The sequence below is a fragment of the Rattus norvegicus genome, chromosome 17 (genome assembly GCF_036323735.1).
Source record: "Rattus norvegicus strain BN/NHsdMcwi chromosome 17, GRCr8, whole genome shotgun sequence".
Classification (NCBI taxonomy): Eukaryota; Metazoa; Chordata; class Mammalia; order Rodentia; family Muridae; genus Rattus; species Rattus norvegicus.
The window spans coordinates 90,812,658-90,884,746 of record NC_086035.1 but is presented as its reverse complement, the minus strand read 5'-3'; the positions used below and the strand labels follow the sequence as shown (position 1 = coordinate 90,884,746).

The window sequence follows — 72,089 nt, the reverse complement described above, 5'->3', positions numbered from 1 at the left end:
TGTTGAACTCAGCCAACGACTGGCTTTTCAGTAATGTGGAAAAGAAGAATATCATCAGCGGGACATTTTCCTGCTGTGCTGTAGGCTGCCCACCAAATGTTCTTTCCCCTGTATTTGTGTATTGATTTATTATCTTTTGTTCTATGGCTATAAGACCTCATGCCAACCTCTTCCCCAATAGAGTCTTTAATTCTGGAAAACCCGAATCTGTACTCCTATGCAGTATTCACTCAGAGTTGCCTCAGAATATACTTCTCCTTGTTTTTGGTTTTGGTTTTATTTTGTTCATGGTCAGTATGTACAATGAACTGTTGTCCTATCATCTGCTGGAGGTCATAGGATTAAAAAGGATGAGTAAAGTTTCACCGAGATGACAGCAGGGCTATCCTCAGATATCTTTGGGGCCCAACCTTATATTTCTTTAGAGAAAGAGAGATTCTTGAAAAATTCTGGGTCCAGCTACAATACCCTTTGTAGCCCTGTCCAATTACATTGCATACAGTCGGGTATCTGACACAGATTCTTACACAAATCAAACTTTAGTTAGACTTTGAACCTTCTCCTTGGCCTGTGTGCTTTGTGTGTACATCTTTGTTCACTCAAGATTTAGCAGTCGCCAAGGCAGTTTAGCAAGAACCCACATATACACACTCACCCCCTCACTATCTTACAGAAATGTTTCTATCCACATCCTTGATATCTGTGCATGCTTGCCTGCCTTCAGCAGGAAGCTTTCAAGGTAGGGGTTACTAAAATTCACCCATGTTGGTATCAACCATGAGCTCCATGTTTCTTGACTATACATCCCCATGTATCTCTCGTGTGTTTAGAACACAGGCCAGCTCAGTACCTGGGTCTCTTTAGTTATACTACCCTGAATAAAATTGGACTTTGTCACTTTAACTTGTGCACAGCTTTGGCTTTCTCTGAGGACTGTTAAGGTTATGTACTTTAATATGCCAATCTCTTCTGAGTGTGGGAACTACAAATTAAATAGTAGGATATCTGAGCCTCGCTACAGACAGTCTAACTAAACCTAAGAGTGACAGGACGATCCTGCTCTAGGAATTTGACACATTAGTGGCCATCCTTCCTAATCTTCCAGTCACAGCTGTGAGATAACAGAAGCATGGGGGAAAGTCAAAGCTACACTGACATATTTGGTATACTTTGGCAGTTTTAAACGTCTTCCCAAATAATACAATCAAAAGTTAAATAGTCTATGGACCTAGGATCAAGGAGCAGAAGCGTAATGTGGAGAGATTACAATCAAGGACAGAAAAATCGTGGAACCCCCATTTTCTCAACCAAAGGATACATATAACAATTAGAACATGTCTGAGAAAATCCCATACCATAGGCATTTGAGGAAAGGTAGGATCTGTGTAAATGATTTATAAAGATGCACAACCCCCATGACCCATACTTTGAGCCTTTGATCTGACTCCAAGATTGGCTCTAACTTTTCTTCCTTAATAAGAGAAGAAAACATTCCTTACTTTCTACCAATATCCTATGTGTCCCTGGTCCAATGCCTTGCTCTTAGTGACAAAAGCCTGGAAATTTCAGTGATAACTCCAAACCCCACAATTTATCAACAACATGTGTGCACACTGTGTTCACACTGTGTGAAAACACACACACACATACACACACACACACTCACACACAGACACACACCCAGCGTGAACTCCAATCAACCTCGTCTACAGTGAGACTTGCCTATCACGTCTGTTTCACTGTTAGTAAATCGATGTCTAACTTATTTTATTGCCAGATATATTTAAAGTGGCAGCTGATGACCAAATGCAGTCGTTTCAATGATTTTTTTCAGATTTATTGGTATGAATGCATGGTGCCTGCAGTGGTCAGAAGAGGGTGACAGATACCCTAGAACTGGAGTTACAGAGTTTGCTTATCAATCTCGATGTGGACCCTGGAAACTCTTGCTCTGCAAGAGGAGCCGGTGTGCTTAACAGCAGAGCCCATTTCTTCAGCCGCTAAACACAGATATTTTTATAAATAGCTTCATAGGAAAGTCAGATGTTGTGAGCATCAATGATCTAGGCTCCCAGCAGAAAGAGGGGGCGGGCTCTAAACATTTCAGAGATGTGACTGGTTGCCTACTTTCTCATTAAGCTGTCCATGGAATGATCTGGCTGTTTTCACAGGGTCTTGTAGCTCAAGATGCTTTCACACTCACTCTGTAGCAGAGGATGACCCTGAATTCCTGATCGACTGCCTCTGCCTTCCAAGTGCTGGACCACCATATCTGGTTTAGCTCTTACTTCTTAGAGCAGAAACAAATGCAGGGAAATGTGCTGGAAATCACTGTGTACGAAGGAACTCAGGAGGTGAGGCTCAGAGAAAGAGGGATGATGGAGCCTTAGGAAATGCCAGCCCTAGCATTCCAATGTACCCCATAACTCCCAGAGGATGAAAGGAACATCTTCCAGGCTGACCTATATCTTGTTGACACTGTCTAGCCAGATGTTTTTGATAAGCCCCTTCATTTCCATCTCTACCAAAGCAGACTTGTCACTTCAGCCCAATTTGTGGCCACACCAGAGGCACTGGACTAGGGGAACCTCTATCCTGTTCCTTCTACCTCTGAGCCTGCCATTTCCCCACACAGAGAAAAGAAGGGAGAGGAGGAACTCCAACTCTTTGTCTCTGGTAAGAAGATAGAAAGATACCCTTGTTCCTAAACACTCGTCTTCCTGGAAGGGGCAAGGGGAGAGGCACAGCAGAAGGCCCAGGTAGAAGGGCATGAGTTAGCTCCTGCCTCTCTACCTATGTCCACAGTTCAGTAGAAACTCTGCTCTACTTAAAACATTGGGACAGACTCTATGGTTTGGACACAGCAGCTAAAATGATGGCTTCCAATGCTCTCCAGTTGAACACAGTAGAAAAAAAAACCCAAAAACTAAAAAACTTCCTAATGCTACTGATTTTACACCAGGAACTAAGATGAAAAATACTCTGATAGAAACAACTGATTAGTGGAGATTAGGTATATAAGGTTTCACATAGCCCAGAGTCTCCTCAAACTTGACTTGGTATGTAGCTGAGGCTGTTCTTCAACTCATGATCCTCCTGAATTCACCTCCTGAGTAGGGGGTGGGGGGATGTGCTACCATACCGAGCCAAACACAATTTACATACACCAGAAATTTCAGAATGAGTACTGTTCATGACTGGCCTGGGGCAGCTGATCATCTCAGCCATCACTGTCACAGCCCTTCAGTCTTGAATCTGAACTGGTCACGATGCATCTCCAGAACACAGTTGTGCTTGTGAGTGTTCACTGAACTTGCATTTCTAGCCTTGGATTGAAACTGTCTAGCAGGGCTAGAGGGATGGTTCAGCACTTAAGAACTCTTGCTCCTTTTAAGCTAAGTTCCAAGTCCTCACATGGGGTGAGTCACGACTGCATGTAACACTAGCTACACACACACACACACACACACACACACACAGAGTAAGTCTCTAAGAGATAACGTCAAGCATGGTCTGGAATGTAGCCCAGTTGGTAGAGTCCTTGCCTAGCATGACAAAAGGCCTGAGTTTGTTCCCAGCATGTACCAATGTGATGTTACATGTCTATAATTCAAGCACTTTTGGGCAGAAGTAGATGATCAGAAATTCAAAGTTATCATTAGCAATAAAGTGAGTGTGAGGTCAGCCTTTGATATATGAGCCCATGCCTCAAGAAGAAAACAAAATGTCATGCAAGCCATGTGTGCTCGTCCCAATTCATGTGGCCCCAGCATTTTACTTTGTGAGAATTTTTAACTAACATGGGCACAGAATCATCAGAGAGATGAACTGAAAGATTTCTTCAAGTTAACTCTGACTGTAAATGTAAGATGGCTTGGATCTGGGTTGCCCAAAGAAAGCCAAGGATTATTCTCAGCTACAGTACAAAATCAGTTTATTGAAAGGTAGCTTACAGTCAGTGATGTCTACAGAAGCATAAATACCCTGGAACGTCACAAAGCTGAGACAAGGGAGAAGGAGGTTACTGTATGTTAAACTGATTAAATAATTACTGAAAGCTTGGTCATCATGTTTTAAATATCTGATCATTTTTAGTTACATATCTCTATCTGATATGTGCCCATGAGTATAGGTGTTTGTAGAGACCTTAGGTATTGGAACTCCTGGAGCTGGAGTTGCTAGACATGGGTGTTGGGAACTGAACATGTCCTCAACAAAAGTAATATGAGATCTTAACCAATGAGCCATTACTCCAACATATCATATTCACGCTTAAGAACTTTTGGTCCTGGACACCCGTATTAAGGTGAGCTGCTTGGGAATGATGTTGTTTTCCTAGTAAAGTGTCAAGATCTGCTTAACTATGTTTCCAAAGGCATTTTTCATTAAGCAAAGTTTCCCCGTGTAAAGGTCTATAATGAGGTCATATATAATATACATTTTATTTGAGTGCAGTAGAGAAGAGTCAAATGAAAGGGAAGGGCCCAAAGCCACACTGGACATCCATATACACAGAGACAGATTACACAGTCCTGGGGACCCACACCAGAGGGGCAGACAAAAACACAGCATGCAATATTAGCACCATGAGCTTTTAACTAGTTAGGGCTCGGGGCTCTTCTGGGATGTCCAACCTGTGCCTCTAAGAACAAATAAACAAATAACCTCTGTACAAAGCAGCCACCTACTGGAAATACTGTAATCTGTAATAATACTTAGTAATAATAGTGGAAATCTGGCCATCTCAAACAATAATCTTATGTAGTGCTGCCCCCTGCTGGAGGACACAGAGTCTGGCTTGGTTGGGTGCCTTCCAAGCCTTCCAAGCGGACCCAACTAAGACAGAAAGAAAAAGCATGAATTTTCTCTATGACTTGGAAGACAAAGGCACTATAACACTGGCATGGCTTAGACTGAGTCTACTGTCACCAGGATGTGCCCAGCACAGTGACCTGGGACTCATCTGTCACCACTGATGGACTTGCCTCCTCCCCGGGGACTGAGGGTACTGTCCTGTCTACTAGGTCTCTTCTTTTCCCAGTTCAGCAGGCAAGGATGCCCTGATGAAGCAGTCTTAGCCTCACCTGCCTTCCAATCATGTACATTACAAAAATGCATGCTTTTAAAGACAGGATTAGTAACCGAGGCTGAACAGTTATTTTCCTTCTGGCCTCTTCCGTGTGTGCAGCTAAGCAGATCTCATTTGGTTTGAACGAAGATTTCAAACAAGTCTTATTTTAAAAAATCAACCCTATTGTCCCTGCTTTATAATTTCCCTCCCCTTTGAAGCCACGGTATTGCTGTCTGTGGCACTTGTTCAGAGCAGGCTCTATGCACATATCAAATCATCTTTCTCCACCAGGAAACAGTATTGCCCTCTCTGAGATGGCAGCAAACCTCTGCTTCATGTTGTCATGTGCACACAAAGAAACAACAATGCCATGGACCTAGCAATGCCAAACCACTCTTTGCTCTAGACCAAAGCTGGAGGCACACTGAGAGATATGTGTGCTGTCCCATCACCTGCCTGGGACTTGAACCCCACCCTGGGACTCATGGGCACTTGGTTATGAATGGGCAAGGAAGGGTGAGTCTTGCCTTTACTGTGTTTACAGAGAATCAAAGCCAAGATGCTGGGCTGAGTGCTGGGGCTACTGAAGCCTCATCATCAGTGGGGGGAGCACATGTGGGTTCCCAAGACTTGAAGGACCTTGGTGGAGTAGGGCCTGCTTCCTTCCCTCCTGTAGCTGTAGAGGGATATGTCCCTGAGAGTTATGTCTGGCAGGGGAATCTCTGGGTGATCACATGTACTGAAGGGCCTGGAGTGGCCAGTGATGCACCTGGAAATGAGATGATCGAGTTTCCCAGCTCTCTTGGAGGTTAAGAAGGATCTTCCCCTTTGTGTGACCATCCATGACCACTGTTCTCTGCAGCACCCCCTGGGAACGTACAGAAGACATTTCAGCCCAAGAAGGCAAAGCTTCTGAAAGTCTTGCTTCCACAGGGATGGCATCTGTACTCCTCGGTGCTAGCCTTTTGAACCTGTCTACATCTTCATCTCCTGTATGATTCTCTAATCCTGTATGTTTTTCTAATGAATAAGGAAAGATTTTTTGGTGCCAATTTAAATAGTTTTATTATTCCATGTTGCTTGTTTTGGGTCCCTGTGGAACAATGCTATACCCTCTACTTTGACTTAATCCACCTCTTCAATGGTGGGGCCTGAAGAACCACCACCAGATGGAGGAGCTCCTCCACCAGGGAAGCCACCAGGCATTCCTCCAGGCTTGCCACCAGCACTCTGGTACAACTTGGTGATGAGAGGGTTGCAGACCTTCTCCAGTTCTTTCTGCTGATGCTCAAATTCTTCCTTCTACGCAGTCTGGTTCTTATCCAGCCAGCTGATGATTTCATTGCACTTGTCAAGAATCTTCTGTTTGTCTTCATCATTTATCTTGCCTTGAAGTTTCTCATCCTCAACAGTTGCTTTCATGTTGAAGGCATAAGACTCCAGCGAGTTCTTCTATAGACATGACTTGAAAATTGTCCATGAATTCTGCTGTTGAGGATTCAGCCAACATCAGAATGAAAATATGTGAGAATTGCATCTAGGATGAACATTTATGCCTTGCCTTCTGATTATTCTCAAAAAATAGAGCATAACAACTATTTATAAGGCATTTCTCTGACATATTACAAGTAACTTAAATATAGTTTAACTTACATAAGAGGCTATATGTATGTTATATGTACATACATCATTTTCTAGAAGGGATTTTTAATATTCATAGCTTTTGGTATTCATGGGATGCCTGAAACCAACCTCCAATGACTACTATGGAGAACTATTATTTATGTATGAGGATCAATAAAACCCCTGGGCATTATATATTTGTGACCAATATATACTACGAAAGAAATTCTTGGAGCTGTAATATTTTAACTCACACCCATATACTACAAGAATGAATCCACTAGGAATTTCTTAAATTACTTGAATAAGAAGGGTAATACCTAAATTAAGTTGGGATAGAAAAAAATGAAATGCCCAGAGATATCAAGCATTTATATTTGGTAATAGACTTAGAACTCTGGTGCTAGAACCAGATTAAGGAAGCATGCCATATGTCTATTACTACATAGACTTCACATTAGAGTTAATAAAAATTTCATAGACTATCCTAATGTAAACATTAGGATAACCCTCTAACCCTGAATGAACCGTGCCCTACTTTGGTTTCTATTGCTATGATCAAACACGAAACAATATTGCACTTTCAAAAAATGGCACTGGTTCAACTGGGGATCACCATGTAGAAGAGTGCAAATCGATCCATTCATATCACCCTGTACCAAGCTCAAATACAGGGGGATCAAGGACCTCCACATAAAACCAGATACACTCAAATTAATAAAAGAAAAAGTGGGGAAGAGCCTCAAACACATGGGCACTGGGAAAAGTTTCCTGATCAGAATACCAATGGCTTCTGCTCTAAGATCGGGAAATGAGAAATGGGACCTCATAAAATTGCAAGGCTTCTGTAAGGCAAAGGGCACTGTCATTAGGACAAAACAGCAAACAACATGTTTGGAAAAGTTCTTTACCAATCCTATCCAATAGAGGGCAAATATTGAACATATACAAAGAACTAAAGAAATTAGACTCCAGAGAGTCAAATAACCCTATTAAAAATGGGGTACAGAGCTCAAAAAAGAATTCTCACCTGAGGCATATTGAATGGCTGAGAAATACCTAAGGAAATGTTCAACAGCCTTAGTCAACAAGGAAATGCTAATCAAAACAATCCTGAGATTCCACCTCATACCAGTTAGAATGGCTAAGATCAAAAACTCAGGTGGCAAAAGTACCCATTGAGGATGCTGAAAACGAGAAAGACTCCTCCATTGTTGGTGAGATTGCAAGCTGGTACAACCAATCTAAAAATCAGTCTGGAGATTCCTCAGAAAAATGGACGTAGTACTACCTGAGGACCCTGCCATACCATTCCTGAGCATATACCCAAAAGATGTTCCAAAATACAAGAAGGACACATGCCCCACTATGTTCATACCAGTCTTATTTATATAATTCCCAGAAGCTGGAAAGAAGCCAGATGTCCTTCATGAGAGAAATGGATACAGATAATCTGGTACATTTACACAATGGAATACTACTCAGCTCTTAAAAACAATGACTACATGAAATGCTTATGAAAATTAATGGAACTAGAAAATATCATCCTGAGTGAGGTAACCCAGTCACAAAAGAACACACATGTTACCACTCACTGATAAATAGATATTAGCTCACAAGCTCAGAATATGTTAGAAACGAGTCACAAACCATATGAAGCTCAAGAAGTGGGAAGATAAAAATGGTGATCTTCATTCCTTCATAAAAGTGAGAGCAAAATACTCATGGGAGGACATACAGGGACATAGAGTGTATCAGGAACTGAGGAAAAGGTCATCCAGAGACTGCCCCACATGGGAATCCTTCCCATATTCAGCCTCTAAATCCAGTCACTATTGCTGATGACAAGATGTGCTTGCTGACAAGAGACAGATATGGGTGTCTTTGAGACGCTCTGCCAGAGCCTGACTGATACAGATGGGCTAACCTTTGGGTTGAACAATAGGACCCCAATTACGGAGTTAGAGAAAAGACAGAAGTAGGTGAAGCGGCTTGCAACACCTTAGGAAGAACAACAGTATCATCCAAAGAGACCTCACACAAGAGCTCCCAAGGACTAAACCAGCAACCAATGAGTACACATGGAAGGACCCATGACTCCAGCCACATATGTAGCAGAGGATGGCATTGTCCCCATCAATAGGAAGGGAAGCCCTTGGTCCTGTGAAGGCTTGTTTCCTCAATGTAGGGAAATGCCGGTGTTGAGTTTGGAATGGGTGGGTGGGAATTGGAGCGTCTTCATAGAATAAGAGGGAGGGGGAGGGGATGGCCGAGGCTGGGAAAGGGAGTAACATTTAAAATGTAAATACATAAAATATCCAAGAAAAAATACAGTTGAAAAAACCAAATACACATAGTGATACCCTAACAACATGAAGCATTTATGCGTTTGGTTTTGAAGCACTGAATTTGGACAATGGAACTTTGTAATACAAAGAGTAGATGGTTAAATATTCCCACCTACCAGACTTGTTTCTATTTTTATTCTTTTATCCCCTTACTCCTTTTAATATTCTTTCTTTATTTCATTACTGTTTAGACTATCACATTGTTAATGCTCTTCGCTTTAGCTGTACGTACAATATTATTCAAGAGTAAAAAGGGTGAACAATCGGGTTGAAAAGTATACAGTTTACTCACAAATGGTGTGTGGAATAGACAAAGATGAGCATGTAGATCTGGATCCTTTAGGTGTGTGGGGGGTGCAGGGCTTGCTGTGATGGGAGAACTGGGTTCTGATGTTGCCAAGTATTAACGGTTTCTGTTGCTTATGTCCTTGTGCTTGAGTGCTGCCATCTGTATATCTCTGGGTTTGATTGGTCTAGCTGTCTCTCACTGGAGTCTGTCCCTACTGCAAGCCTGTTGACCTGTGAGCCTGTGATTCTGTGATGCTGGATACATCAGAACTTCTTGAGGGTCAAGCTGCTTCTACGTGTGGACTCAGTGGGGTCATCTAAAATTGTGAAAGCATTAAGAATAATATTACTTTTGAAATTACTCTGTTCATATATAGAAGTAAATATTCATATATACATACACACATATACAAATAAATAAATAATTAGGCTCCAAATATCAAATGTGTTCCCACAATTTTTATATCTCTTTTTTATCATTTTTAATTTAACCTGTGTATTATCCTAATTTTTAAACAGCCTTAAACTTCCTTGACCAATCTAGCAATTAGTTACAAAATTTCTAATGGGAGAAATTGAGGAGTATACTCTCTGGCAACATTCCAGACCCCACTTGAAAATGCCTAGTGTCATCTGTGCCCTCTGAACACAAGGACCTATGAGCATTCAGGGGCACGACGCTTCTAGTTCCTGCCCTCCCTGAGAGCTGAAAATCAGCTGCCAGGAGCAACTACAACCCTGAGAACAGAACACTCTGTTCTTGGAACTGGCTGAAAGTGAACAGGAAAAGAGGTCCACAGGAGTGCAGACACACGGGCCTACAGGAGAATCAAGCCACAGCCAGAAACAGCAAGACAAGCTAACTTCAGAGACAAACTGATGATGAGAAGTAAGCACAGGAAGACAAACAACAGAAACTAAAACTACTTGGCATCATCAGAGTCCAGTTCTCCCTTCAAAGGAAATATTGGATATCCAAACACACTGGAAAGGCAAGACTTAGATTTTAAATCCCGTTTTATCATGACGATGGGGGACTTAAAGAAGGTCAGAAATAACTCCCTTAAGGAAATACAGGACAACATCGGTAAACAAGTATAAGCCCTTAAAGAGGAAACACAAAAATCCCTTAAAGAATTACAGGAAAACACAACCAAGCAGTAGAAGGAATTAAACAAAACCATCCATCAATAAAAAATGTAAATAGAAACAATAAAGAAAGCAAAAAGAGAGACAACCCTGGAGAGAGAAGATCTGGGGAAGAGATTAGGAGTTGTAGATGGGAGATTCGCCAACAGAATACAAGGAAGAGAAGATAGAATCTCAGGGGCAGATGATACCATGGAAAACATCAGAAGAACCGTCAAAGACAATGGAAAAAGCAGAAAGTTCTCAGCCCAAAACATACAGGAAATCCATGGAAGAATGAGAAGCTCAAACCTAAGGAATATAGGTATAGAGAGAGAGAAGACTCCAACCTTAAAGGGCCAGTAAATATCTTCAACATATTATAGAAGAAAACTTCCCTAACCTAAAGAAAGAGATGCGCATAAACATACAAGAAACATACAGAACTCCAAACAGACTGTAACAGAAAAGAAATTTCTCCTGTCACATAATCGTCAAAATACCAAATGCAGAAAACAATGAAAGAAATTTCAAAGAATTAAGGGGAAAAGGTCAAGTAACATATGAAGGCAGACCTATAAGAATTACTCTGGACTACTCACCAGAGATTATGAGAGCCAGAGTTCCTGGACAGAAGTCATACAGAACCTAAGAGAACACAACTGTGAGCCCAGGCTATTATATCCAGCAAAACTCTCAATTAAGATAGAAGAAGAATCCAAGATATTCCATGACAAAACCTAATTTACAAAATCTCTTTCTACAAATACAGCCCTACAAAGGATATTATGTATAAAAGCCCAACACAATGAGGGAAACCACACCCAAGGAAAAGCAAGAAAGTTAATCTCTTTGCAACCAAAATAAAGAAGAGAAACACACAAACATAATACCACCTCTAAATACAAAAATACCAGAAAGCAACAAGCACTATTCCTTAATATCTCTCTACAAAAATGGACTCAATTCTCCAATAAAAAGATACAGACTGACAGATTGGATACTTAAAGAGTACCCAGCATTTTGCTCCATAGGAAACACACTTAAGAGACAAATATTGACCCTACCCCAGAGTAAAAGACTGGAAAACGACTTTCCAAGCAAATGGTCCAAGGAAGCCAGTGAGAGTAGTCATTCTAATGTTGCATAAACCAAAAGTCATTAAAAAAGATAAGAAAGAAAACGTCATATTCATCAAAGGAAAAATCCACCAAGATGAACTCTCAATCCTAAATATCTATGCTCCAAATGCAAGGGCATATATATTCATAAAAGAAACCTTACTAAAGGTCAAATCACACCTTGTACCTCACACAATAATAGTAGAAGGGTTCAACACAGCTCTCTCATCAATAGACAGACCATGGAAATAGAAATTAAACAGAGACATTGAGAAATTAAGAGAAGTTATGACCCAAATGTACTTAACAGATATTAATAGAACATTTCATCCTAAAACAAAAGGATACACCTACTTCTCAGCACCTCATGGTATCTTCTCAAAAATGAACCATATAACCGATCATGGAAACAGAAATTCAACAGGTGTAGAGAAACTAACAGACATTATGAACATAATGGATTTAACAGATATTTGTAGAATATTATATCCTAAAAAACAGGTTATACCTTCTTCTCAGAACCTCATGGAACCTTTTCCAAAATTAACGATATAATAAGTCACTGAACAGGCCTGAACAGATACAAGAAGATAGAAATAGTCCCATGCATTCCATCATGTTCCCACAGACTAAGGCTGATTTGCAATAACAACAATAACGAAAGAACTCCCACATATACATGGAAGTTGAACAACGCTCTACTCACGTATAACTTAGTCAAGGAAAAAAATGAAGAAATTAAATACGTATTAGAGTTTAATGAAAATGAAAGTAAAACATATCCAAACTTTGGGACACAACGTAAGCTGTGTGAAGAAGAAAACTCAAAACTGTGAGTGACTGCAAAAGAGAAAAAGACAGGGGAGAGCATACATCAGTTCCTTGACAGCACACATGAAAGCTCTAAAACAAAATGAAGCAAATGCACCCAAGAGGAGTAGAAGGTAGGAAATAATCAAACTCAGGGCTGAAATCAACCAAGTAGAAAGGAAAAAGGTCTATACGAAGAATGAACAAAACCAAGAGCTGGTTCTCTGAGAAAATCAACAAGATAGATAAACCCTTAGACAGACTAACCAGAGGGGACAGAGAGTGTGTCCAAATTAACAAAATCAGAAATGAAAAGGGAGACATAACAACAGAATCTGAGGAAATTAAAAGGATCATCAGGTCCTACTAAAAAAAAGCCTATATTCAACAAAACTTAAAAATCTGGAGGAAATGGACAGTTTTCTAGACAAATATCAGGTACCAAGGTTAAACCATGAACAGATAAACCATCTAAATTACCCCATAACTCCTAAAGAAGTACAACCAGTGATTAATAGTCTGCGAATCAAATAGAGCCCACCACAAGATGGGTTTAATGCAGAATTCTATCAGACTTTCATAGAAGACCTCATACCAATATTCTCCAAACTATTCCACAAATTAGAAACAGACAAAGCACAACAAATGTCTTCTATGAAGCCACAATTACTTATACCACAGAAAGACACAACAATGAAAGAGAATTATAGACCAAATTCCCTAATGAATATCAACACAAAAATACTCAATAAAATTCTAGCAACCAGATCCAAGAACACATCAAAATGATCATCCATCATGAGGAAGTAGACTTCATCCCAGGAATAGAGGGATGGTTCAATAAATGGAAGTCCATCGACATAATCCACTTTATAAAAAAACTCATAGATAAACACTACATGATCATTAGATGCTGAGAAAGGAATTGATAAAATTCAATACCCTTGCATAATAAAAGTATTGAAAGATGAGGAATTCAAGGCCCATACCTAAACACAGTAAAAGCAATATACAGGAAACCAGAGCCAACTTCAAACTAAATGGAGACAAATGTTAAACAGTCCCACTAAAATCAGGGAATAGAAAAGCTGCCCATTCTCTCGCTATTTAATACTAAATATAGTTTTTGAAGTCTAAGCCAGAATAATCAGAAAACAAAAGAAGGTCAAAGAGATACAAATTGGAAAGTAAGAAATCAAAATATCACTATTTGCAGATGATATCATAGTATACTTAAGTGATGACAAGAGTTCCACCAGAAAACTACTAAGCCTGATAATGAGCAGAGTGGCTGGATATAAAATTAACTCAAAGATATCACTAGCCATCCTCTACTCAAAGGTTAAAGAGGCTGAGAAAGAAATCAGGGAATGATACCCTTCATATTACTCCCAAATAATACATAATACCATGGTGTGACTTTAACCAAGACAGTGAAAGATCTGTATGACAAGAACTTCCAGTCTCTGAAGAAAGAAATTGAAGAAGATCTCAGAAGATGGAAAGACCTCTCAAGCTCATGGACTGGCAGAATTAATATGGTAAAAATGGCCATTTTGTCAAACGCAATGTACAGATTCAATATACTCTCCAAAATACCAACTGAATTCTTCATAGAGACAGTATGAGCAATTTGCATATTTGTTTGGAATAACAACAACAACAAACAAAACCAAACCAACCAAACAAACAAAAAGGAACGAAGGTAGTTAAAAGTATTCTCAACAATAAAAGAAAAGACCTTCTGGTGGAATCTCCATCCCTGACTTCAGCAGTATTACACAGCAGTAGTTATGAAAACTGCTTGTTAGTTATACAGAGACAGACAGATAGATCTGTGGAATTTAATTGAAAACCCAAAAATGCACCCACACACCTATGGTCACTTGATCTTTGACAAAGGAGCTAAAGCCATTCAATGGAAAAAGATAGCATTTTCAAGAAATGGTGCTATTTCAACTTGATGTCAGTATAGAAGAATGCAAATAGATTCGTTCTTATCACCCTGTACAAAGCTTAAGTCCAAGTGGATCAAGGACCTCCTCATCAAACCAGATACACTCAAACCAATAGAAAAAAAGTGGGGAAGAGTCTGAAACACATGGGCACTGGGGAAATTTTCCTGACTAGATCACCAATGGCTTATGCTCTAAGGTCAAGAATCTACAAATGGGACCTCATAAAACTACAAAGCTTCTGTAAGGCAAAGGACTTTATCATTAGGACAAAAAGGCAACCAACAGATTGGGAAAGATCTTTACCAATCCTACAACTGAAAGAGGGCTAATATCACAAATATACAAAGAACTCAAGAAGTTAGACTCCAGTGAGTCAGAGAACCCATGAAAAAAATGGGGTACAGTGTTAAACAAAGAATTCTCAGCTCGGGAATACTGAATGTCGGAAAAGCACCTAAAGAAATGTTCAACATACATCTGTAGTCATCCAGGGAATGCAAATTGAAACAACCCTGAGATTCCACCTCACACCAGTCAGAATGACTAAGATAAAAAAAAACTCAGGTGACAGCAGATGCTGGCAAGGATGAGGAGAAAGAGGAACACTCCTGCATTGATGGTGGGATTTTAAACTGGTACAACCTCTCTGGGAATCCCTGGGAAGGTTCTTCAGAAAATTGAAAATTGGACTATCTGAGGACCCTGCTATATTTCTCTTGGCCATATTCCCAAAAGATGTACCAACATAAAACAAAAACCCCAAAAGAACAACAATTCCAACCAACCAGAGCTCCTAGGGAGTAATCCACTACCCACAGAGTACACATAGACTGACCCATGGCTCCAGCTGCATATGTAGCCGAGCATGGCCTTGTTGGGTACCAATGGGAGGAGAAACCCTTTGTCCTGCCATGTCTGGACCTCCCACTGCAGTGGAATTTCAGGGCGGGGATACAGGAAAGGTAGATATTTGGGGAGGGGAACAAGCTTATAGAAAAAGGGGGAGGGCAAATGGGATGGGGGATTATGAATATGATATCAGGAAAGAGAATAACATTTGAAATCTAAGAACAATTAAAAAATTAGAAGAGGAAAGAAAAATAAAGAAAAATTATCCAGTAAAAATAAAATAAAATAAAAAATAAAAATATAAAAAGAGCAAACTACAAAAAGCCAGTTACATACAATCAGACTTAAGGGAACTAGCTTGGTGTATATAGGTGTTTGCTGGGCAAATATAGACATGAGTTTAAATCTCCATAAAAATCACATCTGACTGCATATGTGCCTCTAAACCAAGACTTGAGAGCAGCAGACAAAATATTGGTGCTGGCATGCCAACCTAGCTTCAAGTTCAGACACTATCTCAAAGGAATAAGCAGGACAATGATAGAGCAGGACACCCGAACTCCTCCTCTAGACTGTGCATGCGAACAAATGCTCACAACCAGGTGTACACACACACACACACACACACACACACACACACACACACACACGCATAAAATATTTTTTGAAGAGTATAGAAGACAATCTTAACATAACTAAGTTAAAGAGAGGAGGAGCCAAGAAAACACCAGGTGCAGTCTCAGAGTGTCTCCTCAACACATCACATTGCAAAGACATCATGTCTGGATTCAGCCCCCTTTACCAAACTCACTCCAGAGAGCTGCTGCAATCCTCCAGCCACATGAGGATGCAACAAAAGGCACAGCCCTCAAGTTAATGTCCTGGCTGACTGGCCTGTGGCATTTTGTTGTAACCCCTGAGTCTCATGCAACAACCCCAAAGCCACACTGTCATGCTCTCTCACTGAAGCTCAGGCTTGCTGGCAACTCCTGCTGAGACTAGTTTTCTGCTCTGTGATATTTCATGAGTGATACTCTAATTCATGTTCCTCTATGGCACACACAGAGGCTGCATGCAAAACTCCAACCTTAGGTTGGCCTCCTGAGCTGTTCAATAAGTTGCAAAATAGTGTTATGACTGAACATCTCACAATCTTCTGAGTTTCCCTCAGATGATGACGTGAGTTTGGTAAGCTCAAACATATGATTTCCTTGTTCCTTTACCAATACAATGAATTATAGTTATATCAGATGTCTTTATAATATGTACCCCAAACCAAAAGTATAGAGAAGAGACAAATAACCATGTTTTACATAAGTAACAATGCAGATGCTTCTGAAAAGCCTGACTTTTACAGGAAGGACACCTTTACTATTGGTGACATTTTTTTTTCAATTTTTGTTTTTATTAGCTTGAGTATTTCTTATTTACATTACGAATGTTATTCCCTTTCCCAGTTTCCAGGCCAACAATCCCCTCACCCCTCCTCCTCCTCCCCTTCTTTATGGTTGTTCCCCTCCCCATCCTCCCCGCTTTGCCGCCTCCCCCCACGTTCACTGTGGGTTCAGTCTTAGCAGGATATTGGTGAATTTTGAAAATGTTTTGAAAAGAAATATTTGAATATAACAAAAGATTCTTAATTTTTGTTTTCTACTATATTTCAAAATCACCATATTACTTTAACTTTTATACTCTATCTTATTAAATATGATTAAATAAAATTTTTTCATACTTTGTCCTTTTCATTGGAAGTTTTCTTCGAAGACCTACAAAAATATAATTTACATTCAGATGAATATTAAATTTGTAAAATAAAACAGAAAAATGTTTATTTCTCCTATTCATAAAATTTACCAGCTATTAGAAATAAAATAATTTTCTACAAAAGAAATATGCAGTAGACAAGAAGGGGAACCATGACTGCAATCATAAAAAGATTGAAATTAAGACTGGAACACAGCTCAGGTTAACAGAAGGCACTGCTTCTGCACAGGAGTTGAGTTCAGTGGCCAGAAGCCATGCTGTGTGTCTCACAACCAACTCTAACTCCAGATCTACAAACACGTAAAACCTGTGGCTTCCACCACCAACTCTAGTCATGTCTGCATACAACTACAAGTACAGACATGTACATGTTATTTAAAATAATGATGATAATATTAACATTTTTAAATATAGTATATTTTGTTCAAATATTATAAGCGTTAAGACAAGGGAAAATGTCCTTCCTCATTTGTTTGATAGAAGCAAATACACTAACATCTCCATTGTCATTTCCAGTAAGAACTTGGAATGAGGTAGACACAACTGTACCAGGATTTTAAATCCAGAGGTGTTCAAAACACAATACAGAACTAAGATCACAAAAGGGGTCAAGGGAGCTCCAGTGGCCCAAACCTGCCCAGGGAAGACTTGAGGAGTTGCTTTAGCCTGGAAATGTACACTAAATCTTCATTTATGTCTTCACACTTTTGGTTGGTGTTTGGTTGAGAATTTTTGCTCTATTTATCAAATCTTGGCGAGGAAAAGCTTGTTTTGTTTAACAAACCATGTGTGCCTCTGCCTTCGGGGTTGAGGATTCTAGGATGACTACTGATCAGTTATTTTCTCTATCATTTAGAAACTATCAACCCTAGCTTTCTGTCTGGTAAGAAACTGGATGAAGACACTATGGGAAAAACATGGGAAAGTCTCACCCCTAGGGATGGTAGTCACAGTGCAGTTTGGTCAAAGTATGCCAGGGTCAGTGAGAAGTTAATATTTTATTCTTATGTGAGTCCAAGAAAAAGATCCATTTTTCTCAAGTGCAGATGGGATAGCTTCCACAAACCAACAGTAGTTACAGAATGTTAGGGTCTAAGTGAAAAATAAACCAGGTTATCGATTGACTAATACATGAATGTTAGTGTGTGCCCATTAGTTTGTGTCATATTGAAAGCAATCTGGAGTAATTTGGGAAAAAACTGAATTGAGTTTAGGTAAGGTCATGGAACCTTTTAATTGATTGATGACATTGAGTATAAGGTCATGGCTCTACATAAGTACGGAACTGTATAATATTACAAACAATAAAGCAAACTAATACACTGTCCATAAACCAGTGTTGGATATCAGTTGTGAATCGTTTATTATAGTTCATATGATACCACTCATTATTTTTAAAGTAGAAAGAGGCTTTATTGGGGTTTGGATATCTACTATCAAGAGAGGATCCTGTTCTTGAACATTGGTCTCTGGCATGTGACCCTGTTTTCTGAGGTTGTAGAAAATCTGAAAAACATATCCTAGCAGAAAGAAGTAGGTCATAGGAGATATAGGGACTGCTAACTGGGTGTAACCATCTTCCTCAAGTCTCTACTGCCTCACTGACCTTAATCCTTTCCTGTCTGGAGGACAGAAAATAAAGAAAACTAGTGGACTGTGCCGAGCCCTCATTGGTCCATTTCAGCTCTGACCTCAAAAGGAACCATTGTGAGGTCATTTACTTCCTTAGTTACTGAAAACACATCCTGTCTGTACAGGGCATTAGCTGTTGGTTGGTGGCTGGGTTAGTTGGTTGGTTTGGTTGGTTTGGTTGGCTGGTTGGTTGGCTGGTTGGTTGGTTGGTTGGTTGGTTGGACAGCAATTGCATTTATTCAGTTAGCCACTGAACTTGGATATTCATGAATTGTTGAATCTGAACACAGTGAATTTTCCTCTATATTCCTATGTCTCACTTTAGACTTGTTTGTTTTCTGTATTTAAACTAAGTCTCTCTTCCTGTATATTTTTGTTTGAATATTGAATAGGAGAATTTTTCTTTGTTGATTTGATTTATCACTCGATTTTACATTGTCATATTTTACATGCATTTATTCAATGAACTAATTTTGAACAGTAGTTTATGATAACTACACAGCATGAACAATTTCCTAATGGCATTTCCAGACATGTACATGATGAACCTTGACCATATTCCCATGATCACACTTTCCCTGGCTTGTCCTTTTCAGGTTCCTCAGTTTTTCCCTTTAATTTGTACCCTTTCTTTCCAAGTACTGGCCCAATTGTTCAAGTTCTCCTATTTAGAGGACTGATAGGCTACATTGGGTGGTCTACTAAGAAAAGGCACCAACAGGTCTCTGTGATTTAGCAGGAAGCCTCCCCCTAGCCGGTTAACTTGGGATCTTTCTTGCAGTGCAAAACTCATGACCCTATGCAAGCTACAAGGCAATGCTTAGATCCTAATTTTTTGACGATAACTATGAAAGTAGGTAGCTGAATAGAATTCAAGGACAGAATAGATATAAGTCTAAGAAGATCCAGTTTTATACTGCCAAGAAGAACCTTCCAAAGTGAGACATATGATACTATGACCCTTCATTTACCTGGGTCATTCTGTTGGCAGCTGTCATTCCATTGAATTGCTATCTTCTATCTTCAGGAGAACAAATGTGACTCTGAAGCTAGTGTGGTACCAGGCACAGGAGGTCGGGCCAATAATGAACTTGAAGCAAAGGAACAAGCATGGGCCTTTGAGTCTTGCTGGCAAAACAGCTTAAAGTACACGTCCAGGAAAAAAGTACCTAGTGCTGGAAATGTCTGCCCAGCATTCCACTGGACTCACTCAAACAACATTTAGAGAAAGAGAGGGAATTTTATATTAACAATGTGTCTCTCCAAATTTCCAAACCTAGGCTTGAATAAAACTACTTCCACCATTCCTATAGTTTTTATCTGTTAGTGGAATGGCAGTGGAGAACAGAACCTTCATAGTCAAGCAACATAGAGCCTTTCAGGATCCTTTTTGCTTTCCATGACATTGCTGAGGAAGGAGGGTTGTATTCCCTGGGACATTCAAAAATCTAACATCTGATTAGAGACCTAACAAGTAGGACTTTGAAGCCCATGGCTGGACCATACCTGTACCTCCGTTTCATTGTTTGAGGTTTAGCTTGTTAGCATTGCTAGGAAATGCTTTGTGTGCAATGTGTACACATGTGGTGCTTCTACATGACTATGAACATTTCAAGAGGGAATGTCCTTCCTTGACCTCTGCTAAACTGCAGTCCATTTCCTTTGGCATCTGTCATGGAGTTGGTTCTTAGTGAGTCCTGTCAGATTCCTTTAATGTGTAAAACTGATGAGTTGTGATGAGAGGGGATAGCAGCATACATTCAAACATATGCAAATGGCTCATAAAAGCCCTTGCACCTCTGTCATTAATGTCATAATCTCATGTGTAAGCCCAATGGGTCTAAAGTTACTTTCCAGAGGTTTGGGAACATGGATCAAGCAAAAATACATAGCAGCCACTTCTTTCTTTCATTTCGCATGTGTGTTTTTGTTCCATGAGACAGACGCTCCTGGAGCACAGGCTGGAATCATCATTTCCGAGTAGCCAAAGATTACTTGAAGTGATGATCTTCCTCCTCCACTTTCACAAATTTTATAATTAACATGGGCTCATCTTTATGAGACTATCCTGACTTTAACTTTGTCCTATGTCTGTCAGAGGACCCTGAGGGACTCTCATCACTCTGGGTCCAGGTAGCTTACCCAAGTCTAGATTTTTCCTATCAGACTGTTTTGTGCCAATTCCTACTTCAACCTTCAACCCCAATTCAACAGCAGTAAGATGTGGATACACAGGAAACTGCTACAGGGCACAACATATCACCTTTAACAATGATACACTGATCTCATACTTTTTCTGGACCCTCTGGGAATACATACACAGGGCCAGTTAGAATTAGAAAGCAGCCTTGGTACATAATTAATTTGTTGGGTACTTGTCCTTGCCTTGCTAACATCCTGATGCACAAGTAATCAATTTCTGTTGTTTTGAAGGTCAAACACAAGGCATTGTGTTTGAGAGCAGAAGGACCCAGAGTTTCAGAACACGGCATCTACTACATCAGTTGTTTATAGGTTCCTGGCTTACGGGTGTTTACTTGATCATTTGGAACATATCAGCTCACTGTTTCTAGATCTTGAGCTTTGGTCAGAAGTCTCAAGCCTGAGGGCAGGCAATATGGGATTAATGGTGTCATATTCCTCTCAGCCTCACAAATGGTAGTCTCATGCCCAGGGGTGCAATGAATAATAGCATTTTGTCACAACAATCAAGGTAGTCATGACTTACAATCCTTTGGCAACCACTTGTCGGAATTTAAAAAGTAAATAGAATACATTGAATATGGACATGAATTATTACAAACTTATGAAGTCTGGGGTCCATGTGAAAAGCAAGACAATGTCCATCCACTTGCCATTGAATATCAGAATCCATAAAAAACTGGAGTGCCAAAGCTCTGGCGTCCATTGTCATTCTCAGGATTCCTTGTTTGATTATTAATGACAAAAGTGTCCTTGTTAAAGATGGAGTGTTAAGTGTTTGAACATTGTTCCCATTAGGTGGTGCAACTTGGGTTTAATTATGGTCCTTGGGCAGGGGTACAAGTAGGAAGAAATGGGTCACTGGGTAACATTGGGGACAGACTCTTGAGTCAAACCTGCCCTCTAGTGCTCCAATGACCAAGACTAGCCTTCCTGTCCATGGAGACAGAAGAAGAGGAGAAGCAATGGACCGTGCCTAGCCACAGTGTTGGCTGCTCTTTGCTCTAACCTCCCAAGGAACCCTGTGACAATGGATAGACACCTGTCTACTTACAGCTCTGATTGAGGCTGCATTCTGTCCTTACAGGTACAGAAGCTGTTGCTTGGCTGGAAAGAAATTAGAGTTTGAGGACACAGAAATTATACTTGGACATTCAGGAGCTGTTGGACCCTGACATAGTGAGTTTCTCCAAATTGGACACTTCATCTTGCTCTTTTTGACTTTGGTTTCTGTATTTGCTGCCTTCAGTTATGCATTTACATTTCCATGTTTTTTATTATCTTCTATTTCACGTTTTATTAAATTATGTTTGCAATGTTAGAGTATTCTATTTTTTTACTTCATATGTATGACAGATTTGCATCCTCATATGCCTTGAGTACCATATCCCAGATGCATTCTGTGGAGGTCAGAAGAGGGAGTCAGGTTTTCTGGGTCTAGAGTTACAGGTGGTTGTGAGTGTCTCACACCATCCCTAGGATTGATATAATAACATATTCACATAGCATAACTCAGTTGTGTAAGAAAATACAATCTCTCTATACCTGTCTATAGTTCCACTTCCCCGAAATCTGATTCCGTTGCTAACCTGACAGCTCATACTAATAAAATTATATAGAAAGACTTGTATCACTATTTTAAGTGGTGTATACTACCTGTGAGTGTGCTGTATAGGTGTGCTTAGTGTAGAGAGTTGTAGTAACCCCTGGAGCTGGAGTTAGGGTAGCTGTGGGCACCTGTGTTCTGAGAACCACCTACAGGTCCTCTGCCCGAGTAGCCAAATTTGGGAACTCCAGATGCAGATCGCCATCCTGCACAGTATAGGTTTTCGGGGATCTGTTCTCTTTACACCTTCTCTTGAAGCTGGTATTCTAGATGCCTCTACTCAAAGAGAATGCTGAGATCAGGAGAGAGGATGGTGAGCTTTTCCAATTTAGTGGCTTTTAGTGTCTAGGATACTCTGTTTGCAGTTGGTCCCTGACAACCGCCTCTATGTCATATTTTGCATCTGCTCCTTTGCAGTAGGTCCTTGTCCTTCCCTCCCAGTATGTAAAGTACGTGGCTAGATTGTCTGATGTTTTTCTGAGCTTTTTTCCTCATATCTTTAATGTAGGAATTTGAGCGTATCAACATGTTCTGGAGCCTGATTTTAAATGTCTGTTTTATTTCTCATTGCAAGTTTGCTTCTAGCCATATAAAGGAGGGCCTGATCATGGAGCAGGACCCAGAGAGCCGAGAGTCTATCGAGAACTTTACCACTGACTATAAGATCATAAGAACCCTGGGAAGGGGACGATTTTCAGTCGTAAAAATGGCCTACCACGTCCCAACCCTCACCTGTGTAGCTATAAAAGTTCTCAAGAACACCGAGAAGTGCTCCTCAGTGATGAGCAGGGAAGTTGACATTCTAAAGTCCCTGGGCCATCCTCATATCATCAAGGTGGTCGAAGTGGTCCAGACAAGAGAGGCCACCCACCTGGTCATGGAGCATGCCTCTCAGGGAGACCTACTGGACCGAATCCGGGAATGTGGATATTTAAAGTCGTGGGAGGCCCGAAGAATGTTTAGACAGATATTAGAGGCAGTACAATTCTGCCATGACAATAATATTGTCCACCGAGACATAAAGGCCAACAACATTTTGATAGACGGAAGGTCGAATGCCAAGCTCTGTGATTTTGGCCTAGCTGCTAAAACACTTCCTGGGCAGAAGCTGATTGATTTCTGTGGCACGCTGCCATACTGTGCGCCAGAATTCTTTGAAGCTGAGGAATATGAGGGCCGCCCATTTGACGTATGGAGTGTAGGTGTCCTCCTCTTCTTCATGGTGACTGGGCACTTGCCTTTCCTAGGCAAGTCATTTGCAGAGGTGAGGAGACAAATCAGTTCAGCCAATTTCAGCATTCCGCCTCACGTTGCCAACGATATTTTCAATGTTATAGTGGAAATGCTGATGATAAATCCCAGCAGGAGGCCCAGCATCCAGCAAATTATGATGCGCCCCATGATCAAAGACAGCCAGGCCTACTCACCACCGACATCCATACAGACGTTCACAGGAACACCAAGCCCTAGCATCATCAAAGCCATGAGAGTCATGAGGCATACACCTGAGAAAAGCACTGAGTCTCTGATAGACCAAAATATCAACGAGGTGCTGGCAACATACTTGATTCAACAGCACAAGCCACTCAGGAAAGTCTGCACACACCACCAAGTGGAGCCAGGTCTAGAAGATCTTCACTCATTCCCTCGTTTTCTTAAGAGAAAGGGACCTCTTCTCTCCTCCTTCACCTTGTCCTCACATTCATCCAATATTCGGGAGAAGGAGGATAGGAAGAATTCCAGGAAGGTTGTTCTCTTTTTTTCTTTTTCTTTTTTTTTTGCCGGGGTTCTGTTTCGTTTCTTTATTTTTTTTTAACATTCTTTTTTTTTTATTAACTTGAGTGTTTCTTATTTACATTTCGAGTGTTACTCCCTTTCCCAGTTTCCAGGCAGACATCCCCCTAATCCCTTCCCCTCCCCTTCTTTATGGGTGTTCCTCTCCCCACCCTCCCCCCATTACTGCCCTCCCCCCAACAATCACGTTCACTGGGGGTTCAGTCTTAGCAGGACCAAGGGCTTCCCCTTCCACTGGTGATCTTACTAGAATATTCATTGCTACCTATGAGGTCAGAGTCCAGGGTCAGTCCATGTATAGTCTTTAGGTAGTGGCTTAGTCCCTGGAAGCTCTGGTTGATTGGCATTGTTGTTCATAAGGGGTATCGAGCTCCTTCAAGCTCTTCAAGTTCTTTCTCTGATTCCTTCAACAGGGGTCCCGTTCTCAGTTCAGTGGTTTGCTGCTGGCATTCGCCTCTGTATTTGCTGTATTCTGGCTGTGTCTCTCAGGAGCGATATACATCCGGCTCCTGTCGGCCTGCACTTCTTTGCTGCACTCATCTTGTCTAATTGGATGGCTGTATATGTATGGGCCACATGTGGGGCAGGCTCTGAATGGTTTTCCTTCTGTGTCTGTTTTAATCTTTGCCTCTCTATTCCCTGCCAAGGGTATTCTTGTTCCCCTTTTAAAGAAGGAGTGAAGCATTCACATTTTGATCATCTGTCTTGAGTTTCATTTGTTCTAGGCATCTAGGGTAATTCAAGCATTTGGCCTAATAGCCACTTATCAGTGAGTGCATACCATGTATATCTTTCTGTGTTTGGGTTAGCTCACTCAGGATGATATTTTCCAGTTCCAACCATTTGCCTACGAATTTCATAAAGGTATTGTTTTTGATAGCTGAGTAATATTCCATTGTGTAGATGTACCACATTTTCTGTATCCATTCCTCTGTTGAAGGGCATCTGGGTTCTTTCCAGCTTCTGGCTATTATAAATAAGGCTGCAATGAACATAGTGGAGCACGTGTCTTTTTTATATGTTGGGGCATCTTTTGGGTATATGCCCAAGAGAGGTATAGCTGGATCCTCAGGCAGTTCAATGTCCAATTTTCTGAGGATCCTCCAGACTGATTTCCAGAATGGTTGTACCAGTTTGCAATCCCACCAACAATGGAGGAGTGTTCCTCTTTCTCCACATCCTCGCCAGCATCTGTTGTCCCCTGAGTTTTTGATCTTAGCCATTCTCACTGGTGTGAGGTGAAATCTCAGGGTTGTTTTGATTTGCATTTCCCTTATGACTAAAGATGTTGAACATTTCTTTAGGTGTTTCTCCGCCATTCGGCATTCCTCAGCTGTGAATTCTTTGTTTAGCTCTGAGCCCCATTTTTTAATAGGGTTATTTGTTTCCCTGAGGTCTAACTTCTTGAGTTCTTTGTATATTTTGGATATAAGGCCTCTATGTGTTGTAGGATTGGTAAAGATCTTTTCCCAATCTGTTGGTTGCCGTTTTGTCCTAACCACAGTGTCCTTTGCCTTACAGAAGCTTTGCAGTTTTATGAGATCCCATTTGTCAATTCTTGATCTTAGAGCGTAAGCCATTGGTTTTTTGTTCAGGAAAATTTTTCCAGTGCCCATGTGTTCCAGATGCTTCCCTAGTTTTTCTTCTATTAGTTTGAGTGTGTCTGCTTTGATGTGGAGGTCCTTGATCCACTTGGACTTAAGCTTTGTACAGGGTGATAAGCATGGATCGATCTGCATTCTTCTACATGTTGACTTCCAGTTGAACCAGCACCATTTGCTGAAAATGCTATCTTTTTTCCATTGGATGGTTTTGGCTCCTTTGTCAAAAATCAAGTGACCATAGGTGTGTGGGTTCATTTCTGGGTCTTCAATTCTATTCCATTGGTCTATCTGTCTGTCTCTGTACCAATACCATGCAGTTTTTATCACTATTGCTCTGTAATACTGCTTGAGTTCAGGGATAGTGATTCCCCCTGAAGTCCTTTTATTGTTGAGGATAGCTTTAGCTATCCTGGGTTTTTTGTTATTCCAGATGAATTTGCAAATTGTTCTGTCTACCTCTTTGAAGAATTGGATTGGTATTTTAATGGGGATTGCATTGAATCTGTAGATCGCTTTTGGTAAAATGGCCATTTTTACTATATTAATCCTGCCAATCCATGAGCATGGGAGATCTTTCCATCTTCTGAGGTCTTCTTCAATTTCCTTCTTCAGTGTCTTGAAGTTCTTATTGTATAGATCTTTTACTTGATTTGTTAAAGTCACACCGAGGTACTTTATATTATTTGGGTCTATTATGAAGGGTGTCGTTTCCCTAATTTCTTTCTCGGCTTGTTTCTCTTTTGTATAGAGGAAGGCAACTGATTTATTTGAGTTAATTTTATACCCAGCCACTTTGCTGAAGTTGTTTATCAGCTTTAGTAGTTCTCTGGTGGAACTTTTGGGATCACTTAAATATACTATCACATCATCTGCAAATAGTGATATTTTGACTTCTTCTTTTCCGATCTGTATCCCCTTGACCTCCTTTTGTTGTCTGATTGCTCTGGCTAGAACTTCAAGAACTATATTGAATAAGTAGGGAGAGAGTGGGCAGCCTTGTCTAGTCCCTGATTTTCGTGGGATTGCATCAAGTTTCTCTCCATTTAGTTTAATGTTAGCAACTGGTTTGCTGTATATGGCTTTTACTATGTTCAGGTATGGGCCTTGAATTCCTATTCTTTCCAGGACTTTTATCATGAAGGGGTGTTGAATTTTGTCAAATGCTTTCTCAGCGTCTAATGAAATGATCATGTGGTTTTGTTCTTTCAGTTTGTTTATATAATGGATCACGTTGATGGTTTTCCGTATATTAAACCATCCCTGCATGCCTGGGATGAAGCCTATTTGGTCATGGTGGATGATTGTTTTGATGTGCTCTTGGATTCGGTTTGCCAGAATTTTGTTGAGTATTTTTGCGTCGATATTCATAAGGGAAATTGGTCTGAAGTTCTCTTTCTTTGTTGTGTCTTTGTGTGGTTTAGGTATAAGAGTAATTGTGGCTTCGTAGAAGGAATTCGGTAGTGATCCATCTGTTTCAATTTTGTGGAATAGTTTGGATAATATTGGTATGAGGTCTTCTATGAAGGTCTGATAGAATTCTGCACTAAACCCGTCTGGACCAGGGCTCTTTTTTGTTGGGAGACCTTTAATGACGGCTTCTATTTCCTTAGGAGTTATGGGGTTATTTAACTGGTTTATCTGTTCCTGATTTAACTTCGGTACCTGGTATCTGTCTAGGAAATTGTCCATTTCCTGAAGATTTTCAAGTTTTGTTGAATATAGGTTTTTATAGTAAGATCTGATGATTTTTTGAATTTCCTCTGAATCTGTAGTTATGTCTCCCTTTTCATTTCTGATTTTGTTAATTTGGATGCACTCTCTGTGTCCTCTCGTTAGTCTGGCTAAGGGTTTATCTATCTTGTTGATTTTCTCAAAGAACCAACTTTTGGTTCTGTGATTCTTTCTATGGTCCTTTTTGTTTCTACTTGGTTGATTTCAGCTCTGAGTTTGATTATTTCCTGCCTTCTACTCCTCCTGGGTGTATTTGCTTCTTTTTGTTCTAGAGCTTTTAGGTGTGCTGTCAAGCTGCTGACATATGCTCTTTCCTGTTTCTTTCTGCAGGCACTCAGCGCTATGAGTTTTCCTCTTAGCACACCTTTCATTGTGTCCCATAAGTTTGGGTATGTTGTACCTTCATTTTCATTAAATTCTAAAATGTTTTTAATTTCTTTCTTTATTTCTTCCTTGACCAGGTTATCATTGAGTAGAGCATTGTTCAATTTCCAAGAATATGTGGACATTCTTCCTTGATTGTTATTGAAGACCAGTTTTAGGCCGTGGTGGTCCGATAGCACGCATGGGATTATTTCTATCTTTCTGTACCTGTTGAGGCCCGTTTTTTGACCAATTATATGGTCAATTTTGGAGAAAGTACCATGAGGAGCTGAGAAGAAGGTATATACTTTTGCTTTAGGATAGAATGTTCTATAAATATCCGTTAGGTCCATTTGGCTCATGACTTCTCTTAGTCTGTCTACATCTCTGTTTAATTTCTGTTTCCATGATCTGTCCATTGATGAGAGTGGGGTGTTGAAATCTCCCACTATTATTGTGTGAGGTCCAATGTGTGTTTTGAGCTTTAGTAAGGTTTCTTTTACATATGTAGGTGCCCATATGTAGGTGGCATAGATATTTAGGATTGAGAGTTCATCTTGGTGGATTTTTCCTTTGATGAATATGAAGTGTCCTTCCTTACCTTTTTTGATGACTTTTAGTTGAAAATTGATTTTATTTGATATTAGAATGGCTACTCCAGCTTGCTTCTTCTGACCATTTGCTTGGAAAGTTGTTTTCCAGCCTTTCACTCTGAGGTAGTTTCTGTCTTTGTCTCTGAGGTGTGTTTCCTGTAGGCAGCAGAATGCAGGGTCCTCGTTGCGTATCCAGTTTGTTAATCTATTTCTTTTTATTGGGGAGTTGAGGCCATTGATGTTGAGAGATATTAAGGAATAGTGATTATTGCTTCCCGTTATATTCATATTTGGATATGAGGTTGTTTGTGTGCTTTCATTCTCTTTGTTTTGTTGCCAAGACGATTAGTTTCTTGCTTCTTCTAGGGTATAGCTTGCCTCCTTATGTTGGGCTTTACCATTTATTATCCTTTGTAGTGCTGGATTTGTAGAAAGATATTGTGTAAATTTGGTTTTGTAATGGAATATCTTGGTTTCTCCATCTATGTTAATTGAGAGTTTTGCAGGATACAGTAACCTGGGCTGGCATTTGTGTTCTCTTAGGGTCTGTATGACATCAGTCCAGGATCTTCTGGCCTTCATAGTTTCTGGCGAGAAGTCTGGTGTGATTCTGATAGGTCTGCCTTTATATGTTACTTGACCTTTTTCCCTTACTGCTTTTAATATTCTTTCTTTATTTTGTGCGTTTGGTGTTTTGACTATTATGTGACGGGAGGTGTTTCTTTTCTGGTTCAATCTATTTGGGGTTCTTTAGGCTTCTTGTATGCCTATGGGTATCTCTTTTTTTAGGTTAGGGAAGTTTTGTTCTATGATTTTGTTGAAGATATTTACTGGTCCTTTGAGCTGGGAGTCTTCGCTCTCTTCTATACCTATTATCCTTAGGTTTGATCTTCTCATTGAGTCCTGGATTTCCTGTATGTTTTGGACCAGTAGCTTTTTCCGCTTTACATTATCTTTGACAGTTGAGTCAATGATTTCTATGGAATCTTCTGCTCCTGAGATTCTCTCTTCCATCTCCTGTATTCTGTTGGTGAAGCTTGTATCTACATCTCCTTGTCTCTTCTTTTGGTTTTCTATATCCAGGGTTGTTTCCATGTGTTCTTTCTTGATTGCTTCTATTTCCATTTTTAATTCCTTCAACTGTTTGATTGTGTTTTCCTGGAATTCTTTCAGGGATTTTTGCGATTCCTCTCTGTAGGCTTCTACTTGTTTATAAATGTTTTCCTTTGTTTCCCTAAGGGAGTTCTTCATGTCTTTCTTGAAGTCCTCCAGCATCATGATCAAATATGATTTTGAAACTAGATCTTGCTTTTCTGGTGTCTTTGGATATTCCATGTTTGTTTTGGTGGGAGAATTGGGCTCCGATGATGCCATGTAGTTTTGGTTTTTGTTGCTTGGGTTCCTGGGCTTGCCTCTCGCCATCAGATTATCTCTAGTGTTACTTTGTTCTGCTATTTCTGACAGTGGCTAGACTGTCCTATAAGCCTGTGTGTCAGGAGTGCTGTAGACCTGTTTTCCTCTCTTTCAGTCAGTTATGGGGACAGAGTGTTCTGCTTTTGGGCGTGTAGTCTTTCCTCTCTACAAGCCTTCAGCTGTTCCTGTGGGCCTGTGTCTTGAGTTCACCAGGCAGCTTTCTTGCAGCAGAAAAGTTGGTCTTACCTGTGGTCCCGAGGCTCAAGTTCGCTTGTGGGGTGCTGCCCACGGGCTCTCTGCAGCGGCAGCAACCAGGAAGACCTGTGCCGCCCCTTCCGGGAGCTTCAGTGCACCAGGGTTCCAGATGGCCTTTGGTGTTTTCCTCTGGCGTCCGAGATGTGTGCACAGAGAGCAGTCTCTTCTGGTTTCCCAGGCTTGTCTGCCTCTCTGAAGGTTTAGCTCGCCCTCCCATGGGATTTGGGTGCAGAGAACTGTTTATCCTGTCTGTTTCCTTCATGTTCCGGTGGTGTCTCAGGCAGGGGTCCTGCCGCTCCTGGGCCCTCCCCCACGGGAGCCCAGAGGCCTTATACAGTTTCCTCTTGGGCCAGGGATGTGGGCAGGGGTGGGCAGTCTTGGGGGTCTCTTCCGCTCTGCAGCCTCAGGAGTGCCCACCTGATCAGGCGGTGAGGTCTCTTTCCCACAGGGTCTGGGAGCAGAGAGCTGCTGCGGACCGGGATCCACCAGCTTGGGACCTCCAGCAAACACAGGACGTGCCCGGTCCTAGATGAACTTTGCCTCTGTGTGTCCCGATCTCACCAGGCAGCTCTCTTGCAGCAGACAAGTTGGTCTTACCTGTGGTCCCGAGGCTCAAGTTTGCTCGCAGGGTGCTGCCCAAGGGCTCTCTGCGGCGGCAGCAACCAGGAAGTTCTCTGTTTTTCAAAGACACCAAGAGCCTCTTTTCTGTGTCTTTTTCTTTTCAAGTCCTGAAGAACAGCAGCCCCAGCTCCACGGCTTTTAAGCCAGTGGTGGGGGTTGGCCTGGCTGAAGATTATACAATCTCAGAGGATCCAGGCCAGACGTCCAGGTGCCTGTGTGCTTGCAGGCCCCTTCTCCAGAGGAAGAGCTGTCCACACCACAGCAAGGTCTCTCCAGGTAAAACCCCAGGCAGGAAGGCCTGCCTTTTCACTGTGTCTTGCTCAGAAGGGAGGGATGAAGTAGAACAGTGCCCTAAAAGTGTCAGTGGACCAGTAGCCCTCTGCCCTCTCTTCTAGCAGAGGTAAACATCAGAGACTGTTCTGTGGGACTGTACTGTTCTTTGCTTCCTGTTTCTTGCAGAGAACATTGGTCTTCATCATGAAGTAGACTTCTCAGAAAAGTCTCCCTAGTCAGCCCATCAGACCTGAGCTAAAATGGGTTCCCAGATTGAATATGAGACCTGTATGTCTCCTGTGAAGGGAATGCTCCTGTCACACTTTGACCAGACCCTCACCCACCCCTCCTGCCCTGCGAAAGATATCACAGTTTATATTGCTTAAGTCCTCAGACCCAACTCAGGGTAATGCTTAAAAAACCCATACTGTGGAGTGACTCCCAAGGCAGCTGTGCCCTCTCTCTCACCAGTTCTGCCCTGTAATTACTCACCTCTCTCTGTTTGCTCCCTCAAGGCCAACTTTCAAATGTGTAACAGGATTCCTACCTGTGTCACAGCCTCCTCGAAGGAGGAGGGACAGGTGTTATGAGCAGAGTCAAAACAACAACTTAATGATGGAGAAGCAAACTGGTGTGGCCCTACCTCATGCCAGCTTCAGGCCTCCACTGGAGTATGCATTCCACTGGATAAATATACCCAGGCTGCTTCCATTAACCTGAGAATTTGCACACTGCTTTTTTATGCCCATTTAAACAGCCTTGCAATTCCTTTGTGAGAGCTTCTGGGAAGCTTTCCCTGTCCCTCCTATTGTTACATTTGTTAAGATGTCATCTCCTGTGTTCTTTTTAACTAGACTGTATCAACATCTTCCACAGCATGAGGTGTACAGAATACCATATGACTGACATGGAGGGTCCCTCTGACCCAATGTCCCTCTTAATTTGTTCAAAGGACATCAAGGATCCACGCATAGTAATCCTGCAGTGATATGTGCTGAGTTTAACAGCATGTCCCTATAGTTCTCCACCATTGTGATCACATACATATTTCTCATGTGCTTTATCCCCTGAGCTACACGAAATTCTCTTAGGACAGACAATCTTTTCCTCTCTAATTTGAGTGGGAAAGAACATTATATTCCACTCTGGAGCAAGAAGAGCACTATATGAACTCGTGTACCTGAACCCACAACGCACAAGTCTGGGAAAGTTCATTAAAGGGGTTCTTTGCTGGCCTCTAGCACTGAACCAGGTTATCTACTCAGAAAAAACCAAGGAAAACCTCTCACAGACACTGCCCAGCCTAGGTTTTAAGAGTTGGCCTCACACCCTGATGATTCCTTGTCATCCATACACTGATATGTAGAAGCCCTGGAGTCTATATCTCTGTCAGTGGGTCTGTCTTTACTTTTACATGAACAACTTCCATGCAGGTGGGTCTCAATGGATGTTTCTTATACTGGACTCCTAGAGAGCCATGTACCCCTCAGGATGGCCTTAAGTGGAAAACACAAAATAGAAACATCAAATATAAAATCCCAATTGATGGAAATAGATTCACAAAATTAAAAACCAACAGATGAAAAACACTAACCACTCCAATAAAAATCCTTAATATATCACTCTTAATTCTAACAGACTCACAGGTGTATGCTAAGGGAACATATTCCATGTACAATAAACAGAAGAAATTGGTTCTTATTTTCTGATATGTTTATGTAAATTAAGCATACTTTCATTTTTTTCTGATATTTTTTTTCCTATTTTGGAATAGTGTTGCTATGCTGGTTTTAGTGTTCACACAGTCAAACCTAAAATTCAGAGAGAATACCACTCGGGATAGGATGAAAGCCCAGGCTACCTTTGTCTTCCTCTTGATCTTGCTGCCTCTGTTCCTCCTTTCGTGTAATGCTATGCTGCAAACATTTCTGTTTTCATCAAGGTCTCTTAAATCCCAACAGGCCACCTTGTAGCTAAAGATTACCTTGAGCACGATCCTCTTCTTCCTGTCTCTAATTCTGAAATGTAGAAGTTTCAGTTCTGAGCCACTCTACCCTGTCAAGTAACACAACTTCAAGGCCAGTATAGGCTAGAGGAAGTACCAGGCTGAGTGCAATCCTGTCAGAAAAATGACATTCTAAATATTTTTACCTGGCAGATCTGGTCTCTGCATCTGGGGAGATGGATGTTGGGTAAAGTGTCACAGTGCAACAAAAGGACTCTGGAAATCAGACAAGGAAGAATCATGGTGTCATCTTAGGCCTTGAGCTTAACAGAGGCAGGTGTGGCAGATTGGTGGCCTGAGATTACTGACATATTACTCTGTCTCAATATTGAGGTAAAAAAGCGTTTGATGATTATTCCTGGCCTCCAGGTATGAGGACAAACAGACAGACACCAACACACAAACACACACACATACACACACACAGAGAGAGAGAGAGAGTGAGAGAGAGAGACAGAGAGAGACAGAGAGGCAGAGAGACAGAGACAGAGAGAGACAGAGAGAGAAAAGGAGAGAGGGGGGTAACTCTGAGGTAATGTATGTATCATGCACACATTAACTCTTTATACATCTATCTAGACTTTTCCAAGTATGGACTGTCTAAATTTTATAGTCATGTCTGTCTATTTCTTGGCCAGTGAACATAAACCTAAGTCCCGTGGCAAAAAACGTACTAGGGTTTTCTAGTGATGAATATTTTTTTCTTTCTCTTGTTTAACTCCAGTTCCCTTTATGCAGTCCAGGCAGCCAATGACTTTTGATCCTGCTGGACAACAGACTGGACACAATGAGTGGCCTGATGAGTGGACCGTTGGACTATTTGGGACTCACCTGGACTAAAATCCATGTATAACAAAAGGGTCTCCAACATCCTGCTCCTTCCACTAGGAGGGCAGATGAAAGGAAGATGCTCCGAGATATAGATTTCTTGGGGCTTTTTTTTTCTCTGTGTTTTCTTTTGAAGCTTGTAAGGTTTGCTTTTTATTCCTCTTATTTGTATATAATTTTGTTCATACATTTGTATTTATCTAATATTTTAATGTTTTAATTGAAACAGTGACATCACCTCCCTCTTTTGTACCTCCTCTCCAAACTTCCCCAGCTATCCTATATCAAACATTTCTCATGCCTTCACTCTTAAGTTTATAGACTCCTTTATGTGCTTAAATTTGTTATATATATTTTTACATATCTTGTGTATCAGGAAATAAATATGAATATACCTGCAGAGCCCATATTTGTTGCTTGTGTATATATTTGTTCAAGACTGACTACTCTGTATTTGACAACATGGTACTTTCTATTTTTACCTTTTGATATTTTCTCTTCCCAATCTTAAAATTCTTTTTCTGTCTAATGGTTTCTTGCCACTTTTATTTAACCTAAATTATTTATTTCCTTCTTTTGCCTCCTTTCTATACTCCCCCCATCTTTGATTCTACTACAACAAAGACCACTGCCTGTGGGAAGGACTCACTCTTGAAAGAGCCAGAGGTGTGGGTCAATTGAAGACCAGTGGGAAAGTTCCACTGCCAACCTTCAAGCACAATGACCCCTCCCTTCCAGGTAATAGTCAGATCCCACAGAACTGCAAGCCAAACTGTTAAACAAAGCTACCTGTGATTTCCAACTCCCCTCTCCTTCCCCTCTGGAAAAGCAGGAATGGTTCACTGATTACTAGTCAGTAGGAGGTCACTTCGCCCCATCAATAATACCCTGCCTAGTTACCAACTGCTTGAATTCTGCCCCATCTCTTAGCAAGGTATATAACTACCTGTCAGAATCTGCCCAGGGTCATCTCCCTTTAAGGAGGAAGGCCTCAATAAGGCAGAATTAAACTCCTCTTGCTATTGTATAGATCACTGTCTCCATGAATGTCAATCAAGAGGTCCTGGAATCGGTTCAGTTTGAACCTCACATTGGTGCATACATCTGGAAACTTGCTTCTTCTGTGGGACCCATGGGAGAGTGGTGAAAGGGAGGAGTGGCAGTTACAACTAGGTACTGAGGTTGACTTCTCTGTGCTCTCTCTATCTAGCTTCATAATGTTCTGCTTTTGACTTCTTTCTTTCTTGCAAGTATCAGGAGGGCTCACAGAGGCTAGGTAACAGGGCTTTGACCTGTCCAGAGGCCAGCAATGTCAGAGAACTTTGATCCAGTGTGACGCCAGCAAATTCACCAGAACCAGTGTTCATCTCACATCTGGCAGGAGCAGATAGCCTGCTTTATCACATCCACAGCAGTGATGGTTTGGTCTGTGTACTTTGCCCTTGAAAAGGGACACTTGGTTTGTGTGTTTATTGTTCTTTTTGTGCATTCAGTTTTCATGTTTTGGACTTGGACTGATGAAAATTTTGGACATGGGACGAATTGTTTTCTCACCTTAATCTTATTCTGAGTCATTTTCAAGAATTTAGGATTAAGGACCACTTAATGAAACTTGGAGTGGGCTGCTTTTGATGTTAAATGGCCACCAGGAGAGAGACATTTTAACTCCCCAAGGTATCAGCAATAGAGGATAAAATGTTTCAGACATTTTCCCTCCTCCTCAACCCCTACCTTCTAAAAACTTCTTTTTCACTAGAAACAACAAAAGCCTACTTCAGCCCAGCACCCAGCTCCTTCCTTATTGACAGTATCAGCCTTAGGGCTGGAGAGATGGCACAGAGGTGAAGAGAACTGAGTGCTCTTCCAGAGCTCCCGAGTTTAATGCCCAGCAGACACTTGTTGAATTCTCTTTTTCTTCAGGATAGGTTCAGAGTTTCATGGCTCACAAGGTCACAAGGATTTAACCCCTTTTTCCCTGCTCTTCTGCTCATTGCTGACACAGTGCAAACGGGCATCCAGCATCCCTGACAGGAGAGGCTCCATGTGGGCAAAAGTATCTTTCAACAGAGCTTACAAATGGCTCCTGGCCCCACAAGGAACCCACCCAGATTAGGGCTTCAATTCAGTAACGGTTGGGAGTGTGTCCAGATTTGCCACAAGGCTCTATAAGCATATCTCAATAATAATTTGTCCCAGGTTCACATATGATATTAAATAAGAGCAAACAGAAAATTCTCATATGATAGCCCTGACTTTCATCAATTAAGTTCGTACCAAATGTTAGAGAAAAGTTAAGTTGCAGGGAGATTGTAGAAGAGTGCAGATCATGACAGAAAGAATTAATTAGACCACTTACAGCCAACAAACCACCCGATCCAGGACAAAAGAAATTCTAAGCTTCAATAAATTTACTTTGACACTCATGACTACCCGTACAATTCTGACTGATGATTCAGTAATGCCTACAGGCTTCATTATCAGAGTTTTCCCTGGCTGAGATGTTTTCTAGCTACCTGTTTTACTAAACCTTGCAACTCTCCCACCTGACCCTGACTTGGACTGTCCACTCCATCAATGTGACGAGGTTGTGGCACAGGTGTTCAGTACCTGACCTGACTTGAGGAACACACCTTTGTCAGAAACAGAACAGACCTGGGTTATGGACAGAAGCAGCTTCATCCATGGGGGTGAGAGGAGGGCAGGGGCAGTGGTGACAATACAAATGGAGGGAATGCAGTTGCCAAAAACAATAAAAGGCCTCCCTGTCCTGTGGCTGCACTCAAGGAAAGAGAAACCACAGTCCATTGTCACCCCCCTTTATCTGTGTTCCCAGAACAGCTTCACAGAGGACACATTTTGAATGTTCCTCTGAAGACTCCACAGTCTGAAGGCCTCCCAGGAGATCTACTGCAGCCTGGGCAACATATCAGCAGCTTCTCTGCCCCTTTGAATATCCTCCAGTTGGAAGGCCCTCACAGGAGGTCTGCTACAGACAGGGCCACAGTCCTGACAGGAGCCCTGTTGGAAACCAGGGACCAAGGAGTCAGACTCCAGAGTCACCTTCTTTTCAGCACCTCATGGTATCTTCTCAAAAACTGACCATATGACGGGTCATAAAACATACCTCAACAGATACAGGAAGATAGAAATAATCCCATGCAATCCATCATATTCCACAGACTAAGGCTGATCTTCAATAACAACAATAATGAAAGAACACCCACATATACATGGAAGTTGAACAATGTTCTACACACATATACCTTAGTCAAGGAAGGAATAAAGAAAGAAATTAGAACACTTCTCAGAGTTTAATGAAAATGAAGGTACAACATACCCAAACTGATGGGACACCATTAAAGCTGTGCAAAGAGGTAAACTCATAGGTGTGACTGCCTGAAAAAAGCAAAAAACAGGAGAGAGCACAAATCAGCAGCTTGACAGCACACCTAAAATCTCCAGATCAAAACAAGCAACTGCAACCAAGTGCAGTAGAAGGTAGGAAATAATCATTCTCAGGGCTGAAGTCAACCAAGTAGAAACAAAAAGGTCTATACAAAGAACCAACAAAACCAAGAGCTGGCTCTCTGAGAAAATCAATAAGTAGATAAACTCATAGACAGACTAACCAGAGGGCACAGAGTGTGTGTCCAAATTAACAAAATCAGAAATTAAAGAGGAGACATAACAACAGAATCTGAGGAAATGAAAAAAATCATCAGGTCCTATTAAGAAAGGCCAAATTTAACAAAACATAAAAATCTGGAGGAAATGGACAGTTTTCTAGACAAATACAAAGTACCAAAGATAAACAAGGAACAGATAAACCATCGAAATTACCTCATAACTCCTAAAGAATTAGAACCAGTTATTAAAAGTCTGTGAATCAAAAAGGGCCCACCACAAGATGGGTTTAATGCAGAATTCTATCAGACCTTAATAGAAGACCTCATACCAATGCTCTCCAAACCATTCTACAAAATAGAAATGGAGAAAGCACTACCAAATGCCTTCTATGAAGTCACAATTACTTATACTGAAACCACAGAAAGACCCAAGAAATAAAGAGAACTACAGACCAAATTCCCTTTTGAATATCAATGCAAAAATACTTAATAAAATTCTCGCAACAGGAACAAGGAATACATAAAAATGAACAACCACCCTGATCAAGGAGACTTCATCCCAGGAAGAGAGGGATGGTTCAATATATGGAAGTCCATTAACAGATTTCACTTTATAAAAAAACCTCAAAGATAAAAACCACATGATCATTTCATTAGATGCTGAGAAAGCAATGGACAAAATTCAACACCCCTTCATAATAAAAGCCCTGGAATGATCAGGAATTCAGTGTCGGTAACTAAACGTAGTAAAAGCAATATACAGCAAACAGTAGACAACATCAAACTACATGGAGAGAAACATGAAACAGTCCCATTAAAATCAGGGAGTAGACAAAGCTGCCCAATTTCTTGCTGCTTATTGAATATAGTTCTTGAAGTCTTAGCCAGAGTAATCAGACGACAAATGAAGGTCAAAGAGATACAAAGTGGAAAGGAAGAAGTCAAAATATCACTATTCGCAGATGATATGATAGAATACTTAAGTGACCACAGAAGTTGAACCAGAGAACTACTAAGCCTGACAAAGAGCAAAGTGGCTCGGTATAAAATTAACTCAAACAAATCAGTAGCCATCCTCTATTCAAAGAATAAACAGGCTGAGAAAGAAATTAGGGAAATGATACCCTTCATATTAGTCCCAAATAATATATAATGCCATGGTGTGACTTTAACCAACAGAGTGGGAAAAGATCTTTAACAATCCTACATCTGATAGAGGGCTAATATCCAAAATATACAAAGAACGCAAGAAGTTAGACTCCAGTGAGTCAGATAACCCTATGAAAAAAATGGGGTACAGAGCTAAACAAAGAATTCTCAGCTGAGGAATATCGAATGTCGGAGAAACACCTAAAGAAATGTTGAGCATACATCTGGAGTCATTCAGAGAATGCAAATTGAAACAACCCTGAGAATCCATCTCATACCAGTCAGAATGACTAAGATAAAAACTCAGGTGACAGAAGATGGTGGAGAGGATGTGGGGAAAGAGGAACACTCCTCCTTTGTTGGGTGGATTGCAAATGGGTACAAACTCTCTGGAAATCAGTCTGGAGGTTCGTCAGAAAATTGAAAATTGGACTGTCTGAGGACCCTGCTATACCTCTCCTGGCCGTATTCCCAAAAGATGTTCCATCATAAAACAAAACCCCCAGGAAAACAACAATTCCAACCAACCAGAGCTCCTAGGGACGAATCCACTACCCAAAGAGTACACATGGACCGACCCATGGCTCCAGCTTCATGTAGCAGAGCATGGCCTTGTTGGGTACCAATGGGAGGAGAAACCCTTTGTCCTGCCAAGTCTGGACCTCCCACTGTAGTGGAATTTCAGGGCGGGGAGACAGGAAAGGGAGATGTTTGTGGAGGAAAAAAAATTATAAAAGAACTGGGAGGGTGAATGGGATGGGGGTTATGGATATGAAACCAGGAAAATGAATCACATTTGAAATGTAAATACATTTTAAAAAAGTAGAAAAGAATAGAAAAAGAGAAATACCCAATAAAATTAAAATGAATAATAAAAATAAATAAAATAGGAGCAAATTTAGAAAAAAAGAAGTTATGTACAATCAGCCTTAAGGGAACTAGGTCAGTGTATATGGGTGTTTGCTGGGCAAACATAAACCTGAGTTTAAATCTCCATAAAAATCACACCTAACTACATATATGCTTCTAAACCAAGCCTTGAGAGCAGCAGACAAAATATTGGTGCTGGCATGCCAACCTAGCTTCAAGCTCAGACACCATCTCAAAGGACTCAGCAGGACAATGATAGAGCAGGACACCTGAACTCCTCCTCTAGACTGTGCATGCGAACAAATGCTCACAACGAGGTGTACACACACACACACACACACACACACACACACACACACACATAGATACACACACTCGCATGCGTAAAATATTTTTTGAAAAGTATAAAAGACATCTAGTCCAATTGAAACTCATTTCTGGCTCTGCCTTCTCCCTGCTTTTTCTCTTAAGTCCTATAACATCATCTGACAAGGGCATATTCTATTTATTTATGATCTGAATTTCTTCTAGAAGACGGCTGTCCCAAGAGGTGATATTCACCTGCTGTTGAAAAGCGTCTCTTGCACAATAGATACTTAACAGATCGTTATTAAATACATATGCTGTATATGAAATTTATTGTTTGGGAAGTATCTTAATGGAAACTAAATCAGAGAAACCCATCTCCCTCATGTCCTCTCACAAAGTCTCTCAATGTCTGTATGTATTAGTAAAAATGTGGATGACAGCAAAGAGCAACAGAAAAGTTACCTGTAAACTCTTTACATACAGACATCCCCTACCAATTAACTACATAACAACATCTTCATTACTATAAGATTACTAGGTGTGGATTAGTATAAGGTTACTAGATGTGGAAGTTAACATAAGGGTAGAACATCCAAGGGCCTTCAGGAAGAAAAGACACAAATCAATGTGCCTAATCAATCTGTTAAACAAACCCTGGAGGAAATGGAAAATGAATTTGATGCTTACAGAAATACTTGCCAGAATTCAACATAAATGGCATTCAACACGAACCAACAATTTTTTTCTCACACTTCTATCAGGCAGGAGCAGATCTCTGTCTGTCTGTGTTGTGGTGTGTGTGTGTGTGTGTGTGTGTGTGTGTGTGTGTGTGTGTGTGTGTGTGTGTGTGTTTGTGAGAGAGAGAGAGAGAGCGAGAGAGAGCGCGCAGAGACAGAGAGACAGAGTGACAGAGACGGAGACAGAGAGACAGATATAGACAGAGATAGAGAAGAATGATTTGCTGTTTTGTTTGTCTCTCTCAGGATTGGAAAAAGACACTTTTCTTGACTGCCTGAGCTCCAACCCTTCATGAATGTTGGCTTCAGGTCGCAGAGGAAATCTCCCTGGTTCGTTTCCCTATAATATTAGCATCTCAGCCACCTCTCCAGAGATGAGCATGAACCAGGAAGGGTGGTGTGTGGAGTGCAGCAGCAGGTGTCACAGGCAGGGAAAGGAGAGCAGGAACTTGGAGCACCTGAGTGAGAATGAGATGGGCCCAAGGCTTAAAGTGAGACACCCTCAACCTGTCAGTTCCCTCAATCACCTGCTGGGAAGGACCAGGCAGGCTGAGGGTAGGGAACTTCCAGTTGAGCACTACCTCCGGTGAAGAGACCCCTGAGGGCCCTGGCCTGCCGCACCAGCGCCCTGCTTAGTAAAGTTTGCATGGGGTCCGCCCCACTACCAGAGCCCTTGGGGCAAGGGACCGCCTCAGTAAGCAACCATGCAGGGCTCAAGTTCAGTGAACCCGGGCAGGACAAGCACTGGCCACCAACCTTTCCCCTGGCGCGGTACAACCCCGCAGAGTAGCCCTCCACCTTCCCGCCACGACCTGCTGAGGTAGAGACCCTGATCCTCTAAAGCAGCCTGCTCCATTCTTTACCTCAGCTCTGTGGTCCGAGGCGGATTATCACCCTGGCAAGGGAATCCCGACCTGCCTAACCTGCCTGGTCAACCAGAGCTGTTACTCCGCTCTCTTAGGTAACCAAGGAAACAGGGTTTCCACACCTTCCATAGCCCTGACCCAGACTAGATCTCTATACCTGCACACAGGCGCCTTTTCCTGCGCTTTGATTCCCTCTCTGCTGGGAGGGCGGTCACAACCTGGTCGCCGGAGTGACGCGCTGAGAATCTCAGCCAATGAGAGGAAGAAGGCGGGACCAGTGCAGAGGGGCGGGCCCTGTGCAGCTTCTCCCAGTGACTCTGCTTCTAAAAGCACCAAGTCTCTTGTTTCTAATTTAAGTGCAGGTTCACTGAAAAAACTACATCTGTCATGAAGACTGCTCAAAGTGCCTGAATAGTACTGGAGCACTAAGCAGGGGATGAATCATCGGTAGCCAAAATTATCTTGCACTATCTTTGGGGTCTTTAAACTTCTTTATACCAACCTTTGTAGCTGACCTAGGATCTTTGTACCTGTTATATAAAACATTTGAAATGTATTGTTGAACTCAGCCAGCCACTGGCTTTTCAGTAATGCGGAAAAGAAGAATATCATCAGCGGGACATTTTCCTGCTGTGCTGTAGGCTGCCCACCAAATGTTCTTTCCCCTGTATTTTTGTATTGATTTATGTTCTTTTGTTCTATGCTATAAGACCTCATGCCAACCTCTTCCCCAATAGTCATTAATTCGGGGAAACCCGAATCTGTACTCCTATGCAGTATTCACTCAGAGTTGCATCAGAATATAGTTCTCCTTGTTTTTGGTTTTGGTTTTATTTTGTTCACGGTCAGTATGTACAATGAACTGTTGTCCTATCATCTGCTGGAGGTCATAGGATTAAAAAGGATGAGTAAAGTTTCACCGAGATGACAGCAGGGCTATCCTCAGATATCTTTGAGACCCAACCTTATATTTCTGTAGAGAAAGAGAGATTCTTGCATAAATTCTGGGTCCAGCTATAATACCCTTCGTAGCCCTGTCCAATTATGTTGCATACAATCGGGCACCTGACACAGATCCTTACATAAATCAAACTTTAGTGAGACTTTGAACCTGCTCCTTGGCCGGTGTGCTTTGTGTGCACATCTTTGTACACTCCAGCTTTAGCAGTCGCCAAGGCAGTTTAGCATGAACCCACATATACACAATCACCCCCTCCCTATCTTACAAAAATGTTTCTGTCCCCACCCTTGATATCTGTAATGCTTGCCTGCCTTCAGCAGGAAGCTTTCAAGGTTGGGGTTACTAAAATTGACCCATGTTGCTATCAACCATGAGCTCCATATTTCTTGACTATACATCCCTATGTATCTCTCGTGTGTTTAGAGAGCAGGCCAGCTCAGTACCTGGGTCTCTTTTGTTTTACTACCCTGGAAAAAATTGGGCTTTGTCACTTTCACTTGTGCACAGCTTTGGCTTTCTCTGAGGACTGTTAAGGTTATGTACTTTAATATGCCAATCTCTTCTGAGTGTGGGAACTACAAATTAAATAATAGGATATCTGAGCCTCACTACAGACAGTCTAACTAAACCTAAGAGTGACAGGACGATCCTGCTCTAGGAATTTGACACATTAGTGGCCATCCTTCCTAATCTTCCAGTCACAGCTGTGAGATAACAGGAGCATGGGGGAAAGTCAAAGCTACACTGACATATTTGGTATACTTTGGCAGTTTTTCAAGGCTCCCCAAATAATACAATGAAAAACTAAATAGTCTGTGGCTTAATCAGGGAGCAGAAGCGTAAGGTGGAGAGATTTCAATCAAGGACAGAAAAACCATGGAATCCCCATTTTCACCACCAAAGAATACATATAACAGTTCGAACATGTCTGGGAAAATCCCATAGCATAGGCATGTGAGGAAAGGTAGGATGTGTGTAAATGATTTATAAAGATGCACAACCCCCATGACCCATATTTTGAGCCTTTGATCTTACTCCAAGTTTAGCTCAAACTTTTCTTCATTAATAAGAGAAGAAAACATCCCTTTCTTTCTACCAATATCCTATGTGTCCCTGGTCCAATTCCTTGTTCTTAGTCACAAAACCTCGGAAATTCCAGTGGTAGCTTCCAAACTCCATAATCTATCAACAACGTGTGTGCACACTGTGTACTCTAACACACACACACAGACACAGACACAGACACAGACACACACACACACACACACACACACACACACACACACACACACACACAGTGAGAACTCCAATCAACCTCGTCTACAGTGAGACTTGCCTATCACTTCTGGTTCACTGTTAGTAAATCGATGTCCACCTTATTTTATTGCCAGATATATTTAAAGTGTCAGCTGATGACCAAATGCAGACAATTCAATTTTTTCTTTAGATTTATTGGTATGAATGTCTTTCCTATAATGCCTGGTGCCTGCAGTGGTCAGAAGAGGGTGACAGATACACTAGAAGTGGAGTTACAGAGTTTGCTTATCAATCTCCTGGTGGACCCTGGAAACTCTTGCTCTGCAAGAGGAACCGGTGTGCTAAACTGCAGAGCCCATCTCTCCAGCCGCTAAACACACATATTTTTATAAATAGCTTCATAGGAAAGTCAGATGTTGTGAGCATCAATGATCTAGGCTCCCAGCAGAACATGGGGTCAGGCTCTAAACATTTCAGAGATGTGATTGGTTGCCTACTTTCTCATTAAGCTGTCCATGCATGATCTGGCTGTTTTCACAGGGTCTCCTAGCTCAAGATGCTTTCACACTCACTCTGTAGCAGAGGATGACCTGGAATTTCTGATCGACTGCCTCTGCCTTCCAAGTGCTGGACCACCATATCTGGTTTAGCTCTTACTTCTTAGAGCAGAAACAAATGCAGGGAAATGAGAGGGGTGCTGGAAATCACTGTGTACAAAGGAACTCAGGAGGTGAGGCTCAGAGATAGAGGGATGATGGAACTTAGGAAACACCAGCCCTAGCATTCCAGTGTACCCCATAACTCCCAGAGGATGAATGGAACATCTTCCAGGCTGACCTATATCTTGTTGATACTGTCTAGCCAGATGTTTCTAGAAAGCCCCTTCATTTCCATCTCTACCAAAGCAGACTTGTTACTTCAGCCCAATTTGTGACCACACCAGAGGCCTCATAGGTAGCAATGAATATCCTAGTAAGAATACCAGTGGAAGGGGAAGCCCTGGGTACTGCTAAGACTGAACCCCCAGTGAACTAGATTGTTGGGGGGGGCGACAAGGGGGGGAGGATGAGGAGGGGAATACCCATAAAGCAGGGGAGCGGGGAGGGGGATGTTTGCCCGGAAACCGGGAAAGACTATAAAACTCGAAATGTATATAAGAAATACTCAAGTTAATAAAATAAAAAAGAACTCTCGCTGCTTTTAAGCTAAGGGCCAAGTCCTCACATGGGGTGTGTCATGACTGCCTGTAACACTAGCTACACACACAAACACGCACACACACACACACACACACACACACACACACACACAGAGAGAGAGAGAGAGAGAGGGAGAGAGAGAGAGAGAGAGAGAGAGAGAGAGAGAGAGAGAGAGAGAGAGAGAGAGAAGGAGAGTAAATCTCTAAGAGATAATGTCAAGGTTGGTCTAGAATTTCGCAAAGTTGGTAGAGTCCTTGCCTAGCATGCCAAAAGTCCTGAGTTTGTTCCCAGCATGTACCAATGTGATGTTACATGTCTATAATTCAAGCACTTGCAAGCCATGTGTGCTCGTCCCAATTCATGTGGCCCCAGCATTTTACTCCGTGAGAATTTTTAACTAACAGGGGCACAGAATCATCAGAGAGATGAACTGAAAGATTTCTTCAAGTTAACTCTGACTGTAAATGTAAGATGGCTTCGATCTGGGTTGCCCAAAGAAAGCCAAGGATTATTCTCAGCTACAGTACAAAATCAGTTTATTGAAAGGTAGCTTACAGTCAGTGATGTCTACAGAAGCATAAATACCCTGGAACGTCACAAAGGTGAGACAAGGGAGAAGGAGGTTACTGTATGTTAAACTGATTAAATAATTACTGAAAGCTTGGTCATCATGTTTTAAATATCTGATCATTTTTAGTTATATATCTCTGCGTGATGTGTGCCCATGAGTATAGGTGTTTGTAGAGACCTCTACTGTTGGAACCCCTGTAGGTGGAGTTGGTAGACATGGGTGTTGGGAACTGAATATGTCCTCAACAAAAGTAGTATGAGATCTTAACCAATGAGCCATTTCTCCACCCCATCATCATTAATCCTTAAGAACTTTTGGTCCTGGACACCCGTATTAAGGTGAGCTGCTTGGGAATGAGATTGTTTTCCTATTAAAATGTAAAGATCTGCTTAACCATGTTTCCAAAGGCATTTTTCTTTAAGCAAAGTTTCCCCCTGTAAAGGTCTATAATGAGGTCATATATAATATACATTTTATTTGAGTGCAGTAGAGAAGAGTCAAATGAAAGGGAAGGTCCCAAAGCCACACTGGACAGCCATATACACAGAGACAGATTACACAGTCCTGGGGACCCACACCAGAGGGGCAGACAAAAACACAACATGCAATATTAGCACCATGAGCTTTTAACTAGTTAGGGCCCGGGGCTCTGCTAGGATGTCCAACCTGTGCCTCTAAGAACAAACAAACAAAAAAACTCTGTACAAGAAGCCACCTACTGGAATAATACTGTAATCTGTAATAATAGTGGAAATCTGGCCATCTCAAACAATAATCTTATGTAGTGCTGCCCCCTGCTGAAGGACACAGAGTCTGGCCTGGTTAGGTGCCTTCCAAAGCTTCCAGGCCGACCCAACTAAGACACAAAGTGAAAGCATGTATTTTCTCTGTGACTTGGCAGACAAAGGCACTATAACACTGGCATGGCTGAGACTGAGGCTCCTGTCTCCAGGATGTGCCCAGCACAGTGACCTGGGACTCATCTGTCACCACTGATGGACTTGCTTCCTCCTTGGGGACTGAGGGTACTGTCCTGTCTACTAGGTCTCTTCTTTTCCCAGTTTAGCAGGCAAGGATGCCCTGATGAAGCAGTCTTAGCCTCACCTGCCTTCCAATCATGTACACTACAAAAATGCATGCTTCTAAAGACAGGATTAGTAACCGAGGCTGAACAGTTTTTTTTTTTCTTCTGGCCTCTTCCTTGTGTGCCCCTAAGCAGATCTCATTTGGTTTGAGCAAAGACTTTCACCCACCTCTGTTTTTAAAAAAAATCAACCCTATTGTCCCTGCTTTATAATTTCCCTCCCCTTTGAAGCCACGGTATTGCTGTCTGTGGCACTTGTTCAGAGCAGGCTCTATGCACATATCAAATCATCTTCCTCCACCAGCAAACAGTATTGCCCTCTCTGAGATGGCAGAAAACCTCTGCTTCATGTTGTCATGTGCACACAAGGAAACAAGAATGCCATGGACCTAGCAATGCCAAACCACTCTCTGCTCTAGACCAAAGCTGGAGGCACACTGAGAGATATGTGTGCTGTCCCATCACCTGCCTGGGACTTGAACCCCACCCTGGGACTCATGGGTACTTGGTTAGGAATGGGCAAGGAAGGGTGAGTCTTCCTTTACTGTGTTTAGAGAGAATCAAAGCCAAGATGCTGGGCTGAATGCTGGGGCTACTGAAGCCTCATCATCAGTGGGGGGAGCACATGTGGGTTCCCAAGACTTGAAGGACCTTGGTGGAGTAGGGCCTGCTTCCTTCCTTCCTGTAGCTGTAGAGGGATATGGCTCTGAGAGTTATGTCTGGCAGGGGAATCTCTGGGTGATCACATGTACTGAAGGGCCTGGAGTGGTCAGTGATGCAACTGGAAATGAGATGATCGAGTTTCCCAGCTCTCTTGGATGTTAAGAAGGATCTTCCCCTTTGTGTGACCATCCATGACCCCTGTCCTCTGCAGCACCCCGAGGGAACGTACAGAAGACATTTCAGCCCAGGAAGGCAAAGCTTCTGAAAGACTTGCTTCCACAGGGATGGCATCTGTACTCCTCACTGCTAGCCTTTTGAATCTATCTACATTTCCATGTCCTGTATGATTCTGTTTTTCTAATGAATAAGGAAAGGTTTTTATAAGTGTAATAATGGGCAACACAAAATTAAAGAATGATGTAAACTGTGGTTGCCTCTAAAGGGTGCCTCATATTTTAAATGTGTTTGCATTTCTGGGAAGGAGTGTTTTGCACGCACACACATTCATGTAGACACAGGAGAACCCTTAGGTGTCGGGTGCACAAACACAAATCATTCACGGTCTTTCAGACAGGCTTCCTCATTGGCCTGGAGCTCATGAATTTGGCCAGGCTAGCTGGCCAGTAAGACCAAGAGATCTTCCTATCTCTGCCTCCTCAGTGTGGAAATAACAAGTGTATGCCACCATTCCCAGCATTTTTACGTAAGTTATGGGTCTTCCTTTTTAAAGATTTTTTTTATTTATATGAGTATCCTGGAGCTGTCTTCAGACACACACTAGAAGAGGGGATTGGATCCTATTACAGATGATTGTGGCCACCATATGCCCATTAAAACCAGTAAAGATACACTTTGAAAAATGCATGCCAATATGTTTGCCCTAGAAAGATTTTAAGAAATGGTAACTTAGGACAGAGAAACGGTTTAGTGAGTGAAGGTACTTACCACCATGCAGGATAAACTGAGTTCAATTCCCAGGACCCACATGGTGGCAGGAAAGAGCTAATTTCACAGGTTGTTCTCTGACCTCCACACAGGTTCTGTGGCATGCACGTTAAAATAAGTAAACAAAAGTCATTTTAAAAATACTAATTCTATACTGACCGTTTTAAATGTCAGTAGCTTCATGAAAAGACTCCTCAAAGCTGTACCTCTGAGTTTCTCATGACATGTGTCCGGCATGTAGGCAGGGACACAGGGTAAAGATAATTAATCCTCAAGGTCTCTCTCTCCTTCCTGCAGTAACTCTGTCTCTTGAGAGGCCCTGCCTCCCAAAGCCTCCACAGTCTCCACAAAGATTGCCACTACCCAGAGACCAGAGTTCTAACACATGATCTTGTAGGTGACATGTCATATTCAAAACATAGCAAACTTACAATTTTCACCTATGATCTTAATTAAGTGAATGTGCCTCCATTTCAAGCCAACACACACACACACACACACACACACACACACACACACACACACACACTCTCTCTCTCTCTCTCTCTCTCTCTCTCTCACACACACACACACACACACACACACACACACATATCCTGTCCACAGACACACATATTTTAAGCCTGATTAGATAGGCAGGGAGGGAGGGAGGGGGAGAGAGAGAGAGAGAGAGAAAGAGAGAGAGAGAGAGAGAGAGAGAGAGAGAGACAGAGACAGAGACAGAGACAGAGACAGACTCAGTTGATTGTTTATAATCACTCAATATATGAATAAAGGTTTTTACTTCTTTCAATGAAATTTGATTATTATCTTCCTTTAATTTTTTTCTCTTTGTAAATTTAGCATGACAGAGAGTATTGGTGGGTTTCTTGGTATCTTTGATGAATTCAAGAATGTCCTCAGAAGACAACCCTTCATTTGAGAGTATTTCTGGAGAAATCTCCTTGTACCTTCAAAATGCTGTCTTCCAGAACTGATGGTTTGTTCCTTTACTTTCTTTCATGTTTCTGCAGCATTCTTGGATTCATGGATAAATTCCACATTAAACCACAGAGAAACACTAAATCCTTCTGACAGTTACTAAAGCATTTAATAACTTTTAAAATACTTTATTTTTACCCATGGTAATTTTTTGAGGTTAACACTTAACCTATGAAAATGCTGTTGTTTGAAAATAACAGTTTAGGCATTTGGAGTAAATAATCTGCTACTAATAAACTAACACACATTGCATCATTTTAGCTTTACTTTTCCATACAGTTTTTATGAACTACTTTATTGATGATTCTAACAATTTTCACACAGAAGGTAATAGACTAGAAGTTACAGAATCCATCACTCCTGGAGACAGACTCATAGAAGATGTCTTTATTCACTTGATTTCATTGGGATCCAAAGCATTGATGACCCAAGTGTGGACTGCTCCCCCACAGTGGCAATTTATCTTTCAGTATTGATTATTCTTAACTCTCAGCAAATATATCATAAATTTAAATAATTTATGTAAGAAATTATTCAATAATGTTCATAAGAATAGTCTGTTACTAAAGATCATTATAGAAAAATTTAAAAGAACTGTTATCAAACAGCATGTGGATTCTCTAGCAGTACACAGATAGGAAAACATACCAAATCAGGAGCCTAGCATCCAGAAGAAATGACTGGAGAAGTCTTCCTGAACACAGTCATACTGGCATTCTTGGTTACATGGCTTGTAGGCAGATAGAAGAGTGTGTCCATGGATGAGCTTCCAGTTCTCTACACCATTACCACCATTATTATGCCATGCAATAAGGATAGTAACCTCTGTTGGACAGCGTTTCTGTTATTAGCTGTTCTCAAGGGCAGACTGTTTTTCCTCATACGATATTCTGCTTGTGCCTTTATGGGCAAAAAGTTGTTATTCTTGTGCTGTTTATTTGTTCACCTTTTCCCCTATCTCAGGGCTAAGGGGCCAGCCTCTCCCTGCACAAGAACCTTAGAAGGTACTTTCACACCATACATGCTCGGGTTTGAAATAGGGGTGTGGTCTCTCTCCTGCTTCCAGATCCAGTTGAGATAGAAAGAAATTAAATGCCTAGAGATATCAAGCATTTATATCTGGTAACAGACTTAGAACTCTGGTGCTAGAACCAGATTAAGGTAGCATGCCATGTGTCTTTTACTACATAGACATCACATTAGAGTTAATAAAGATTCCATAGACTATCCTAATATAAACATTAGGATAACCCTGTAACCCTGAATGAACTGTGCCCTAGTTTGGTTTCTATTGTTATGATCAAACACGAAACAATACAGCATTTTCAAAAAATGGCACTGGTTCAACTGGGGATCACCACGTAGAAGAGTGCAAATCGATCCATTCTTATCACCCTGTACCAAGCTCAAGTACAGAGGGATCAAGGACCTCCACATAAAACCAGATACACTCAAATTAATAAAAGAAAAAGTGGGGAAGAGCCTCAAACGCATGGGCAGTGGGGAAAATTTCCTGATCGGAATACCAATGGCTTATGCTCTAAGATCGAGAATTGACCAATGGGACCTCATGAAATTGCAAGGCTTCTGTAAGGGAAAGGACACTGTCATTAGGACAAAACAGCAAACAACATGTTTGCAAAAGTTCTTTACCAATCCTATCCAATAGAGGGCTAATATCGAATATATACAAAGAACTAAAGAAGTTAGACTCCAGAGATTCAAATAACCCTATTAAAAATGGGGTACAGAGCTTAAAAAATAATTCTCACCTGAGGCATATTGAATGGCTGTGAAGTACCTAAGGAAATGTTCAACAGCCTTAGTCAACAGGGAAATGCTAATTAAAACAACCCTGAGATTCCACCTCATACCAGTTAGAATGGCTAAGATCAAAAACTCATGTGGCAAATGTACCCATTGAGGATGCTGAAAAAGAGAAACACTCCTCCATTGTTGGTGAGATTGCAAGCTGGTACAACCAATCTAAAAATCAGTCTGGAGATTCCTCAGAAAAATGGATATTGTACTACCTGAGGACCCTGCCATACCATTCCTCGACATATACCCAAAAGATGATCCAACATATAAGAAGGACACATGCTCCACTATGTTCATACCAGTCTTATTTATATAATACCCAGAAGCTGGAAAGAAGCCAGATGTCCTTCCTCAGAGAAATGGATACAGATAATCTGGTACATTTACACAATGGAATACTACTCAGCTCTTAAAAACAATGACTACATGAAATGCTTAGGAAAATTGATGGAACTAGAAAATATCATCCTGAGTGAGGTAAACCAGTCACAAAAGAACACACATGGTACCACCCACTGATAAATGGATATTAGCTCATAAGCTCAGGATATGTTAGAAACGAGTCACAAACCATATGAAGCTCAAGAAGTGGGAAGATCAAAATGGTGATCTTAATTCCTTCATAATAGTGAGAGCAAAAAACTCATGGGAGGACATACAGGGACATAGAGTGTACCAGGAACTGAAGAAAAGGTCATCCAGAGACTACCCCACATGGGAATCCTTCCCATATTCAACCTCTAAATCCAGTCACTATTGCTGATGGCAAGATGTGCTTGCTGACAAGAGACAGATATGGGTGTCTTTGAGACGCTCTGCCAGAGCCTGACTGATACAGATGGGCTAACCTTTGGGTTGAACAATAGGACCCCAATTACGGAGTTAGAGAAAAGACAGAAATAGATGAAGCAGCTTGCAACACCTTAGGAAGAACAACAATATCATACAATGAGACCTCACACATGAGCTTCCAAGGACTAAACCAGCAACCAATGAGTACACATGGAAGGACCCATGACTCCAGCCACATATGTAGCAGAGGATGGCATTGTCCCCATCAATAGGAAGGGAAGCCCTTGGTCCTGTGAAGGCTTGTTTCCTCAATGTAGGGAAATGCCGGTGTTGAGTTTGGAATGGGTGGGTGGGAGTTGGTGCGTCTTCATAGAATCAGAGGGAGGGGGAGGGGATGGCCGAGGCTGGGAAAGGGAGTAACATTTAAAATGTAAATACATAAAATATCCAAGAAAAAATACAGTTGAAAAAACCAAATACACATAGTGATACCCTAACAACATGAAGCATTTATGCATTTGGTTTTGAAGCACTGAATTTGGACAATGGAACTTTGTAATACAAAGAGTAGATGGTTAAAAATTCCCACCTACCAGACTTGTTTCTATTTTTATTCTTTTATCCCCTTACTCCATTTAATATTCTTTCTTTGTTTTCATTACTGTTTGGATTATCACATTGTTAATGCTCTTCGCTTTAGCTGTACGTACAATATTATTCAAGAGTAAAAAGGGTGAACAATCGGGTTGAAAAGTATGCAGTTTACTCACAAATGGTGTGTGGAATAGACAAAGATGAGCATGTAGATCTGGATCCTTTAGGTGTGTGGGGGGTGCAGGGCTTGCTGTGATGGGAGAACTGGGTTCTGATGTTGCCAAGTATTAACAGTTTCTGTTGCTTATGTCCTTGTGCTTGAGTGCTGCCATCTGTATATCTCTGGGTTTGATTGGTCTAGCTGTCTCTCACTGGAGCCTGTCCCTACTGCAAGCCTGTTGACCTGTGAGCCTGTGATTCTGTGATCCTGGATACATCAGAACTTCTTGAGAGTCAAGCTGCTTCTACGTGTGGACTCAGTGGGGTCATCTAAAATTGTGAAAGCATTAATAAAAATATTAGTTTTCAAATTACTCTGTTTATATATAGAAGTAAATATTCATAAATACATACACACATATATAAATAAATAAATAAATAAATAAATAAATAAATAAATAATTAGACTCCAAATATCAAATATGTTCCCACAATTTTATATCTCTTTTTTATCATTTTTAATTTAACCTGTGTATTATCATAATTTTTAAACAGCCTTAAACTTCCTTGACCAATCTAGCAATTAGTTACAAAGATTCTAATGGGAGAAATTGAGGAGAATAGTCTCTGGCAACATTCCAGACCCCACTTGAAAATGCCTAGTGTCATCTGTGCTCTCTGAACACAGGGACCTAGGAGCATTCAGGGGCACGACCCTTCTAGTTCCTGCCCTCCCTGAGAGCTGAAAATCAGTTGCCAGGAGCAACTACAACCCTGAGAACAGAACACTCTGTTCTTGGAACTGGCTGAAAGTGAACAGGAAAAGAGGTCCACAGGAGTGCAGACACACGGGCCTACAGGAGAATCAAGCCACAGCCAGAAACAGCAAGACAAGCTAACATCAGAGACAAACTGATGATGAGAAGTAAGCACAGGAAGACAAACAACAGAATCTAAGACTACTTGGCATCATCAGGGTCCAGTTCTCCCTTCAAAGGAAATATTGGATATCCAAACACACTGGAAAGGCAAGACTTAGATTTTAAATCCCGTTTTATCATGACGATGGGGGACTTAAAGAAGGTCAGAAATAACTCCCTTAAGGAAATACAGGACAACACTGGTAAACAAGTACAAGCCCTTAAAGAGGAAACACAAAAATCCCTTAAAGAATTACAGGAAAACACAACCAAGCAGTAGAAGGAATTAAACAAAACCATCCATGAGTGAAAAATGTAAATAGAAACAATAAAGAAAGCAAAAAGAGAGACAACCCTGGAGAGAGAAGATCTAGGGAAGAGATTAGGAGTCGTAGATGTGAGATTCACCAACAGAATACAAGGAAGAAAAGATAGAATCTCAAGGGCAGATGATACCATGGAAAACATCAGAAGAACCGTCAAAGACAATGGAAAAAGCAGAAAGTTCTCAGCCCAAAACATACAGGAAATCCATGGAAGAATGAGAAGCTCAAACCTAAGGAAAATAGGTATAAAGAGAGAGAAGACTCCAACCTTAAAGGGGCATTAAATATCTTCAACATATTATAGAAGAAAACTTCCCTAACCTAAAGAAAGAGATGCGCATAAAGATACAAGAAACATACAGAACTCCAAACAGACTGGAACAGAAAAGAAATTTCTCCTGTCACATAATAGTCAAAATACCAAATGCAGAAAACAATGAAAGAAATTTCAAAGAAGTAAGGGGAAAAGGTCAAGTAACATATGAAGGCAGACCTATAAGAATTACTCTGGACTACTCACCAGAGATTATGAGAGCCAGAAGTTCCTGGACAGAAGTCATACAGAACCTAAGAGAACACAACTGTGAGCCCAGGCTATTATATCCAGCAAAACTCTCAATTAACATAGAAGAAGAATCCAAGATATTCCATGACAAAAAAAATTTATAAAATCTCTTTCTACAAATACAGCCCTACAAAGGATATTAGGTGGAAAAGCCCAACACAAGGAGGGAAACCACACCCAAGGAAAAGCAAGAAAGTTAATCTCTTTGCAACCAAAATAAAGAAGAGAAACACACAGACATAATACCACCTCTAAATACAAAAATACCAGAAAGCAACAATCACTATTCCTTAATATCTATCAACAACAATGGACTCAATTCTCCAATAAAAAGATACAGACTGACAGATTGAATATGTAAAGAGTACCCAGCATTTTGCTCCATAGGAAACACATCTAAGAGACAAATATTGACCCTACCCCCGAGTAAAAGACTGGAAAACGACTTTCCAAGCAAATGGTCCAAGGAAGCCAGTGAGAGTAGCCATTCCAATGTTGAATAAACCAAAAGTCAGTAAAAAAGATAAGAAAGAAAACGTCATATTCATCAAAGGAAAAATCCACCAAGATGAACTCTCAATCCTAAATGTCTATGCTCCAAATGCAAGGGCATATACATTCATAAAAGAAACCTTACTAAAGGTCAAATCACACCTTGTACCTCACACAATAATAGTAGAAGGGTTCAACACTGCTCTCTCATCAATGGACAGACCATGGAAATAGAAATTAAACAGAGACATAGAGAAATTAACAGAAGTTATGACCCAAATGTACTTAACAGATATTAATAGAACATTTCATCCTAAAACAAAAGGATACACCTACTTCTCAGCACCTCATGGTATCTTCTCGAAAATGAACCATTTAACCGATCATGGAAACAGAATTTCAACAGAGATGTAGAGAAACTAACAGAAGTTAGGAAACAAATGGATTTAACAGATATTTATAGAACATTCCATCCTAAAAAAAGGTTATACCTTCTTCTCAGAACCTCCTGGACCCTTTTCCAAAATTAATGATATAATCAGTCACTGAACAGGCCTGAACAGATACAGGAAGATAGAAATAGTCCCATGCATTCCATCATATGCCCACAGACTAAGGCTGATCTGCAATAACAACAATAACGAAAGAACGGCCACATATACGTGGAAGTTGAACAACGCTCTACTCACTTATAACGTAGTCAAGGAAAAAAATGAAGGAATTAAAAGACTTCTTAGAGTTTAATGAAAATGAAGGTAAAATATATCCAAACTTTGGGACACAACAAAAGCTGTGTGAAGAAGAAAACTCATAACTGTGACTGACTGCAAAAAAGAAAAAGACAGGGGAGAACACACATCAGTTCCTTGACAGCACACATGAAAGCTCTAAAACAAAATGAAGCAAATGCACCCAAGAGCAGTAGAAGGTAGGAAATAATCAAACTCAGGGCTGAAATCAATCAAGTAGAAAGGAAAAAGGTCTATACGAAGAATCAACAAAACCAAGAGCTGGTTCTCTGAGAAAATCAACAAGATAGATAAACCCTTAGACAGACTAACCAGAGGGCACAGAGAGTGTGTCCAAATTAACAAAATCAGAAATGAAATAGGAGACAAAACAACAGAATCTGAGGAAATTAAAAAAATCATCAGGTCCTACTAAAAAAAGCCTATATTCAACAAAACTTAAAAATCTGGAGGAAATGGACAGTTTTCTAGACAAATATCAGGTACCAAGGTTAAACCATGAACAGATAAACCATCTAAATTACCCCATAACTCCTAAAGAGGTAGAACCAGTGATTAATAGTCTGTGAATCAAATAGAGCCCACCACGAGATTGGTTTAATGCAGAATTCTATCAGACTTTCATAGAAGACCTCATACCAATATTCTCCAAACTATTCCACAAATTAGAAACAGACAAAGCACAACAAATGTCTTCTATGAAGTCACAATTACTTATACCACAGAAAGACCCAAAAATGAAAGAGAATTATAGACCAAATTCCCTAATGAATATCAACACAAAAATACTCAATAAAATTCTAGCAACCAGATCCAAGAACACATCAAAATGATCATCCATCATGAGGAAGTAGACTTCATTCCAGGAATAGAGGGATGGTTCAATAAATGGAAGTCCATCGACATAATCCACTTTATAAAAAAACTCAAAGATAAACACTACATGATCATTTCATTAGATGCTGAGAAAGGAATTGATAAAATTCAATACCCTTGCATAATAAAAGTCCTGAAAGATGAGGAATTCAAGGCCCATACCTAAACACAGTAAAAGCAATATACAGGAAACCAGAGCCAACATCAAACTAAATGGAGACAAATGTTAAACAGTCCCACTAAAATCAGGGAATAGAAAAGCTGCCCATTCTCTCGCTATTTAATACTAAATATAGTTTTTGAAGTCTAAGCCAGAATAATCAGAAAACAAAAGAAGGTCAAAGAGATAGAAATTGGAACGTAAGAAATCAAAATATCACTATTTGCAGATGATATCATAGTATACTTAAGTGATGACAAGAGTTCCACCAGAAAACTACTAAGCCTGATAATGAGCAAAGTGGCTGGATATAAAAATTAACTCCAAGATATCAGTAGCCATCCTCTACTCAAAGGTTAAAGAGGCTGAGAAAGAAATCAGGGAATGATACCCTTCATATTACTCCCAAATAATACATAATACCATGGTGTGACTTTAACCAAGACAGGGAAAGATCTGTATGACAAGAACTTCCAGTCTCTGAAGAAAGAAATTGAAGAAGATCTCAGAAGATGGAAAGACCTCTCAAGCTCATGGAATGGCAGAATTAATATGGTAAAAATGGCCATTTTGTCAAACGCAATGTACAGATTCAATATACTCTCCAAAATACCAACTGAATTCTTCATAGAGACAGTACGAGCAATTTGCATATTTGTTTGGAATAACAACAACAACAAACAAAACAAAACCAAACAAACAAACAAAAAGGAACGAAGGTAGTTAAAAGTACTCTCAACAATAAAAGAAAAGACCTTCTGGTGGAATCTCCATCCCTGACTTCAGCAGTATTACACAGCAGTAGTTATGAAAACTGCATGTTAGTTGTACAGAGACAGACAAATAGATCAGTGGAATTTAATTGAAAACCCAAAAATGAACCCACACACCTATGGTCACTTGATCTTTGACAAAGGAGCTAAAGCCATTCAATGGAAAAAGATAGCATTTTCAAGAAATGGTGCTATTTCAACTTGATGTCAGTATGTAGAAGAATGCAAATAGATTCATTCTTATCACCCTGTACAAAGCTTAAGTCCAAGTGGATCAAGGACCTCCTCATCAAACCAGATACACTCAAACCAATAGAAAAAAAGTGGGGAAGAGTCTGAAACACATGGGCACTGGGGAAATTTTCCTGACTAGATCACCAATGGCTTATGCTCTAAGATCAAGAATCTACAAATGGGACCTCATAAAACTACAAAGCTTCTGTAAGGCAAAGGACTTTATCATTAGGAAAAAAGGCAACCAACAGATTGGGAAAAGATCTTTACCAATCCTACAACTGAAAGAGGGTAATATCAAAAATATACAAAGAATTCAAGGAGTTAGACTCCAGTGAGTCACAGAACCCATGAAAAAAATGGGGTACAGTGTTAAACAAAGAATTCTCAGCTCGCGAATATTGAATGTCGGAAAAGCACCTAAAGAAATGTTCAACATACATCTGTAGTCATCCAGGGAATGCAAATTGAAACAACCCTGAGATTCCACCTCACACCAGTCAGAATGACTAAGAAAAAAAAACTCAGGTGACAGCAGATGCTGGCAAGGATGAGGAGAAAGAGGAACACTCCTGCATTGATGGTGGGATTTTAAACTGGTACAACCTCTCTGGAAATCCCTGGGGAGGTTCTTCAGAAAATTGAAAATTGGACTATCTGAGGACCCTGCTATATTTCTCTTGGCCATATTCCCAAATGATGTTCCAACATAAAACAAAAACCCCAAAAGAACAACAATTCCAACCAACCAGAGCTCCTAGGGAGTAATCCACTACCCACAGAGTACACATAGACTGACCCATGGCTCCAGCTGCATATGTAGCCGAGCATGGCCTTGTTGGGTACCAATGGGAGGAGAAACCCTTTGTCCTGCCATGTCTGGACCTCCCACTGTCATGGAATTTCAGGGCAGGGAGACAGGAAAGGTAGATATTTGGGGAGGGGAACAAGCCTATAGAAGAAGGGGGAGGGCAAATGGGATGGGGATTATGAATATGATATCAGGAAAGAAAATAACATTTGAAATCTAAGTACAATTAAAAATTAGAAGAGAAAAGAAAAATAAAGAAAAATTATCCAGTAAAAATAAAATAAAATAAAAAATAAAAATATAAAAAGAGCAAACTACAAAAAAAAAACAGTTACATACAATCAGCCTTAAGGGAACTAGCTCGGTGTATATGGGTGTTTGCTGGGCAAATATAGACATGAGTTTAAATCTCCATAAAAAGCACATCTGACTACATATGTGCCTCTAAACCAAGCCTTGAGAGCAGCAGACAAAATATTGGTGCTGGCATGCCAACCTAGCTTCAAGTTCAGACACCATCTCAAAGGACTAAGCAGGATAATGATAGAGCAGGACACCCGAACTCCTCCTCTAGACTGTGCATGAGAACAAATGCTCACAACCAGGTGTACACACTCACACACACACACACACACACACAAAATATTTTTTGAAGAGTATAGAAGACAATCTTAACATAACTAAGTTAAAGAGAGAAGCCAAGAAAATACTAGGTGTAGTCTCAGAGTGTCTCCTCAACACATCACATTGCAAAGACATCATGTCTGGATTCAGCCTCCTTTACCAAACTCACTCCAGAGAGCTGCTGCAATCCTCCAGGCACATGAGGATGCAACAAAAGGCACAGCCCACAAGTTATTGTCCTGGCTGACTGGCCTGTGGCATTTTGTTGTAACCCATGAGTCTCATGCAACAACCCCAAAGCCACACTTCATGCTCTCTCACTGAAGCTCAGGCTTGCTGGCAGCTCCTGCTGAGACTAGTTTTCTGTTTTTTGATATTTCATGAGTGATACTCTAATTCATGTTCCTCTATAGCACACACAGAGGCTGCATGCAAAACTCCTACCTTAGGTTGGCCTCCTGAGCTGTTCAATAAGTTGCAAAATAGTGTTATGACTGAACATCTCACAATCCTCTGAGTTTCCCTCAGATGATGAAGTGAGTTTGGTAAGCTCAAACATATGATTTCCTTGTTCTTTTACCAATAAAATGAATTATAGTTATATCAGATGTCTTTACATTACGTACCGCATACACTAAGAATACAGAAGAGAAAAATACCCACGTTTTACATAAGTAACAATGCAGATGCTTCTGAAAAGCCTGACTTTTACAGGAAGGACACCTTTACTATTGGTGACATTTCTTTCAATTTTTGTTTTTATTAACTTGAGTATTTCTTATTTACATTTTGAGTGTTATTCCCTTTCCCATTTTCCAGGCCAACAATCCCCAAACCCCTCCTCGTCCTCCCCTTCTTTACGGTTGTTCCCCTCCCCATCCTCCCCCCTTTGCCGCCTCCCCCCAACAATCACGTTCACTGTGGGTTCAGTCTTAGCAGGATATTGGTGAATTTTGAAAATGTTTTGAAAAGAAATATTTGAATATAACAAAAGATTCTTAATTTTTGTTTTCTACTATATTTCAAAATCACCATATTACTTTAACTTTTATACTCTACCTTATTAAATATGATTGAATAAATTTTTTCATACTTTGTTCTTTTCATTGGAAGTTTTCTTTGAAGACCTACAAAAATATAAAATACTTTCAGATGAATATTAAATTTGTAAAATAAAACAGAAAAATGTTTATTTCTCCTATTCATAAAATTTACCAGCTATTAGAAATAAAATAATTTTCTACAAAAGAAATATGCGGTAGACAAGAAGGGGAACCATGACTGCAATCATAAAAATTGAAATTAAGACTGGAACACAGCTCAGGTTAACAGAAGGCACTGCCTCTACAGGAGTTGAGTTCAGTGGCCAGAAGCCATGCTGTGTGTCTCACAACCAACTCTAACTCCAGATCTACAAACACGTAAAACCTGTGGCTTCCACCACCAACTCTAGTCATGTCTGCATACAACTACAAGCACAGACATGTACATGTTATTTAAAATAATGATGATAATATTAACATTTTTAAATATAGTATATTTTGTTCAAATATTAAAGGCGTTAAGACAAGGGAAAATGTCCTTCCTCATTTGTTTGATAGAAGCAAATACACTAACATCTCCATTGTCATTTCCAGTAAGAACTTGGAATGAGGTAGACACAAACTGTACCAGAATTTTAAATCCAGAAGTGTTCAAAACACAATACAGAGCTAAGATCACAAAAGGGGTCAAGGGAGCTCCAGTGGCCCAAACCTGCCCGGGGAAGACTTGAGGAGTTGCTTTAGCCTGGAAATGTACACTAAATCTTCATTTATGTCTTCACACTTTTGGTTGGTGTTTGGTTGAGAATTTTTGCTCTATTTATCAAATCTTGGCGAGGAAAAGCTTGTTTTGTTTAACAAACCATGTGTGCCTCTGCCTTCGGGGTTGAGGATTCTAAGATGACTAATGATCAGTTATTTTCTCTATCATTTAGAAACTATCAATCTTAGCTTTCTGTCTGGTGAGAAACTGGATGAAGACTCTATGGGAAAACATGGGAAAGTCTCACCCCTAGGGATGGTAGTCACACTGTAGTTAGGTCAAAGTATGCCTGGGTCAGTGAGAAGTTAATATTTTATTCTTATGTGAGTCCAAGAAAAAGATCCATTTTTCTCAAGTGCAGATGGGATAGCTTCCACAAACCAACAGTTGTTACAGAATGTTAGGGTCTAAGTGAAAAATGAACCAGGTTATCCATTGACTAATACATGAATGATAGTGTGTGCCCTTTAGTTTGTGTCATATTGAAAGCAAGCTGGAGTAATTTGGGAAAAAACTGAATTGAGTTTAGGTAAGGTCATGGAACCTTTTAATTGATTGATGACATTGAGTATAAGGTCATGGCACTATATAGGTATGTAACTGTATAATATTACAAACAATAAAGCAAACTAATACACTGTCCATAAACCAGTGTTGGATATCAGTTGTGAATCGCTTATTATAATTCATATGATACCACTCATTATTTTTAAAGTAGAAAGAGGCTTTATTGGGGTTTGGATATCTACTATCAAGAGAGGATCCTGTGCTTGAACATTGGTCTCTGGCATGTGACCCTGTTTTCTGAGGTTGTAGAAAATCTAAAAAACATAACCTAGCAGAAAGAAGTAGGTCATAGAGATATAGGGACTGCGAACTGGGTGTAACCATCTTCCTCAAGTCTCTACTGCCTCACTGACCTTCATACGTTCCTGTCTGGAGGACAGAAAATAAAGAAAACTAGTGGACTGTGCCGAGCCCTCATTGGTCCATTTCAGCTCTGACCTCAAAAGGAACCATTGTGAGGTCATTTATTTCCTTAGTTACTGAAAACACATCCTGTCTTTACAGGGCATTAGCTGTGGTTGGTGGCTGGGTTAGTTGGTTGGTTTGGTTGGTTTGGTTGGCTGGTTGATTGGATGGTTGGTAGTTTGGTTGGTTGCACAGCAATTGCATTTATTCAGTTAGCCACTGAACTTGGATATTCATGAATTGTTGAATCTGAACACAGTGAGTTTTCCTCTATATTCCTATATCTCACTTTAGACTTGTTTGTTTTCTGTATTTAAACTAAGTCTCTCTTCCTGTATATTTTTGTTTGAATATTGAATAGGAGAATTTTTCTTTGTTGATTTGATTTATCACCCGATTTTGAATTGTCATATTTTACATGTATTTATTCCATGAACTAATTTTGAACAATAGTTTATGATAAAAAAACAGCACGTACAAACTCCTAATGGCATTTCCAGACATGTACATGAAGAACTTTGACCATATTCCCATGATCACACTTTCCCTGGCTAGTCCCTTTCAGGTTCCTCAGTTTTTCCCTTTTAGTTTGTTCCCTTTCTTTCCAAGTGCTAGCACAATTGTTTCAAGTTCTCCTATTCAGAGTACTGGTAGGCTACATTGGGTGGTCTATTAAGAAAAGGCACCAACAGGTCTATGTGATTTAGCAGGAAGCCTCCCCCTAGCGGGTTAACTTGGGATCTTCCTTGCAGTGCAAACTCATGACCCTATGCAATCTACAAGGCAATGCTTAGATCCTAAATTTTGACGATAACTATGAAAGTAGGTAGATGAATAGAATTCAAGGACAGAATAGATATAAGTCTAAGAAGATCCAGTTTTATACTGCGAAGAAGAACCTTCCAAAGTGGGACATATGATACTATGACCCTTCATTTACCTGGGTCATTCTGTTGGCAGCTGTCATTCCATTGAATTGCTATCTTCTATCTTCAGGAGAACAAATGTGACTCTGAAGCTAGTGTGGTACCAGGCACAGGAGGTCGGGCCAATAATGAACTTGAAGCAAAGGAACAAGCATGGGCCTTTGAGTCTTGCTGGCAAAACAGCTTAAAGTACACGTCCAGGAAAAAAAAGTGCCTAGTGCTGGAATGGTCTGCCCAGCATTCCACTGGACTCACTCCAACAACATTTAGAGAAAGAGAGGGAATTTTATATTGACAATGTGTCTCTCCAAATTTCCAAACCTAGGCTTGAATAAAACTTCTTCCACCATTCCTATAGTTTTTATCTGCTAGTGGAATGGGAGTGCAGAACAGAACCTTCATAGTCAAGCAACAAAGAGCCTTTCAGGATCCTTTTTGCTTTCCATGACATTGCTGAGGAAGGAGGGTTGTATTCCCTGGGACATTCAAAAATCTAACATCTGATTAGAGACTTAACAAGTAGGACTTTGAAGCCCATGGCTGGACCATGCCTGTACCTCCGTTTCATTCTTTGAAGGTTTAGCTTGTTAGCATTGCTAGGAAATGCTTTGTGTGCAATGTGTACACATGTGGTGCTTCTACATGACTATGAACATTTCAAGAGGGAATGTCCTTCCTTGACCTCTGCTAAACTGCAGTCCACTTCCATTGGAGTCTGTCATGGAGTTGGTTCTTAGTGAGTCCTGTCAGATTCCTTTAATGTGTAAAACTGATGGGCTGTGGTGAGAGGGGATAGCAGCATACATTCAAACACATGCAAATGGCCGACAAAAGCCCTTGCACCTCTGTCATTAATGTCATAATCTCATGTGTAAGCCCAATGGGTCTAAAGTTACTTTCTAGAGCTTTGGGAACATAGATCAAGCAAAAATACATAGCAGCCACTTCTTTCTTTCATTTCGCATGTTTGTTTTTGTTCCATGAGACAGACGCTCCTGGAGCACAGGCTGGAATCATCATTTCCAAGTAGCCAAAGATTACTTGAAGTGATGATCTTCCTCCTCCACTTTCACAAATTTTATAATTAACATGGGCTCATCTTTATGAGACTATCCTGACTTTAACTTTGTCCTATGTCTGTCAGAGGACCCTGAGGGACTCTCATCACTCTGGGTCCAGGTAGCTTACCCAAGTCTAGATTTTTCCTATCTGACTGTTTTGTGCCAATTCCTACTTCAACCTTCAACCCCAATTCAACAGCAGTAAGATGTGGATACACAGGAAACTGCTACAGGGCACAACATGTCACCTTTAACAATGATACACTGATCTCATACTTTTTCTTGACCCTCTGGGAATACATACACAGGGCCAGTTAGAATTAGAAAGCAGCCTTGGTACATAATTAATTTGTTGGGTACCTGTCCTTGCCTTGCTAACATCCTGATGCACAAGTAATCAATTTCTGTTGTTTTGAAGGTCAAACACAAGGCATTGTGTTTGAGAGCAGAAGGACCCAGAGTTCCAGAACACGGCATCTACTACATCAGTTGTTTATAGGTTCCTGGCTGACGGGTGTTTACTTGATCATTTGGAACATATCAGCTCACTGTTTCTAGATCTTGAGCTTTGGTCAGAAGTCTCAAGCCTGAGGGCAGGCAATATGGGATTAATGGTGTCATATTCCTCTCAGCCCCACAAATGGTAGTCTCATGCCCAGAGGTGCAATGAATAATAGCATTTTCTCACAACAATCAAGGTAGTCAGGACTTACAATCCTTTAGCAACCACTTGTCGGAGTTTAAAAAGTAAATAGAATACATTGAATATGGACATGAATTATTACAAACTTATGAAGTGTGTGGTCCATGTGAGAAGGAAGACAATGTCCATCAACTTGCAATTGAATATCAGAATCCATAAAAAACTGGAGTGCGAAAGCTCTGGCATCCATTGTCATTCTCAGGATTCCTTGTTTGATTATTAATGACAAAAGTGTCCTTGTTAAAGATGGAGTGTTAAGTGTTTGAACATTGTTCCCATTAGGTGGTGCAATTTGGGGTCAATTATGGTCCTTGGGCAGGGGTACAAGTAGGAAGAAATGGGTCAGTGGGTAACACTGGGGACAGACTCTTGAGTCAAACCTGCCCTCTAGTGCTCCAATGACCAAGACTAGCCTTCCTGTCCATGGAGACAGAAGCAGAGGTGAAGCAATGGACCGTGCCTAGCCACAGTGTTGGCTACCCTTTGCTCTAACCTCCCAAGGAACCCTGTGACAATGGATAGACACCTGTCTACTTACAGCTCTGATTGAGGCTGCATTCTGTCCTTACAGGTACAGAAGCTGTTGCTTGGCTGGAAAGAAATTATAATTTGAAGACACAGAAATTAGACTTGGACATTCAGGAGCTGTTTGACCCTGACATAGTGAGTTTCTCCAACTTTGGACACTTCAACTTGCTCTTTTTGATTTTGGTTTCTGTATTTGCTGGCTTGAGTTATGCATTTACATTTCCATGTTTTTTATTATCTTCTATTTCACGTTTTATTAAATTATGTTTGCTTTGTTAGAGTATTGTATTTTTTCACTTCATATTTATGACAGATTTGCATCCTCATATGCCTTGAGTACCATATCACAGATGCATTCTGTGGAGGTCAGAAGAGGGAGTCAGGTTTCCTGGGTCTGGAGTTACAGGTGGTTGTGAGTCTCTCACACCATCCCTAAGATTGATACAATAACATATTCACATAGCATAACTCAGTTGTGTAAGAAAATAAAATCTCTCTATACCTGTCTATAGTTCCACTTCCCCGAAATCTGATTCTGTTGCTAACCTGACAGCTCATACTAATAAAATTATATAGAAAGACTTGTATCACTATTTTAAGTGGTGTATACCACCTGTGAGTGTGCTGTATAGGTGTGCTTAGAGTCGAGAGGTGTAGTAACCCCTGGAGCTGGAGTTAGGGTAGCTGTGGGCACCTGTGTTCTGAGAACCACCTACAGGTCCTCTGCCTGAGTAGCCAAATTTGGGAACTCCAGACGCAGATCGCCATCCTGCACAGTATAGGTTTTCGGGGATCTGTTCTCTTTACACCTTCTCTTGAAGCTGATATTCTAGATGCCTCTACTCAAAGAAAATGCTGAGATCAGGAGAGAGGATGGTGAGCTTTTCCAATTTAGTGGCTTTTAGTGTATAGGATTCTCTCAGTTTGCAGTTGGTCCCTGACAACCGCCTCTATGTCATATTTTGCATCTGCTCCTTTGCAGTAGGTCCTTGTCCTTCCCTTCCCAATATGTAAAGTACATGTCTAGATTGTGTGATGTTTTTCTGAGCTTTTTTTCTCATCTCTTTAATGTAGGAATTTGAGCGTATCAACATGTTCTGGGGCCTGTTTTTAAATGTCTGTTTTATTTCTCATTGCAAGTTTGCTTCTAGCCATATAAAGGAGGGCCTGATCATGGAGCAGGACCCAGAGAGCCGAGAGTCTATCGAGAACTTTACCACTGACTATAAGATCATAAGAACCCTGGGAAGGGGACGATTTTCAGTCGTAAAAATGGCCTATCACGTCCCAACCCTCACCTGTGTAGCTATAAAAGTTCTCAAGAACACCGAGAAGTGCTCCTCAGTGATGAGCAGGGAAGTTGACATTCTAAAGTCCCTGGGCCATCCTCATATCATCAAGGTGGTCGAAGTGGTCCAGACAAGAGAGGCCACCCACCTGGTCATGGAGCATGCCTCTCAGGGAGACCTACAGGACCGAATCCGGGAATGTGGATATTTAAAGTCGTGGGAGGCCCGAAGAATGTTTAGACAGATATTAGAGGCAGTACAATTCTGCCATGACAATAATATTGTCCACCGAGACATAAAGGCCAACAACATTTTGATAGACGGAAGGTCGAATGCCAAGCTCTGTGATTTTGGCCTAGCTGCTAAAACACTTCCTGGGCAGAAGCTGATTGATTTCTGTGGCACGCTGCCATACTGTGCGCCAGAATTCTTTGAAGCTGAGGAATATGAGGGCCGCCCATTTGATGTATGGAGTGTAGGTGTCCTCCTCTTCTTCATGGTGACTGGGCACTTGCCTTTCCTAGGCAAGTCATTTGCAGAGGTGAGGAGACAAATCAGTTCAGCCAATTTCAGCATTCCGCCTCATGTTGACAACGATATTTTCAATGTTATAGTGGAAATGCTGATGATAAATCCCAGCAGGAGGCCCAGCATCCAGCAAATTATGATGCGCCCCATGATCAAAGACAGCCAGGCCTACTCACCACAGACATCCATACAGACGTTCAGAGGAACACCAAGCCCTAGCACCATCAAAGCCATGAGAGTCATGAGGCATACACCTGAGAAAAGCACTGAGTCTCTGATAGACCAAAATATCAACGAGGTGCTGGCAACATACTTGATTCAACAGCACAAGCCACTCAGGAAAGTCTGCACACACCACCAAGTGGAGCCAGGTCTAGAAGATCTTCACTCCTTCCCTCGTTTTCTTAAGAGAAAGGGACCTCTTCTCTCCTCCTTCACCTTGTCCTCACATTCATCCAATATTCCGGAGAAGGAGGATAGGAAGAATTCCAGGAAGGTTGTCAGAAGGCATGCTGTAGGCTACCAGCAAACAAGGACCAACACCGTCCAGCTCGATCTCCTGGACTGTCCTATAGCTGAAGAATTCAGGGATAACAGGCTGCAAATCAGGAAGACATTCTCAGACTCCAAGACTGTGTTGTCTTGTAGTCTAACTGAACATATCCAGTCACCTCGACTTCAATACACCTATTCCACTACAGCAGACCGGAATGTGTCCTCCTTCATACCACCACATGATTTCTGTGCATCACTGCAGACACCTAAGGGGATAAGCCTTGCAGGCTGCTCTGGAGATACCTGGCAGAGAGAGACACTCGTGGACAAAAACACCTTCATCAAGGAAGAGGCCATGGTTCATGAAGATACCGTCACTAGTGGCCAGCCACAAGTTCCTTGCCCAGCTTCCCGTCGGGGATGGCGTCAGCACTGGAAGGGGTTTAAAAAGACAATTAGTAGAAGCCTTCGAAACCTGTGCTGCTGTCTGCCACCACCATCAGAAAATCAAGTCTCCTGCAATAACTTGGCTCTCAGGAAGAGAGGAGAACATTGTGTCACCCACAGAACCAGGTGGGTGCATGTCCTCATTCATTTCATTCATATTCCCTCCTGTCCTTTGTGACAAATGAGGATGGTCCTTGAGGCACACAGAAACTTGACAAACTGTAACTTCAGAAAGATTAAGTCCATAGAAACCCCTGAAGGGTGTTCTGATGCTTTGTGAGTCATAAGGGGAATCAGAGACACTGATTAAAGCAGGACGAGAGGGAGGTGGGGGCATGCCCAAATGGGGCAGAGAGTCCTAAGACAACCAGTGGGGTGCTATGACTCTTTATGGAAAGCACAGGAAGTTCTCTGTTTTTCAGACACCAAGAGCCTCTTTTCTGTCTTTTTCTTTTCAAGTCCTGAAGAACAGCAGCCTCAGCTCCCTGGCTTTTAAGCCAGTGGTGGGGGTTGGCCTGGCTTAAAATTATACAGTCTCAGAGGAGCCAGGCCAGACGTCCAGGTGCCTGTGTGCTTGCAGGCCCCTTCTCCAGAGGAAGAGCTGTCCACACCACAGCAAGGTCTCTCCAGGTAAAGCCTCAGGCAGGAAGGCCTGCCTTTTCACTGTGTCTTGCTCAGAAGGGAGGGATGAAGTAGAACAGTGCCCTAAAAGTGTCAGTGGACCAGTAGCCCTCTGCCCTCTCTTCTAGCAGAGGTAAACATCAGAGACTGTTCTGTGGGACTGTACTGTTCTTTGCTTCCTGTTTCTTGCAGAGAACATGGTCTTCATCATGAAGTAGACTTCTCAGAAAAGTCTCCCTAGTCAGCCCATCAGACCTGAGCTAAAATGGGTTCCCAGGTTGAATATGAGACCTCTATGTCTCCTCTGAAGGGAATTCTCCTGTCAAACTTTGACCAGAACCTCACCCATCCCCACTGCCCTGCAAATGATATCACAGTTTATATTGCTTAAGTCCTCAGACCCAACTCAGGGTAAAGCTTACAAAACCCATACTGTGGAGTGACTCCCAAGGCAGCTGTGCCCTCTCTCTCACCAGTTCTGCCCTGTAATTACTCACCTCTCTCTGTTTGCTCCCTCAAGGCCAACTTTCAAATGTCTAACTGGATTCCTACCTGTGTCGCAGCCTCCTCGAAGGAGGAGGGACAGGTGTTATGAGCAGAGTCAAAAGAATAACTTAATGATGGAGCAGCAAATTGGTGTGGCCCTAGCTCATGACAGCTTCCGGCCTCCACTGGAGTATGCATTCCACTGGATAAATCTACCCAGGCTGCTTCCATTAACCTGAGAATTTGCACACTGCTTTTTTATGCCCAGTTAAACAGCCTTGCAATTCCTTTGTGAGAGCTTCTGGGAAGCTTTCCCTGTCCCTCCTACTGTTACATTTGTTAAGATAGCATCTCCTGTGTTCTTTTTAACTAGACTGTATCAACATCTTCCACAGCATGAGGTGTACAGAATACCATATGACTGACGTGGAGGGTCCCTCTGACCCAGTGTCTCTCTTAATTTGTTCAAAGGACATCAAGGATCCTGGCATAGTAATCCTGCAGTGATATGTGCTGAGTTTAACAGCATGTCCCTATAGTACTCCACCATTGTGATCACATACATATTTCTCATGTGCTTTATCCCCTGAGCTACACGAAATTCTCTTAGGACAGACAACCTTTTCCTCTCTAATTTGAGAGGGAAAGCACATTATTTTCCACTCTGGAGCAAGAAGAGCACTATATGACCTCGTGTATCTGAACCCACAACACACAAGTCTGGGAAAGTTCATTAAAGGGGTTCTTTGTTGGCCTCTAGCACTGAACCAGGTTAGCTACTCAGACAAAACCAAGGAAAGCCTCTCACAGACACTGGCCAGCCTAGGTTTTAAGAGTTGGCCTCACACCCTGATGATTCCTTGTCATCCATACCCTGATATGTAGAAGCCCTGGTGAGTCTATATCTCTGTCAGTGTGTCTGTCTTTACTTTTACATGAACTACTTCCATGCAGGTGGGTCTCAATGGATGTTTCTTATACTGGACTCCTAGAGAGCCATGTACCCCTCAGGATGGCCTTAAGTGGAAAACACAAAATAGAAACATCAAATATAAAATCCCAATTGATGGAAATAGATTCACAAAATTAAAAACCAACAGATGAAAAACACTAACCACTCCAATAAAAATCCTTAATATATCACTCTTAATTCTAACAGACTCACAGGTGTATGCTAAGGGAACATATTCCATGTACAATAGACAGAAGAAATTGGTTCTTATTTTCTGATATGTTTATGTAAATTAAGCATACTTTCATTTTTTTTTCTTCTTACATTTGTTTTGTTTTTTTTCCTATTTTGGAATAGTGTTGCTATGCTGGTTTTAGTGTTCACACAGTCAAACCTAAAATTCAGAGAGAATACCACTCGGGATAGAATGAAAGCACAGGCTACCTTTGTCTTCCTCTTGATCTTGCTGCCTCTGTTCCTCCTTTAGTGTAATGCTATGCTGCGAACATTTCTGTTTTCATCAAGGTCTCTTAAATCCCAACAGGCCACCTTGTAGCTAAAGATTACCTTGAGCACGATCCTCTTCTTCCTGTCTCTAATTCTGCAATGTAGAAGTTTCAGTTCTGAGCCACTCTACCCTGTCAAGTAACACAACTTCAAGGCCAGTATAGGCAAGAGGAAGTACCAGGCTGAGTGCAATCCTGTCAGAAAAAGGACATTCTAAATATTTTTACCTGGCAGATCTGGTCTCTGCAGCTGGGGAGATGGATGTTGGGTAAAGTGTCACAGTGCAACAAAAGGACTCTGGAAATCAGACAAGGAAGAATCATGGTGTCATCTTAGGCCTTGAGCTTAACAGAGGCAGGTGTGGCAGATTGATGAGCTGAGATTACTGACATATTACTCTGTCTCAATATTGAGGTAAAAAAGCATTTGATGATTATTCCTGGCCTTCAGGTATGAGGACAAACAGACAGACACCAACACACAAACACACACACACACACACACACACAGAGAGAGAGAGAGAGAGAGAGAGAGAGAGACAGAGAGAGAGAGAGACAGAGAGAGACAGAAAGAGAAAGGGAGAGAAACGGAGGGAGAGAGAGAGAGAGAGAGAGAGAGAGAGAGAGAGAGAGAGAAAGGGAGAGAGAAAGGGAGAGAGAGACAGAGACAGAGAGACAGAGAGACAGAGAGAGAAAGGGAGAGAGAGAGAGAGAGAGAGAGAGAGAGAGAGAGGTAACTCTGAGGTAATGTATGTATCATGCACACATTAACTCTTTATAGATCTATCTAGACTTTTCCAACTATGGACTGTCTAAATTTTATAGTCATGTCTGTCTATTTCTTGGCCAGTGAACATAAACCTATGTCCCGTGGCAAAAATCCTACTCGGGTTTTCTAGTGATGAATATATTTTCTTTCTCTTGTTTAACTCCAGTTTTCTTTATGCAGTCCAGGCAGCCAAGGACTTTTGATCCTGCTGGACAACGGACTGGACACAATGAGTGGCCTGATGAGTGGACCGTTGGACCATTTGGGACTCACCTGGACTAAAATCCATGTATAACAAAAGGGTCTCCAACATCCTGCTCCTTCCACTAGGAGGGCAGATGAAAGGAAGATGCTCCGAGATATAGATTTCTTGGGGCTTATTTTTTTTTTCTGTGTGTTTTCTTTTGAAGATTGTAAGGTTTGCTTTTTATTCCTTTTATTTGTATATAATTTTGTTCATACATATGTATTTATCTAATATTTTAATGTTTTAATTGAAACAGTGACATCACCTCCCTCTTTTGTACCTCCTCTCCAAACTCTCCCAGCTATCCTATATCAAACTTTTCTCATGCCTTCACTCATAAGTTGATGGACTTCTTTACGTGATTAAATTTGTTATATATTTTTACTTATCTTGTGTATCCAGAAATAAATATAAATATACCTGCAGAGCCTATATTTGTTGCTTGTGTATATATTTGTTCAGACTGACTACTCTGTATTTGACAACATGGTACTTTGTATTTTTACCTTTTAATATTTTCTCTTCCCCATCTTAAAATTCTTTTTCTGGCTAATGGTTTCTTGCGATTTTTATTTAACCTAAATTATTTATTTCCTTCTTTTGCCTCCTTTCTATACTCTCCCCATATTTGATTCTACTACAGCAAAGACCACTGCCTGTGGGAAGGAATCACTCTTGAAAGAGCCAGAGGTGTGGGTCAATTGAAGACCAATGGGAAAGTTCCACTGCCGACCTTCAAGCACAATGACCCATCCCATC

The 72,089-nt window shown here is 41.1% G+C and overlaps 2 protein-coding genes across 2 annotated transcripts; both read left to right on the top strand.

Annotated features, from left to right (window-relative positions):
* Positions 1-22,926: 22,926 nt before the first annotated feature.
* On the top strand, positions 22,927-31,260 carry LOC134482641 (sperm motility kinase X-like). The gene is made up of 2 exons (XM_063276845.1): positions 22,927-23,949; positions 31,234-31,260. The coding sequence occupies exons 1-2, from the start codon at positions 22,927-22,929 to the stop codon at positions 31,258-31,260; spliced, it is 1,050 nt and encodes a 349-aa protein (XP_063132915.1).
* A 47-nt stretch (positions 31,261-31,307) lies between these two features.
* Positions 31,308-67,386, top strand: LOC108353138 (sperm motility kinase X-like). Its single transcript, XM_063276844.1, has 4 exons — positions 31,308-31,335; positions 65,034-65,125; positions 66,065-67,314; positions 67,383-67,386. Exons 1-4 carry the CDS (start codon positions 31,308-31,310, stop codon positions 67,384-67,386), a joined length of 1,374 nt encoding a protein of 457 aa, XP_063132914.1.
* The last annotated feature ends 4,703 nt before the right edge of the window (positions 67,387-72,089 follow it).

What these genes read in the sequence shown, in the direction of transcription:
- LOC134482641 (XM_063276845.1), top strand. Translation starts at nt 22,927, where the DNA reads ATGTTCTGGAGCCTGATTTTAAATGTCTGTTTTATTTCTCATTGCAAG. An exon ending in TAGACCAAAATATCAACGAG is followed by an intron (nt 23,950 to 31,233) that starts GTGCTGGCAACA and finishes TGTTTCTTGCAG; the next exon opens with AGAACATTGGTCTTCATCAT.
- LOC108353138 (XM_063276844.1), top strand. Translation starts at nt 31,308, where the DNA reads ATGGGTTCCCAGATTGAATATGAGACCT. An exon ending in CCAGATTGAATATGAGACCT is followed by an intron (nt 31,336 to 65,033) that starts GTATGTCTCCTG and finishes CTGTCCTTACAG; the next exon opens with GTACAGAAGCTGTTGCTTGG. An exon ending in AGCTGTTTGACCCTGACATA is followed by an intron (nt 65,126 to 66,064) that starts GTGAGTTTCTCC and finishes TCTTTAATGTAG; the next exon opens with GAATTTGAGCGTATCAACAT.